Below are 72,089 nucleotides of genomic sequence, written 5' to 3'. Positions count from 1 at the left end.
CTAATATTTTGTGATTGCTACTGTGAATTCTATGCAGCATTACCATTTTGTGCATCTACATCATCAATCACATTTAGTGGTTTCTACCAGCTGCTCATCTCATCAAAAACAACATCTTTGCTCATTGTAAACTTACGAGCAGAAGGGTTATAACATCTATACCCTTTCTGTTGTGTAGAGAATAACCAATAAAGATGCACTTCTTAGCTTTTGGATCCAACTTGGATTTCAACTCCTCTGGCACATGAACATAGGCAATGCAACAAAAATTTTCAAATGAGAAATATCTGGTTTCCTACCAGTATACATCTCCTCTGGCGTCATGCCATGTATTGTTGCAGTGGGAGTCTTGTTCATTATGTAGATTGCTATAGCAACTGCTTCAGCCCAATAATAATTTGGCAGGACTTTTTCATTGAGCATGGCACGAGATACCTCTCCAATATGCCTGTTTTTCCTTTCTGCAAGTCCATTTTGATGTGGGGTATGATTGCATGAATATTATTGCTTTATGGCATGCTCCTACAAGAACCTTGCAAACTCATTTGAAAGGTACTCTCCCCCTCCATCTGACCTTAAACATTTTATTTGCAGTCCTGTTTCTTTTCCAACCATAGCTCTAAAAGCTTTGAAATGCCCGAATACTTCACTTTTCTTCTTCATAAAATACACCCAAACTTTTCTGTTATAGTCATCAATAAAAGTGACAAAATAATGATAGCCTCCAATAGATGCAGCTTTAGTAGTCCACACATCAGAGTGGATTAATTCCAATGGCCTCTTACTCTCTTGAACATGTCTAGGGAATGGTTTCCTTGCCTGTTTTCCAAATTGACAAGCTTCATATACCTTATGCATTTCTGCAACCTTGAGCTAGAGGACACTCTAGGTCCACTAATATTTTGTGATTGCTACTGTGAATTCTGTGCAGCATTACCATTTTGTGCATCTACATCAATCATCACATTTACTGGTTTATACCAGCTGCTCACATCAAAAACAACATCTCTGCTCATTGTAAACTTACAAGTAGAAGGGTTATAGCATCTATACCCTTTCTGCTGTAGAGAATAACCAATAAAGATGCACTTCTCAGCTTTTGGATCTGACTTGGAGCTCAACTCATCTGACACATGGACATAGGCAATGCAACCAAAAATTTTCAAATGAGAAATGTCTGGTTTCCTACTAGTATACATCTCCTTTGGGGTCATGCCATGTATTGCTGCAGTGGGAGTCCTGTTCATTATATAAACTGCTGTAGCAACTACTTCAGCCCAATAATAATCTGGTAGATCTTTTTCATTTAGCATGGCCCGAGATACCTCTCCAATATGCCTGTTTTTCCTTTCTGCAATTCCATTTTGTTGTGGGGTATGACTGCATGAATATTGCTGCTTTATACCATGCTCCTGCAAGAACCTTGCAAACTCATTTGAGAGGTACTCTCCCCCTCCCTTAGGCATTTTATTTGCAGGCCTGTTTCTTTTTTAACCATAGCTTTAAAAGCTTTGAAGTGCCCAAACACTTCACTTTTCTTTTTCATAAGATACACCCAAAGTTTTCTGCTGAAGTCATCAATAAATGTGACAAAATAGTGACAGCCTCCAATAGATGCAGCTTTAGTAGTCCACACATCAAAGTGGATTAATTCCACTGGCTTTTTACTCTCTTGATCATGCCTAGGAAAAGCTTTCCTTGCTTGTTTCCCAAATTGACAGGCTTCACAAACCTTGTGCATTTCTGCAACCTTGAATTTAGGCAATCCTGCAACAATATTTTGGGATTGCATTGATTTAAGTCGTTGTATATTAACATGACCAATGCGTTTGTGCCAGATATCAATATCTGCAACGACACCGGTCCCATGTGCAAACATTGCTGCACTCAATTCAGGCATGTCCGCATCTAACGTAAACATCCTGCCCTTCAAGGGTAAGTAGTCTCCAGAGGAGGTTTCCCAATTTTGTTTTCGAGGACGTAAACCATTCTTAAGGGGAACAGAATGTTACATCAGCCACCATAATCCCGGAGTCGACTAGTGCGATTATGGTGAGGCAGGAAACCAAGAGGGCTTGACACTGCAAGGGTGGATGTAATTAAGTGTGGCTAGGAACAAGTGGGACCTAGCATTAGAGATGGATGCCAAGAAGAGGTAAAGACTAAGGTCCCCTAGAAGGACACTTGGCATCTAGAAGTCCACATGGCATGCAGTGGGCTAGGAGGGAGGATTCTAGAGGGGGATCCAAAGAGAATCCGTGGCTGGGTGGACTAGTAGAGAAGAAGCCCTCGAGGTTTAGGGACTCGTATTAGTGGAGTCACCAAATGCTTTGATGTTGCAGTTGGACCGGTTTTATCAAGGATAGGGTGAGATGGTCTCTGTCTTGGCAATCCGATATGAAACTTTATGGACAAAGTATGAAAGGGTAGCTTTGCGAGCTGTGGCATCTACATCATCGACCCCTCAAAGTCTCGTAGGGATGGAGCACTTAAAGATGAGCAAATTTGTTATGGCTTTCGAGCCTCGTCTTCACTCAAAAGTAATGAGTAAAGATCCAACAACATACGCGGAGGCACTTCGCATTACAACCAAGAAAGAAGCTTCTCTAAAAATCGAATCCTCTTTTGTGTCTTCAACAGCTTCAACTTCTAAGGTGGAGGTAATGGCCACTCCTCAAGTACCAAAGTCCTCTGAGTTAGATCATAATATCTCCCAATTGATTGCAGAGTTTGCTGATTTGAAATTGCATTTGACAACCTAGAGCAAAGAGTGAGGATAGACCTTGAGATAAGAGTGAGGTCACTTGCTAGTGAATGTAATGAAAAAGGTCACTATCGCCTTGAGTGTCCTAGATTGAGAAAGAAAAAAGAAAAATAAGTATCCTTGTTAGAAGCTTCTTCAGGGGATGAGAAAGAGAGGTAATGATGGCTAAACAGGGGCGTGGTAAAGAAAAGAAGAAGAAGAAAGCAAGGAAGAAGTAGATGAGGAACATCAGGAAGAGAAACCCGTATTAAGAAAAAGAGGGCATCTAGAAGGAGAATTAGCTAGTCAAACTTTCCTTTAGCACAAGGCATTGGAAGCTATGACTTATTGTCCAACCTTAAAGAAAAGGAAGCTCATATCACCTTTGGTCAATTACTTGCTTTGTCTCCAAAACTACGGAAAGAATGGGGAAAGCTAGCAAGCACAAGAGTGTCAAAGAAGAAAAAGAAGAAAAGCTCCATTCCTATTGTTCAAAAGGTAGATATAGATGTTAATGATGATGTACCTGTGGTTGATGTGATCATTGATGGTTAAGTGATTTCTAATGTTTACATTGATGGAGGTGCATCGATTAATGTCATGAGTGAGAAGACCATGATAGATGCTGATTTAAAATACTCTAGTACTACCTCTCCTTATCACATCAAATTGGCTAACAACACTAGGGTAAAGACCTTGGGAGTTGTGAATAATATAGAAGTGAATGTATGTGGAATTTCTGTGCCGACTACTTTTCAGGTGATCCCTACCAAGCCAGATGCATGTGCCTATCCATTGATTTTGGGAAGGCCTTGGCTACACAAGGTGAAGGCTATTCAAAAGTGGGATACTAGAGAATTGATTTTGCCGGGAAATGATAAGAAGGTGTGCAACAACATCAAAAGTCGCAAAAAGGAAGTTGTTAAGGAGGAGTCTTCAACATCAGAGAGTTCGAGAGCTCTGATTTAACCGATGAAGAAGAACAGACAGGGTATAGCTACGAGGAATCCATCTTAGAGGGTGAGGTGGAAGGAGTGGCCTTTGGTCTTCGTCTTAGTGCTGATGGGGATGAGTCAAGAAGGAACAAGGTGGTGGTACAAGAAGATCCTATAGAGACACTTCATGTGGAGAATGTGGAGCACGCTAAACGACGCCAATGCAATGAAGAGCTTCTTGGTGATTCTCTATCAGGTAGTGAGAAGCTCTAGTACTTGGATATGCTAGATGATTTCCCATATCTTGTTGCAACAAGCTATTCTTAGGTTCAACCAGTCTCTCTTGTGGAGCACAAGATTGAGTTGAAGCCAGCAGTTTTGCAACACTTAAGGCGATTGGGGGTGATCCAAGCTGAGGCACTAAAGAAAGAGGTAACACAACTACTTGAGGCGGGATTCATGTTTCTTGTTGATGATTCAGAATGAATATCTCCTGTAGTTGTCACACCAAAGAAAGGAAATAAGTGGCGGGTTTGTGTGGACTTTCGTCCTTTGAATGCATACACTAAGAGGGATCATTTTCCTTTGCCATTCCAAGATAAAATACTAGACCAAGTAGTAGGGCATGAGATGTATTTTGTATGTGATGGGTATTCTAGGTACTTTCAAATTCGTATTCGAGAGGAAGATCAAAAGAAAACATCATTTGTCACGCCTTGGGGAGTTTTTGCTTAGAGAGTGATGCCTTTTGGATTGACCAATGCACCAGCTACATTTTAAAGGTTCATGAGTCAAGTGCTCGAGCCTTACTTGGGAAAGTTCATAAGGGTGTTTTTGGATGATTTGTGCATTTATTCTCAGTGTATAGATCACATGGAGAAGTTAAAGATGGCCTTAGCTAGGATTGATGAAGCAAAAGGGTGTCTAAATCCTAGCAAATGTCATTTGGCTCAAACAAAAGTAGTCTTGTTGGGGCATATTGTGTCTAAAGAAGGCTTGCAAATGGATCCTAACAAGGTTCAAGCAATCATGGCATTGCCAAGTCCTGAGAGTTCATTGGTGTTCACAGAATTCTAGGAAATAGCAAGTATTATCAATGCTTTTGTGATTATTTCACAAAGATGGTGCATCCCATGAACTTATTGACAAGAAAAGGAGTTTCTTTCCAATGGGGTGTGGAGAAACAAGTCTTTTTAGCAACTTAAGGAGGCCATGAGTAAGGGCCCAATATTGAAGCCCCCTGATTGGTCTCAAGACTTTTATGTAAATCCAAGTGTATCCTTGCATTCAATTGATGCTGTATTGCTACAAAAAGGAGAGGCAAGTAGAATGCAACCCATCTATTATGCCAGCTGACAGCTTACAGAGGTGGAAACAAGGTATGAACAAATGGAGTAGCAAGCTCTCTCTTTGGTGTTTTCAGTCAGAAAGTTTCGCTCCTATTTATTACCCGGACCATTTTTCTTTCTTACCTCTCAGTTTGTATTAGCATATCTAGTTCGCAAGCCTAATCTTGGGGGAGATTTGCAAAATGGTTATCAGAGCTTCAAGAGTTCTCTTTCTCTTTTGTCACTGAAAATACCACTAGGTCCACTATGGCAGATTTGGTCACAGGACGGGAGGATCTAAGAGAAGAAAAGAAATATAAGAAGGACGTTAATGATGAAAGGGAGACACCACCAACAGCTTTTGTCTTGTATTTTGATGGGGCTTTTAGTCCTTCATGCCAATAAGAAGCCGAGGGAACGGTCTTGATGAATTCTGAAGGTCAAGAAGTATGGGCTAGAGGACAAGAGCTTCCAAGTATCACAACTAACAATGCAGCTAAGTATAATGCTTTGATTCTTGGTTTGGAGGATTGTCTTCAAAGTCAAGTTAAAGAATTGGAAGTAAGACGATATTCTCAGCTTATTATAAAGCAAATGCAAGGGCATTACAAGACAAGAAGTCCTCATTTGAAGGAGTTTAATCAAAAGGCTAAGGCATTATGTAGTCAGTTGATTTTTGCAAGTTTGTTCATATAAACAGAAAAGAAAATCAAAGGGCAGATGAGTTAGCTACTCAAGCCATTGTAGTACAAGACCAGGGGGTGGTTTCTTTGGTAGACACTGGATGGCCAGAACTACAAGATGTTCAACAATATGTGGAAGAAGGCATGTTTCCTCAAGGGTTAACTCCACAACAGAAGCAGAGATTGGCAAGGAAGACTTGTCCCTTTACTATTATTGATGACATTCTTTATAAATTGGGAAAAGATAAGGTTCTCCGTTGGGTGGTCCATCCCATGGAGACTAGGAGAATCCTAGAATGCTTTGGTCATTTTGCTTCAGCAAGCACAGCTAGGAGAATTCTTACTGTAGGTTACTTTTGGCCACGCCTCCATAAGGATGTATATGAATGGTGTTGAAGTTGTAAAGTATGCCAAAAGTTTGGAAGGCGACAGTTGATTCCTGGGCCCTTCAAGCCTATTCCAACATATGGCAAATTATGCGCCTCAGTGGGCAGAGGCCAAGGCCACAGTCAATAGCAAGACAAGCACAGTTGCAAAATTTCTCTTTGATCAAATTTGTTCACGCTTTGGTTGTCCTTTGGAAATTCTCATTGATGGAGGAACCTCTTTTAGAAATGAACTAATTGAAGATGTGGTGCATAAGCTAAAGATAAATCATAGCATGTCCACGCCATACTATCCCCAATGTAATGGCTTGGCTGAGAAAACAAATGGATTATTGTGCAATTCAATGGGAAAGCTTGTAGACACCAAGAAAAGGCATTGGGATAGGCATTTGGTAGAAGTTTTATGGGCTTACCCTCTTCTAAGCAAAATGTATGAGTGGAGTCTTGAGGGAGCATCCTGCTTAGGCGAAATTAGCATGGGTGGAGGGCAGTTTTTATGATAGTTTGACCCCCTGTTAGTTTTTTGCTCAGAAATTTCCGCTCGATAGTCAATTTTGATAAAACTTATATCAGCACGAAGCTCTCTTCAAGGCGCATGTCTCTATCAATTAGACCTTAAATCAGATAGTACAACAAAAAGTTATGGCTGTGTATCTGATAGTCTATTTTCATGATAGTTTTTACGCCTGTCTAGTAAACTGCCCATAACTTTCTGGCCACTTCTTTGTTTCTTACGAAAAGTATATCAGTGTGAAGCCCATTTCAAGACATATCTCTATATGTGTTTGAATCTTTGATATCATGTCTCTACTAAAAGTTATAGGCCTCTGTGTCTAATGACAGTTTGCAGAGTGTTTTGAGGTAATTGTAAAGGTATCTATGAAGGAGGTGCAATGTTTCCTCAGAACCTACCCATTTGACCCAATCAGTCCCTTCAAACTCCTTGATATATATCAGTTCATGTCATGTTGAGCCACAAGATCTTCTTTCAATAATGTATCGCTCTTCTCTTTGGTGCAGACCGGCTTGCTGAGATCATGGCCTCTGCTGATCCTTTCCTTCTCCCTATACTTGAGTACAACATCACTTGGGATGTTACCATCTTCATTCTCATCTAAGGAAAGTATGTTGTAGTATCTTGGCATAAAAGATTCTGTTTAATGTCCCTTCCCCAGTGATAAATATCTTTGTCACTCAGTTCAAAAGTAGTAGGAAGTGAAGAGGTGCGTGAAGTTTATTACCCCCAACTTCATGTCATAGTAGGTGATGGAGCTAATGACAAGGATTGGAGATATTACAAGGGTACCAATTGAGGTATCACAAGGTCCATGTTATACAACCAAAGGTCAATGCTTGTATCACATTGATCTTACATGACATTGGCAATATTTTTGTTAGAGGAAATAATTCATTTTTTGTTAAATGAAGCCCAAAGACGCTATTGAAATCATCCTTATTTTTGTACATGGGATAATTTTTGTATAGAGAAGGGATAATTTTGGCTCTTTATGCTGTTAATTGACAGATCTCAAACACTCTAGATGAGGAAGCATGAGCCACTTATCGGGGGGGAGAGATTGTATCCAATTGCTCTCATTGTCTTTCTTGTTTCTTTGGTTTTTCTCAATTCTTTAAGTGGTTCTTTTATATGTATGGGATAATTCCTACCTTTTGAATACATTGCCAAAAAACCTCATGACAAAAATCTGATCAAATAATCAAACTGCTCCATGAGTGCCTATTTTGAGACTCTTGATAGCTCCTCACAAGCCTCGAGATTCTTATTTAAGCACATTATAACATAAGATTTTTGGACAGCACAAAAAATATTCCACTCAAGTAGGCAAACATTGTTCAAGATCTTTCGTTAGTCTACTTCTAGAGGATATTTGTGAATCATGCTCTATGGGAAAGGAGCATCATTAGTCTTTTCTCACATCATGATCTAGGAGTCTGATATACTCCAAAGTTCAATCGTTGAACAAACCCTTCAAAAAGACTTAAATCTATTTTCTTAAATATATGCTATCAATGCATTTAAAGAGTTTTAAGATTTGGCTGAAATAAAAATGAAAGACATAAAAGCCGGTTGATGTGATAATGGAGGTCAATGTATATTTAGATGAGGAAACTATAGGACACAACGTATGTTGTCAAGAGGTTTGGAAAGAAAGTCGACAAATCACAAAAATTCCCTAGTGTTTGAAGTAGGCACCCTATGCATGGAATGCAACAATTCATGTTAGGTTTTCAACTATTGAATTAAGATTTGCCAAAAGATTACTAATGATATCATTCTTATAGTTCTTTTTGTTGATGACTTGATCATCATACGTTCCAATAAACATCTTGTTTTAAAAGCCAAAGGTCAGCACACTTTGGAGTTCTACGTGATGGATATGGGATAACTCCTTGATTTTCTTGGGATAGAAATATGGTGTGTTGGAAAACCACCTATTACTACCACATGGTAGCCTAGGGAGCATCGAGAGTACGGGGTGTCCCACATCCCCTCCTTCTAGCCACGCAACCTTCCCACTACCCCAAAAGAGCCAGCTAGGATAGTGAGAAGGGTCTCAAGCCCTCTATATATCCAAGGAATCTTCAATGTAACTATTGCATATGGTGTTTCTCCCCAATGTCCACGTGTCACTTGCACACCAAGGGGCCTCAATACCCTTCCAATATATCCACATGTTACCAAGGGGCCACCACAAGGGGGGTTAGGACCACACACCAAGCCCCATATTTTCAACACCCCCCCATGGCCTAACACCATGATAGAGAGAACTAGATGGCCAAATATTGCCAGCCACCCACACAGGGCCACATCAACCTTCAATTCTGACTACCCTCACATGGCACAGTTAGACAAATAGATGACAAGTACCCACACAGGGCACAGTTGACCAATCAAATGCCGCCCAGTTCACGAACAGTAGTTGACGCAGGTCATCAACTCCCGTGGGCGATGACAGCCACATCATCTTCAAGATTGGCTCACACCTTTCAAGATTGTGGGTGCATGCCATGGTTCACCACCATCAAATCCTACTAGTTGTTGATGTGCGTGGCTCGACACATCCCACAAATACGCACAGTCATATGGTTAGAGCCTATCTCACCATAGTCGCACAATCACATAGTTAGTGTCAACCACTGCCAAGAGCCGCATAGACTCCACGTGCTCATACCACTGTCCATAGGGCCATCCCCTACTTTGATACCATGCTAGAAAACCACCTGTTGTTACCATATGGTAGCCTAGGGAGTGCCGAGCATGAGGGTCCCACATCCCCCCTCTTAGCCACATAGCTTCCCCACTACCCCAAAAGAGTCAGTTAAGATAGTGTCAAGCCCTCTATATATCCAAAAGAGTCAGCTAAGATAGTGAGGAGGGTCTCAAGCCCTCTATATATCCAAGGAATCTTTAATGTAACTATTGAATATGTGATTTCTCCCCAATGTCCACATGTCACCTATGCACCATGGGGCCTCAATACCCCTCCAATATATCCACATATTATCAAGGTGCCACCACGAGGAAGACCTACTTCAAAGGGGTTTCGAAACTACCTTGATGGCTTGCTTCAATGAGGTTTCTTTGGAGAAACCCTTTCATGAAGATAGGTTGAGAGAGGGTTTTCAATGTCATCCCCCATTAAGTAAAAGTTATAAGAAGGATCATATGGAAATTTTCATAGAGAAGTCTACTCTACATGTGGGTTTCTTCAAAAGCCATCCCATTATGTTCCTCACTATTCCCAAAGATTCATGTAAAGATTTTTGTGTAAATTTGGCATTGCCATATGTTTGCAAGTGAAACTATGTTTTCTTTTTATCAATTTTTGCCATATTTTTACATAGTTAGAAGCTTTTTTTTTCCCTTTGCTCGAACGGTCGGAAGATTTTGCTCAAAAATTGATCATCCCTACAATATGCTGACCGGTTGTGGACAAAAAGACAAGTTCTACTTGCGGAGGACACTATGCAAACTAGTACTAGTAATCATTGCCTCTCAATGGGAGGAGGGCCCATCTAGCAACTAGTGGTGGCAAACCAAAGGCATAAATATATAGTCTGGGTCCAAGTCAACGCAAGTTCTCTTTGTGATTTTTTAGCACCGCCTTGAAAGCTCTCTATCGAGAGTTTTGCAAAAACAAGGTGAATGATATTTCATCATTCATAAGGCCTACCCAAAATAAAAAAAGCGAAAAAGAATACACTAGAGATGATGTATGGAGATAAAGGAGAGAGAGAGAAGGGGGGGGGGGGAGAGTCGTTAAAAAGGTGGAGGGTTTCAAGGGAAAGAAATAGAAAGTGGGGAGTTGACCAATCATAAAATTTAGGACTTTCACTAAAGAAAATTTTGAATTTTAGCTTCTTAGAGAAGAACCTCCACTTAGACATACCCAAGGGGCAAGCCAAAAAAGGCCTCCCCATGTCTTGATTAACTACTTTCTATTTTAGTTTTGCTCTCTCTCTCTCTCTCTCTCTCTCTCTCTCTCTCTCTCTCTCTCTCTCTCTCTCTCTCTCCAATCAACTCATGAGTATCCTCCTCCTCATAAAAGCTAAAAACTTTTGAAATAGTGAAGAGTGTTAGATATCAATGCTCCACTCTCATGTAACTACGCGGGAACCAGCTAACTCTACTTGTAAGCCCCCCATATGAGGAGAAGGCATTTGAGTAGCTCGATTATCTGGTAGGTCCTGGTTTGGACACCAGATGGGGGCCATGTGTGGCTTGATGGCTAGACGGAGTTGGCACACTACCAACTAGGCTACATGCAAGTGCGGGAAGGCATCCCATGGCTGACCGCACTAAGGATGGATAGAGCATTTCTCGGGGCAGCCCACTCTCAGGTTGCGGGACCCGTTTGGAGTCCCAGATGATCCTGGATGGATGTGGGCCGAACTGACAGCGTAGGTTAGTTGCTCTATTTTATGCCACCGTTCTATCATGTGGTCGGTGGCCTATTTCGGGACCGACCCCCAGTCGACCGTTTTGGGCGAACTGGGTCGGTCACCCAATTGGGTCCAACCGACTATGACTAGTGTGGCTATATAAGAGCGAGCCCGTGAAGCACTGGCTATAGCAACCCTGATTCCTTAGCATCCAGCCTCCATCCTCTACTGTTTCTAGCTTGTCATCAAAGCTTCTTTCACAAGAGCGCACGGTTGGGAGGCAGCGCCATCTATTGTATCAGTTCTACAATAATCAAATTTTTTATTCTCCATACTATCTATTTTCTCTCTTGCGTACGAGATCCTGTTATCTGTTGAGCACAGACGTATTATTTTCTTACAAAGAGAGTGCTGTCGAGCACATCATCTCCTCTCTCTTTTTGTTTGGCCTACCTCCGTGTAGGCCTTAGTGAAAGCTTCTTCTTGGAGATGGGCAAAATTCAGCTTTTTCTTTATTTTTTTCCATCAATTTTGTATTGGTCCACGTGTGAAGTAGTGTAAATGCAAGCCCTTAACTACAGTCGGACTTTGCAAAATTAGTGATTGATTAATTGTGCATGGCTGGTCCATTGGGATTACGTGTTTCCTGATAAGATTCCTCATGGCATTGTTCTGACGAGCAAATGGGGTGGAGCAATGCGTTCGGTGCTACGGATTACAGATTTCTACCTTGTTTTGCCTTTGTTTTACCAAAGTGTTTGTCTATAAATCTGTGTCACCTTCTTGGATGAGGTCATCTTTGTTTTCCATTCAAGTTGTTGTAAATTTGTTGATGGTTGAGCATGAGGTTGTGCAAGAGTCTACTTGTGTTGGCGATGGAGTGGGCAAAGCCAATTCTGCACGTCCAAGTCCCTGGTTTCCATGGATATGGAAAACAGTATGTGTCACATGGGTTTGTTCAATTCTGTTATCTGTGCGAACTTATTTCATCCATTCACTTTTCTATTCTAATTTCATTTCACATGCAAAGATGCAACATTCTGTTCAGAGTTCAAACTATAGGAAACATATGATTCTATTCTAATTGCCTTTCACATGCAGAGGTGCAACGTTCTGTTTAGAATTTGAATTGTAGGAAATAGATGAGAACGATTGGTTGTTTTTACCGTGGCTTCTCACAAGTTTAAGGTGCACGCAGAGTGGTGAAACGTGTAGCTGGGAAAATTTTCTTCTCAAGATTGAGGAAGATGCGATGTCAGTGATGAGAGGTACTTCTGTAAGCTTTGTATTTCACGACACTGCTTGTTTGGTTCACCAACATAGGGTTTGCATGTCGTGCACAATCTTACAATTGAATGTTTGGTTCACTAAGGGGCTTAGCACATGGGAAGAAATAGGATGGGAATGGGAAAAGGTGGTCCCAACTTTGCTCACTAGTTGTTGTAACTTGCTAAAAGATTGTAAGAGTTAGCAATACTACTATTATTGCTAGTGTACAATGACATAAAATCATACATAATTATTGCATGAGCTAGTCACATTAAATAATCAAACCTGCCAACTTTTGCAAAATATGAGCACAATATTGATGTCATTTAAGTGCAGTTGCAATTAGAATTTCATATAGTTTGAGATTTGTTTTTACCATAGTGCGCAATCAACAAAACACTCCAGCTAGCAAGGTGGCATCTTCCAAAAAAAGTAGAAAATAATTATCTTGAATAGCCTTTGGATGGAAATGAGGCAATCTGCATCAGATGTCCTGAGACCCCAGCAGATCACAAGGCTCTGGCCCTCATAACCATGAGATTTATAGGAGGAGCAAACAGCTTGCCATTGCTTAGAATCAGCCAAATCACAGACACCATCACCCATCGGTTTTCCTTTGAAGGAAAGCTCCTCATGAAGTATAGAACTTACAAAGACAAGAAGGCAACCTATGCCACTCAATTGTGGGCTGATTTCACTGATTGCCACAACTATGAGGCTATGACTCTAGTTGTCCCTCATGTTTTCGTCCAATAGTATAAGGATTTGCTCGTCCTTGACTCTTTCTATAGAATTGAGGGAGTTGTGCCCCGCAAAAAGGAACTGGTTAAGGGTGATAGTTGTTACTTATCTTTGCACACCGATGCAACAACCCTGGTGGTGAAAGGAGAATAGTTTGAGAGCACCCTAACCTTTGTGTCAGAACATTGCATAACAGATGTTGCTCCTCTTGCGTCTTGGACAATATGCATGAAACAAGGCACAATATCAATTGTAGTGGCGACTATCAGCATGGTCATAATAAAAGTTGATAGTGAGGGCGCAGTAGTGGATGAAATTGTGGTAGTTGATGGTCCACATGATGAAGATCGCACAATTGTGAGCTGGTATTCCTATCGTTTTTTAGTCTTTGCGGTGCATGATTTCACATGACACTAAGTTTGTGCTTGCTGCAGCTCTCCTTCATATCGGAGCGCAAGAGCATCCTCACACAACTTGTGCAAGAATGTAATGAGGAGGGTTTTATGACTTCAGTATCCTTTAGAGATTCCCAATGGCTAGACGAAGAAGGAGCTCCAAGAAGTTTTCATGGCATAAGTTTCAAGACTTGGATACGGTCAAAGAGTAAGTTGCTTTGCCTCGTGCATGCTATAAAGCTGCCTTGAGGTTGCTAATATCCTGTTTCCTTTTTTTTGGTCTCGTAGGTCACGAGGGTATTGCATTTCACAAATCTCAATGCACAGCTAGTGGAGTACAAGTGTGGCACTTGCGGTGGAGCACGTGCTAGCCGTGATCCGATTGATCCTTATTGTTACACTTGCGAGAGCACGTAGTGCATTGCAAATATTTCACTGCTGAAGGGTTGCATATGTCTTCGTGACAACCCTGATGTGGCAGTTACCATTTGTGATGCTCATGTCAACACACTACTTGGCACCACTACTCCTTTCATGCAGTTGTATGCTGAGAGTGTTAATAATGTTTGCTCCATGCTTCAAGGCATAAAGCCAAGTGACAGCTTCACAATCAATAGCTCGGGCCACTTGGTGGCCTTTGGGCCGAACATATAAAAGCTCTTTGAGCAAGATCTAACCCATCCATCCTTTGCTTTTCTTGTACATGCTCATTTTAGTGCCATCGTGGTTTCTAAGTCCGCTTTCTTTCATGTCATAAGCACAATCACACCATGACCGTACACGTGGGCTTGCAAAACTATGATAGTGATAAGTACAATTCCTTCAAAATGGCCCACCCAGACAACTACAACTTGCTTTTGTGCCTACTTGCCCTTTGCCCATCACGCACTTATGAACAACTCGACAAGACCTATGTGACTCACTTGCCCAACAACCTTGCATTGTGCCACCATGGAGAGAGTTGTTAGCACATGCTCCCAATGTCCAAGGTGCTGCTCCAAACCTTGAGTGCATCAAGTCTATATGAAAACCACTGCCAACTCATAGTCATTGCTCCATGACTACCTCTCACACTTCACTATCCCCTTGCAATGTTCTTTTCAAGTCCTTCGACAAGACAACTCCGGTGTGCACGCTGTGTTGATTGTGCCCAACGATAATGTACCAAGATACACCTTGCTTGTGGATGAGACAGTTTGCTCTCCAAAGATAGCTCTGCTACATCTTCAACATCTTAAAGGTCCGTACTCTATTTGGGGTCGAGAGGATCGGGGGCATTTGCTATCCTTAGTCCAATCTATGCCAAACACGACCTCAAAAAAGATCACGAGCGACGAGACACCTAGAAATGCATCCCTTGTCCCAAGCAATTATAAAGCATACATACAAAAGACAAGAGAAAATACAGTCCCAACCTTGTGACCAATGAGAACATCCACACCATGAACACCCCAACAGTAGCGCACATGCAAGCTCAACAAAATAGAACTTGAGATAACACTCCAAATCCTGATGTTCATCAAGCCGAAAACAAGGCCATTACAAGGTACTTACGAAGCATCCAAAACACACCTTTGCATCCTTGTACATCCTACAGAATGCTCAAATACAAGAGCAAGATGCGGTGCAACAGCATTGCAACTACATAATTTATGATAGAACACAAAATTGTGGCGATAGTTCGTAATGCGACATTTCTTGTTTGCAAGCTCTGCCACTTGCACATTCGAAGAGGCCGAGTGCCAAAGTTCACATGCACTAACATGTTCTTAAATCCACAAACAAAATACACACATTCTGAACCCCTTGGAGTTGCGCTTGGTTGCAATTAGAATCCCCTTTGCCTAAATTTGCGAGCTCTCGTACGAAGGGCAGTATGGCTTCCATGGTGTAATTGTTAATGTGTTTGTCGACATCGACAGGGCTCAAAGCGTTTGCCAAGATTCTTGAGTGATAGCGCAAGAGTGATGGTTGCTTTGAAGCGTAAGCTAGAATACACACACAACTACATGAGCGGTCTTGTGCGACCAACGCTCACTCTCCATGCCTTGGATGAGCTCCTACAAACACCTTTGTATAGAGAGAACAATGTCACCCTGAACCACTTGTGGGCTGACCACATCGCAACAACATTGCACAAAAGACAATAGGAAACAATCGAATCAAGAATGCCAAGAAGACGCAGATGATGATGTTATGATTGACAATCTCGTGCATGGCATTTACACGACACAACAAGTTGTTGACTTTGAGGACAAGATTGTGTGAACATTGCACCATCGCAAGGATTCTCACCTCTGAGTATTTTCAAAGACACATGGTTCTAAGAGCTTGCTTTTCCAAGCCTTTTTTAGGGGCATCCCATGTCATACAATTAACCAGAATGCACTTCGTACCAAGACGTCGCCCACTGGAAGTTATGCAACAAGGACAGATGCTTTCCAATGTCAGTAGAAATTTGAGAGAAATTTTGTTCTTCAAAACAATGAAGGTTTTGGTTATGCACGTTCTTTCATTGTCTTGGGTCCACATGCGTAAAGGGAAGATGGACAGTCAAAGGATACAAGCAAAGGACAATGCACAGAACACGAACATTGAGCCGCTCTTGCAATCTAGCATTGGCTTCCACGACTTTGCGTGCTTACGGAATTTTGCTAATTATAAGCACAAACTCAAGAAAAATCTTTTTGCAATGCTAAGACAATCGGGAGCCCAAACTTTCTTTCTCACTTTTCTTGCTACAGAGAAGAACTGGTAGCCCTTGGTGGATTGCCTCCGCAAGATTAGACTAGATGCAGTGGTAAGCACAACATCTAAAACAAAAATGCTACGTGAACTTGTGCGATCTAATCCAGTACTATGTCCACAAATTTCAAGCCATGAAACGACTACTAAAACAACACGAGATAGCTACGAAAAGTACTTGACTTTTTTTTTGTGGTAGAATTTTAGAACAGAGATAGCCAACATGACCATGGCCTTTTGTGGATTCAAAATGCACCCGTCTATGCCGCGTGCTTAGACAGCAAGTTAGAGGCATTCATTGACAAATACATTTGCACAGACATTGCAGCCCTGGATGTAGATAACAAAGAAATCCAAAGACAGACACAGAAAGACATGCAAGAGAAAGGGAGACTTCTGCCATTTTCACTTTCCATGGCCACCAATGAGAGCAACAAGAATTTTAATGCTGCTAGATGAGAACACGTCTTTCTGCACGTAGAAAAAAAACTACAAAAGAATAATGTAATTCTTACATTATGAGTGCGATGAAAAACTTACCTTTGATGACTTTCTAGTTGCTCTCTCACTTGTTGAAGAAGACTACATTTCAGCGCTGCAATCCAGGATTGTGCAACCTACACTCTTTTTGCGCCGCCACCCAAAGGACATATACACTAACAACTTCAACAGTGTCATTTCTAAGTTGTGGGGTACCAATACAGATATACAATACATGATGAACCCACACAGAGCAGCTTCATACCACATCTCGTACATGACAAAGGTCAACCACGTCACATCCAATGCCGTTAAAGAAGCCCTGCAACAATCCCTTCATGTAGGAGCTCCAACAAGTGAGCGTTTTCCAAAATTGGTAATGCAATCTTGAACACACAGCACATTAGCTCGCAGCAAGCCGTATACTTGACATTGTCATTGCCACTCACAAGCACATCAAGGGAATTTTGCTACATAAACACTAGCCCTCCTGAAGAACACACATTGTTGCTTAGATGGCATTCCCGACTCCAAAAGATGGACCTTGAAAGCATAGACATTTTCTTCCCCGACGTAATTGCGAAGTATAACGCCAGACTAGCACGTTTGCATGAGCTATGCCTTGTGGAGTACACCAACATGTGCATTGTAACCGCCCACGGCACAAAGAAAAGAAAACGCCCAAAGATGATTCGCTTCAACAACTACAACAAAACCAAAGATGCTGAAAACCGCTATAGAGAATATGCTTGCTTTACCTATTGTTCGCTGGGGAAGAGCCTGCCACACATGATACAATTACGATGTGGCATGATTTGTACCTCCAAGTACAGCACATCATTGACAACAACAAGAACAAGTTCACCAAGAATGAGCTACCTCCTGAGCAACACAACAGTGGAGGAGCAACGTTCTCGTCTATGAGCACACAAGATATCCCCATGCACAAGGCCTCACGAGGGAATCCCTTGCATTCAACCCCTCCGTCATACAAACACACGGGCTTATTTACACACTACTATCTCAACGTACATGACCCTACAAACCTGTACATATCAAAACCTCTCCTGCACTCGCACGTCAAAATCGACCGCACAATCCTCGAAGAGCTGGAAATGCTTCGCCAAACATGAGAGTGGAAAACAAAACAAATTGACTTCAGCTTGGATGCCAACACTATGTCTTTGCAATCATTGAACACAAGGTCCTTCCTAGTGCACAAGATCGACATCTTGTCCTCCAACAACATCCTGGCATCAACTATTCTTTGCTTGCAAGAAGTGCGTACCATGCAACCAGAGCGTGCTTCCATTCCAACGTACTCCCACGTCCTTGGCACTCGGGGCCTTGGGGTTGCCACATTCTACAAAGAAAACCTCCTCCTCTTGACCAAAGACTTCACCTACAACGAAGAAGTGGAATGCTTGCTAACTATTTTTAGAAACCCGCAACAACAAAACATCGTCGTTATCAACATCTACAAATCTCCAAAGTCAAACACCGATACCATCGTTGCCACACTCGAGCGAGCTCTGCACCACGTGGACCAGCACCGGCACACTTACATTGTCGACGACTTCAACATCTGCTTCTAAAAACCTAATGCAAAAGCACAACATGGAACAACTATTCACACAATCCATTGAGATTGAACGCAACTCATACGACATTGCCATCCCCAACACTAGAAAGGAGCCATCCACGACAACGTTGCCAACCCACCTGGATCGCATTCATATTCTTCATTTACTCTCTCTCAAACTGTTTCCCACGCTACACATCTCACGCAGGCCTCATGAATGACTTATGAGCATTCATCTTGTTTTCATTCTCACACACAGTTTGCTCTTATAACATTCAAACTTTCCAGTGGTTCTACATACGGGCTTCTGTTGCAAAGTAATCATCCATTCATCTTCACGACCATCTGCGTTTAGCAAACCTAAGGCAGCGCTTGCGAGTACTACTTGGCAGTCTCCTCCAAAACTCAAATTTGGTGCACCGACTCTCTTAAAAAGATAAGGTGGAACAGACAGGAAAACCTCACTTCTAAGGTTGTAGGAGGATTGCACACATGCTGTGATGGTTTGCCTTCAACCATAGAGGGTATACTGTTGTTATAGATTTGTCTTTTGAATCAGTTCGTCGTTTCATATTCACGTATATGTGTGCTATTTTAGATGCATGGCGGAAACTCAAGAAAAGACATCGATTCCAGCAGCCGATTCAACACAAGCTTCAAAAAGTAAGAATAACGATCCACAAACACTGCCCCATGTTTCATCATCTTGCCTTTGTAAAAGCTGTTCTTAATCTCAAGAATTTTCGTAGGTTTTGGCTTTGCACCTTTGCGACATTTCAATGTTTTGGAAAGTACGTGATGTTTTTATATTTTGGAGTGCCTTCTGTTCTTCTTTAGTAATGTCTACAAAACACACGTCAAAAAACATTGGTAACATGCGTGCATCCGTACGTACGATTATATATATTTACAAATGACAAGGTCTGATGCATGATGTGTTTATGTGTGCCCTTATTGTTTTTAGAATTATAATTGATATTTGAGTTTATAAGGCAGAACATAGGTAGACGCCAACATATAGCAAGCTGAACATGTCAACAATGACATTAGTCACATGATGTTACAGCAAGTTATATACTCGATACTTTCACACGATCAACTCAGTCACATAGGCCATATTTGGCTCATACCTAACTAGCGCTCGATGGAAATGGAGCAAAGCACATACTCTCTTATGCCAGTGCAGAACTTGTCATTTAGTGAAATGGCAGATTTCAGCGAGATCATGGCATCCAGTCCGTGGATCTCTCTCATCAACAAGAGTCTAATCACTCACAAACAGGGTGATCATGCAGCTTATTAGTTCTTTGATGTTTTATCATGAAATGCTTTCATGATAGAGTCTACATGAATGGGTGACTACATTCCATGAAGATCCGGCGACAATCTCTTGAGCCACACACGCTCAACTGTTGTTATGAAGGCTACCCTATAATCAGCCTCACATGAGGAGGGGACCACAGTGGGTTGCTTCTTAGTCAACCGAGATTTGCATGACCTGCTAAGAAAGAAACAGTTTCCACTTGTGGAATGCCTACTCTCGTAGTCACCAGCCCAATCCAAAACACTGGTTGCAAAATCACCCTTCCCTAGCATAGAACAATCCAAGATGTTAGGTGTCCTGCAAAGCATCTGAAAATGCTCTTAACGTCGTACCAGTGCGTGCTCTTAGGGCTGTGCATATATCTGCTCACGTGTAACACTCAGAACTGAATGTGAGGATGTGTGCTGCATAGGTGAATGAGGCAGCCAACAGCCTGGCTGTATAGAGTAACATTGAAAGATTCACTGCTATCACATGGACAGCTTAAGCCTATATTCAACCGGAGTTGAAATTGGCTTACTATTCTACATATTGAACCCATGTAGCAACCCTCGTAATAATGCCCTCTTTTGAGTCCATAAACTGAATTCAAGTAATAATGCAACAGTCCTGCATTTGACTTTTGAAATGAGGCTTCAAGATCAGTCTTGTATTCTGCAATTTTGTCCTCTTTGGTCCTATCCAGGCATCACAAATCCAATGGACTGACTCACATAGACTTCGTCCTGCAATTCTCCATTAAGGAAAGCAGTCTTAGTGTGCAACTGAAATGAGCGGCCAATCCTTGTCTTGCCAGTGAGAGGAGCTGTAAGCTTACTCTCCTGGAGCGTTTGAATCAGCCACCTTGGGACTGATCTGGCTTCCTGAGTTGTTATTCTCTCTTCCCTAATTATTTGGTCAGCATCATCCCGAGTATTTGGCTGATCATTGACCTGATCCGAGGCATCCACATGCCTCTGTTCATGCTGCGTTTGTTGATTTCCCAACGGCTGTTCTGAATTGTTGTCCACTTTTAGTGGCAGCAACCTATCAAACACATCATATGAACCTTTTTACAGCTGTTTTTCAAACTTACTCATGGACTGATTTGAGTTTTCAGCAAACACCACCTCTCTACTGACAAAATTGTGTGTGTCAAAGGATTGTAGAGGCGGTAATCTTTACTCTCATTGCTATAGCCAACAAAAATGCACTTGACAATTTGCCTCTCATCTATTGAGGCACATGTGCATAGGCTAAGCATTGGAACACCCTAAAGGAGTCGGCTTTGTGATTTTGTCATACCATGCCTCAAAAGGCTTGATGACCTTTAAAGCTTTTGTGGGGCATCTGTTTAGAACATGTACAACACACTTGTTGGCTCCATTCAAAACTTATGTGGCAACGCCTTTGCTTTGAGCATGCATGTGGCTATCTCCATTAGGGATTTATTCTTTCTCTTAGCCACACCTTTGCAAAGAGGTGTATGGCATTGTACGCTGATGCTTAATGCCTTTCTCATCCAAGTATTGCCTTAAAAGCATTAGACATATATTGCCCCCCTCATTGTACACTGATGCTTAATGCCTTCTTCATCCAAGTATGCCTCAACAGCATCAGACATATATTCCCCCCTTCAATCCATATGGAGGGTTTGCACTTTGCAACGTGTTTTATTTTCAATCCTTGCAACAAAATGCTGAAAACAAATAAATACCTCAAGGGTACACCCAAGCAAATTTGGAGTCATCATCAATGAATTCCCTAGTCCTTATGGAATCACACACATCACTATGAATGAGTTGCATTTTTAGTCATCGCTGACTGATCCATCCCTACGAAAGCATTTCGATGTATTTTGCCCAGAGTAGATCCTTCACAAACATGTTCGGCAAAGTGACTCTAGCAAAGGCATATATATTCAGTATGTCTCTGCAATAGCTGTAAACTTGCATAGTTTATAGGCCCCCCAGCTATGCCTCTTTGATAGTAAGAGTAGAGATACTTGCCAAAAAAGCATCATGCTTGTAGCTGTGAAATCTGTCCAGCTGGTATAACCCCTGGTGCAAATTTGCAATAGTGAGCATCTGATAATTCTTTTCACATTTACTGATTATGCACTTGTGATCCTCAAAGGTGATAGCAAAACCTCTTTTCCCAAAAGAAAGAAAGAGGTGTTTTATTGACAGTTACGAAAGGCCAAAAAAGCCTATGAGACCGAGAGACTGAAGTCAAAGTGAAAGTACACCTCCAATGGGAGATTTTGGAGGTGTCGATGAAACCCCCGAAAACAAAAGATACCTGTTTGTAAGACTAGAATAGATCCAATTGTACTCCACCTGATGTGTCACAAGGTGTACAGAGCCTCTTGGTGATCCGTATTGCATGAGAAAGATAGTTTGTAGGTACTTGGGTGTTTGGATGAAGCCATCCTCACTCCGAAGAAGGAAATGCTCTAAATAGAAGGCCATTTTAGTCACAAATGGCTGCAAGAGGAAATAGGGAAGATTCTTCTTAATCCCAGGACATAGAGTACGTTTGGAAGACACAAATCAGTTCCATCAATTGATGACAAAAATTTCTTTCCAACTCTGTTCTGGAATATGGCACCTTGCTCAGTGGACCAGGCTGAAAATCTGCAGATAGTTCTCTCTGGGAGCTAGCGTTTGACATTAACTGACATTTACATTTTTTAATTTCTCAACTGCTGGCTGAGCTGAATCAGTTCTGGATGGATAGAGACCATGATCCACTGCTCATGAACCAGCTGTCATATTTTTATGTGTCGGCTCTCTTTGCAACATATCTCCCGACTAATTCCTGTAATGTAAGTGAGTTGGGGTCACCCGTCATAGACAGCTTGAGTGACGTGTGAAATGACTAGTATGACTTTGGCGAGGAGCTCAAAGTGGTAGAAATGTACTGATTGTCTGGAATCACTTCATCAATATTGAGCAATTGCTCACAAAGATCCTAGATCTTTATGAAGTGTTCTGACATCAAATCCCCTTCATGCATCTTGATTCTGTCACGATCTGTGGCGTATTTCTTTCTCTATACTTTAGACTTATGGATGGTTTGATGAATGGACACTTGTGGAAGGGTATGCCCTTTTGACGGGACACTTCCTATAAGGCACAACCCTTCACAAGAGACACATTCTATTGAAGAGATACTACCATTGTAATGTACCCTCTCATTAAGGGTTACACCCTTCACAAGGGGTACACACCTCTTCATGCACATACACTTTGGAGTACACACTTTTCATGTGTGACTCTTCACTCTCTATATAAGAGAGGCCCAATTGTATGGATGACACACTACAGGCACTCAAGCAATACAAATATTCCTTGTTCTCTGCTATTTCAGTCTCCTTTCTGTTCCTTAGCACATTTCTAATATAGTAAATCTAGGATTTCTTACAGTGGTATCAGAGCAAATTTCGCTCTTGCCTGTAGGAAATGCCCCCCACCTTCTAGTGCCTATCTGATACACAGCTACTTCTGCTAGAAGGATATCCACGCACTTTGATGCATAGAAGAGATGGAGAGAATGAGCGTAAAAATTTTTAGCGCCAACCCCACCTAAGTCATTAGTGGCCTCTCCATTTTCCTCACATCACGAGCTGATGTGAATGGATACGACAAAAATTGTGTCTTTTGATGTGCTTGGGTTGTCCCAAAATCAAGGGACCACCTTTTTCACCATCGGACACACCTTTTGATGAAGAGTTTTTGACTCCTCACCCAAGGGACACACCCCATCGTGAAAAAGACATCTTTTTGTGTGGGGACACTCCTCTTTAAAACAAGGTTCCACCCCTTCATGAAAAGGTACACCTATTCCAAGGGTCACCCCCCTTAGAATAGGCACACCTTTTGGCGCCAAGCACCACCCTAATAAAGGGTACCTAGAGGCCCTAAAAAGAGCAACCAGCCCTACACCCAAGGCCTAACCCTAGACTACCCTAGGGACAAGGCAACCCACGTTTTTATTTTTGGCAACCACCTAACCTAGGCAGCCAAAAACAAATGAGGATTCCCGATTGACGCACTCCATATGGAAATTCATCACGCAGGTTCGCCTCTCTTCCATGCCATATGCCGCTCTCCATCAACCGATTTGCTGCCCTGGTTTTCAGCCAGTCTTTCCTGGCCCAGATCATCAGCCCTTGCTGCCCGCAAATCAGCCCTGGAAGCGAGCAAAGCACTTCCCTCAAGCAGCGCCAGATGCAAGCAGCCTCTGCTAGCGAATCAAATCAGCCTGGTCCCTGCTGCTCATAGCCTGTGAACAGCGGCTCTTTGCTGCCCTCAAATTCCGTCTAGCCAGGCCCAGGCCTGTTTCAAGTACCCCACAGGTTTCAACGCAGGCCACCTTAGCCAGGCCACAGATTTCAAGTGCGCCAAATTTCACGGAAGCTGCAAAACGCCTCTACCAACGCCCTATCTGCCTCGAAAGTCTTGCCAGGCACCTATTTCTTGTTCACACATCGACGTGGACTTGCAAAGACAACAAAATGGACCTCCGGATAGAGATTTTTCAGGCCCTTCTACGCAACTAATTGGTAGATCTAATCTACGCCAGGTGGATTCTTTCCATTCTTTTTTCTAAGGATTCTCTTTCACATCGATATTTGCTGCTCATTATCAAATTACAGCAAATGAAAGCCCTCTCCTTAAATCATGGAAACCCCTGGTAATGCCTCAGCCCCTTCAAGGACACCTCAGGCATCACCTATAACTCAATATCGTGTTCAGATTGCACAACCAGCCCACTTCGGAGCTTTTGCATCGTGGGTCTTTTGTGTCACTTGCCCTTCTAGTGACTTGGACCACATCCTATATCTTTTGTGTGAGGCACCTCAATTACACTACTTCCTCAGCATAGTCTAGGTTGTGGTTCACAAGACACGTAGATACCCAGAACCCGATATTCCACATGAGTTTGCTGTCCATCTTTGGAGAGAATTTTACCCCTCAGCTTCAGCATCTCCAAGGTACTCTCCACCTCCTTCAGCTCCCAGATATTCTCCGGAACAGGTTTTACCTTCTCCAGACAGTATTTACACTTTGAAGGCACTCCTCCTCCTGGATATCCTCCTCTCCCGATAGCAGCTCCTTATCCTTTCTCAGATCCGTGGACTCTGCAACCTACACCTATCCTCTCACGAGCAGTAGCACCCATTTCGGCATCACTAGTGTCACCTCAAACAGGACCTCCTTTGCCGGATTGCCACGGGTGGTTCCATCTTGCCTCGCGTGGCCCCTCCAACATGAGCAATCTCAGGGAGCAGCCCGGATCTTCTTCCAGGAATGGTACAAACTAGAGCGCAGTCTTGTGCTCTTCTCACAGGGACCTCAGATATGTCGCACCGCCGCGTGCAGCCTCTCTGGAGATAAGCGACCCTAATCCAAAAAAGACCCTCGAAGTAAACATACAAGGCGAAGCATTACTTCAACTTCAAATTTCTCAGCTTCAGGACAGCATTTCCGACTTGGTCCAGAAAGTCCAACAACTCTAGGATTCTCGCAGTACCACACATACAGAGGATGACGTGACACCATTGGATGACTATGTGGACCCGATCCCACCAGAGGTAGAAAACACTGAACTTTGTGCCCTCTACCGCTTACTTCAAGCTTCCAAAACTAAAAGACTTGACATTAAACTTTCGGAAGCCTATAGTGGTCAACGAAATTGCCGAACAGTTGGCCAATGGCTCGCAAAATTGCACATGTACTTTGATATTGTCGACCTCACTGAAGGCAAGAAGATTGCCTTGGTAGCCTCCCTCCTCAAAGATACAGCTTTCCTATGGTGGCAACGACGCTTAAAGGACGATAAAAGTGTGTTAACTTGGGAATGTTTTTAACACGTGCTCCGTAAGCAGTTCATACCTGCCAATGCGGACTTCCAAGCACACTCAAAACTTCGGCAGTTGGAGCAAATAGGCTCCCTGTCTTCCTACATCTCTCGGTTCACCACATTGGTATTGGAGATCGATGGTTTAACTGATGATGATTGCCTTCATTGTAACCGGCCTTAGATCACTAAGGGTAGTGTATCTGTCTCTACTAACTCACAAAGATGAAAATACAGCCAACTTAAAGGATTGCCTTTGTTCACAAACCAAACTCAAAGCATAGAACTTCACTGCACAGCATCATGTAAACATCTAAGACAAGGGAGGCTAGAATGCCCCTCCTCAGAAACATAGAGAGTGACACCTGTTGGCCCCAACACTTGGCGCCCCTTGCGGTATTTATTTAGACTGGTTAGCTCAAAGATACAAAGGGACTCCCTTCAAGAGCTCACCCACAGGTGCAACCCAGTACAACGCCAACCCGTGGCTGTGCCAGTGACCAACTCCTAGTGCTATTACCTTGGTTCCTTTCAGCAGACATGCATAATCACAAGTAGACCAAAGTGATAGCATGCCAAGCAATGCATTGCCCATTTCCAAGCCATTACCGAGCCCAAGGCCAACCACTGCACCCCCAGGAAGAGAGTATCACAACCAGTGCCCCAATCCTCTCCCGGGCCAACGGCAGCATCCAACCTAGCAGGAACTTAGTAGGAATGGCTGTAGCAAAGAGTATGGAAGGAAGATGAGTATTCAGCCAACAGAGAGAGTCTGTTTCAGCCCGAAACAGCTCCAGAAGTAGGATGAGAAGTGGACAGCAAACTCTGGTACGAGAGAGCTGCCTAGGAGTGTCTTCCAGCACTAGAAAAGATCAGAGAGAAGTGCATCCAGCAAGCTGTAGCAGATCAGCCAAGAATGTGTCCACCAGAACAGAGTTTACAGCCCACAAACAGCTCCGTTTTCAGTGCGCCTTGCACCAGGCAGGAGCAGGAAGAGAGGCGCCCATGAATATGGCTTCAGATGCAAAAAAGAACTTTTGTCGTGAAGAAAGTCGAAAACAGCCTCAAAAGTGGCCCAGAATGAAGGCGTCCAAGTCTCGGAAGTGTGCCAGCAACAGAGAGCACCAAGGGGAGGAGAACTGTCACGAAGAAAGCACAAAATTCTTCTTCAGCAAGCAAAGGGAGGGCTGCAGAAATCCGCCATGAATGAATGAAGCTACCCCTGGTAGGGGTGAAGTCTCAAATCAGCAAGGAAAGCCAAGGAAGGGCTCCAGGGCCTTCCAGGGACTTCCAGAGGTGACACAAGGCAAGCAGATAGGCCACCAGCAGACGCCTAAGCAAAATGAGGCGTGGGATTTTTAATGCCCCTAGGGGGTTAAATGGCACACCATGACCCTAGTGCAAAGGAACCAATCTCTAGGGGGTCAGTTTTTAAAGGATGACCCGACTGAACCAAACCAATGACCTTAGAAAATGAAACCACTCTAATTGCACCAGGAGTTGCACTTATTGCACATAAAATCATAGGTACCTTTTGGGCATTAACTAAGGCCCTAGCTTGGTACCCTAGGCCAAATTCAGTGACAGTTAGTTTAGATACTTCACCATCACCACCACATCCCCGTGACATACCCCCGTCTTAAAACAGCAAACTATCTTGTTTGCTGTCCCAAAATTACAGCAAATAGAAAAGGGTGTCACATTAGACATAAAACAGCCCATAATCAATAGTACAACATCACATGAAGTACCAAAAATACAATGTACATACAATAGGATTGCAGATCCATCCGTATGGCAGTGTATCAACCAACTGGAGTGTCATGATCACTCATCATAGAAGTCTCATGGCAGAAACACTGTCAGCATCAGTGCCTCGGGTGAAACCGCAATGTCACCAAGCGACCTCTAGATATCCTGTGAGCCTGTTTGCATTGTGGGTGCAGAAGTGCTACCGCCCCCATGAGCATCCGGTAATGCTCCAGACATATGCTCTGCTGAACTGGCATGAGAGACTACCGCAGTAGGCTCGAGACCAAATGCCTCAAGGTAGAGCTGTAAAATTTGAGGTGAATCCACCAATTCACTCTCTTCCATCCAGATCGCATCGTTCGCAGGATAGTTCTTGCACTTCACACGATAGCGTCTGGCCACTCTACCATTAATTTTCTGTTCCTTATGTGCCACAATTTGCTCAAGAATCAAGACCTCATCTTGCTCATCAACTTCAGGTTGCTCTTCAATTGGCATATCCTGTGGCACTTCTCCATGAAAAGGCTTCAGCAAGCTAACATGGAAAGCATTGTGGATGATCCATTGCTCAGGTAGCTTCAGCCTGTAAGCTACCTCATCGATCTTCTCAAGGACTTGAAAGAGGTCGTAGTACCTCATATTCAGCTTAGTGTACAGCTTTACCTTCCCTTTCTTGTTCCTGAGGCGTGCTTTAAGAAAACGCTTTATCTTGGCTGCGTTGGAGGGCATACTTAACCTTTTCATAGGCTGCCCGCAAATCCTCCACATACTCATCTGCCACAAAAAATTTCTCCTTTGTATGCAAGATAGGAGGAACCTTCCTTGCTCCTTCCACTATTTCAAACGGTGCCTTACCTGTGGAAGAGTGCACTGTATTGTTGCATGCATACTCAATCAATGGCAAGTACTGTTCCCATTTTGTTTTGTGTTCAGACACATAGCATCGGAGCAAATCCAAAGCTGTAGAATTTGCCTCTTCTGATTGACCATCAGACTGTGGATGATAAGAAGATGAAAACAGCAGTGAGGTTCCCATGTCTTCAAACAAACCTCTCCAGAACATGCTGGTCATCCGTGAATCTCTATCGCTCACGATAGATTCAGGCATCCCATGATACTTGAAAGCAGATTTTAAGAACTCCTTTGCCATCTGCTCTAAAGTAATCTTCTTTCTTACTGGAATGAAATGAGCCATCTTGCTGAATCTGCAAATTATGGTCCAAATGCCATCATGACCAGAAGGAGTGCGAGGGAGATAAAAAACAAAGTCCATGGCTATACTCTGCCATGGTCTATCTGGTATAGGCAAAGGCTGAAGTAAACCGGGCTGTTTCTGCTTGTCATACTTCACCTTTTGACTAGTGATGCATGTCCTGACATAAGCCTCAACATCCTTCCGTAGTGAAGGCCAATAAAAGTAGTGCTCTACTGCTTTGATTGTAGCCTCAATACCCCTATGTCCTGCATATGGTGGGGCATGACTTTCAGTGAGCACCTTATGCCTCAATGGCTGCGTTACACACACCACTTTCCATGCATCATCATAAATCCCTCCTTAAGTGTGTGATGATCATGCCTATTGCCCTCCATAAGCTGATCATAAATACGTGCGAAAGCATCATCTGTAGCATATTGCTCCTTCAGGGCATCTAGCTCATTGTGATAAGCAATGGTAACGGCAGATACCTGTGGTTTCTTGGATATAGCTTCCGTACGTGGCCTTCTTGAAAGTGCATCAGCCACTATATTTTTCTTTCCAGCCACATGTACAATCTGAAAATGAAAAATGGAAAGGAAGTTTGCCCATCTCATGTGCTTTTCTGATAACTTTCTATGAGTGAGAAAGTATTGCAGCGATTGATGATTAGTTTGCACATAAAAATCAGCACCTAAAAGATAGTGCTTCCACACAGTAAGAGCATGATTTACAGCTACCAACTCTTGCTCATATACATTCATGTTGTGTTCAGCATCTCGGAGCAGCCTGCTCTCATATGCAACCACTCTACCTTCCTGCATGAGTACTCCTCCAACACTATCGCCGCTTGCATCGCATTGAAGAACAAAAGGCTTTCGCAAGTCTGGCAAAATGATGACAGGATCTGAGCATAGCTTTTCTTTCAGCTCATTAAATGCTGCAATGTCTTTCTTCCCCCAACGGAAAGGCACTGCCTTCTTTTGCAAAGCATGTAAGGGTGAAGCTATCTCAGCAAAATAGCGAATGAAGCGCCTATAGTATGAACACAAGCCAAGAAAACTACGAACTTCATGTAGGTTCTTTAATGGAGGCCAATTCTTGATTGCCTCTATCTTGGCAGGGTCCATCCTCACTCCATCTCGTGAGATGATGTGTCCCAAGGAATGTATCTCTGGCATGAAGAACTCACTCTTCTTGGTGTTGACCAGTAAACTATGTTTCTTGAGTTCTGCAAATACAACTGCCAAGTGTTGCCTATGCTCCTGTTCATCTTTCGAGTGCACAATAATGTCATCAAAGAATGTACCCACAAACTTCCTGTGCTCTCTCAAAATGCGATCCATCATATGATTGAAGGTAGCAGGAGCATTGGTCAAACCAAATGGCATAACAAGAAATTCATAAAGCCCAAAAGTGGTCTTGAAGGCAGTGTTATGTACATCTTCGGGCGTGATTCGCATCTGATGGTCACCACTCTTCAAGTCAATGTGACTGAAGATGGCTGATCCCTCTAATCGATCCAAGATATCATCAATGCGTGGAATAGGAAATCGATTCTTGATAGAGATCTTATTCAAAGTCCTGTAGTCAATACACATGCTCCAAGATCCATCCTTCTTCTGCACAAGTAGGACAGGAGAACAATATGGAGAAGAGCTTGGTTGAATCAGCCCCTTCTGTAACAATTCATTCACTTGACACATGATCTCCTCCTACTGTGCTGCACTCACCCTATATGGTGGTCGGTTATGTAACAGACACTATCTCTTCTTCAAAATCTCTATTTCTAGATTGACTCAGCTCACGGGCGATGGCATTCAGTTGTTCCACCCAGCCACACTCTCGTGGATCACAGATCTTCAGATTCCATTCGTTCCTTTTTTCTTTTCATGCTTATCCACGAGACCCTCATTTCCCTAGATAGTTCTCCTTGCCAAATGTCATCATTTTAGCCTCTCCACTTGGTGCACCTTTTTACCCCTCTCTTGGGGCACATTAAAAACCACTTGTCCCTTGGCATTATTGCACATTTAGGTGCACCTAGGCCTTAGCACTCAGAACTACCTAGTCAATGCCATTTCACCCTCACCTAGGACCTTGGCAGTTACTTCTCTTGACCATTTCAATTACGCACATTAACTATTACAAAAGTTGGTCATCTAAGAGAAAATGCCCACACCAATCTTTCCGAGGTCATGCTATCTCGGCTAGAGCATAACATTCCTTCCCTCTTCAAGCATCAGCGTCCTCGATGATGAAATCTGGGAACACTCTCCGTAACTGGTATACGGATTCCCAGGTAGCTTCCGATAGAGGCTGACCATGCCATGCGACCAACACCGTGGGTATCTTCCGATTTCGTATTTGCATTGTTCCTCGGTCCAGGATTCTTGTTGGTTTTCGCCTTGCAATATCCTCTATCTCCTGAAACAAAACCACACCTTCGATTAGTGAGTCACCTGTATGTAAAAATTTCTTTAAGCGCGAAACATGAAAAACCAGGTGCACCTTACACTCCTGTGGCAATTCTAATTTATAGGCTACACTGCCTATTCTCTTTAGAATTAACCACGGCCCACAGTATCGAGGTGATAACTTAGCACACTCTCCTGAAGTCAATGACTTCGAGTGCGAAGGAACTCTGAGAAAAACTTTTTCTCCTTCCTCAAATACTCTTATAGACCGATTTTCATCCGCATACACCTTGGCTCTATCCATAGCCTGGCGGATATTAGCTCTCGCAAGTGCTAGCATCTCCCGCATCTGAACTACAAAGTTCACGGCACTAGGCACTTTCTGAGGTACTCCAACTATAGTCGGATTGGCTGGTCTATAACCATAGTTCAGTTCAAACGGACTGAACCCGGTAGAGGAATGTTTCCTATCATTGTAGGCAAACTCCAACAATGGCAACCACTTGTCCCATGTATGTTGCCTCAATGACACATATGCTCTCAGCATATCCTCTAAAGTCTGGTTGACTCTCTCCGTCTGACCATCCGTCTCAGGATGATCCCCACTACTCATTCCTAACTCAGTCCTTAGTGTCTCAAATACCGCTGTCCAAAAATGACCGGTAAATCTGACATCTCTGTCTGACACTATGGATCTAGGCAATCCATGCAGACGAAATATATGTCTAATGAACAAATCCGCCACTTGCGGGGCACTAACAGACTCTCTAGTCGGAATGAAGTGAGCCATCTTGGTTAGACGATCAACCACCACAAGGACAGAATCATACCCTCCTTGTGTCGTAGGCAGTCCTACAATAAAGTCCATGGAAATGCTCTCCCACTTACTTAGTGGTACTTCCAAGGGCTGTAAAAGTCCGGGTGGCTTCACCCGCTCGGCCTTGCTTACCTGACACGAGAAACATCGTGTCACATATTCATGAATATGCTTTTTCATCTTTGGCCAAAAGAAATCTCGCTTCACGAGATCATATGTCTTCTCGACACCTGGATGTCCCGCACACGGGCTATCATGGCACTGTCGAATGACTCTCTGCCTGAGATCATTCTGACCAGGTACTACAACCTTGCCATTTCTAACTAGCATACCATCCCTTATGGTATATCTTGCATAAGTTTGGCCTTTTCTGGATGCCAGGTCATCCTTTTCATTTTCCCCGGGTTTTAACACATGAGCTTTAGGCCATAAGCTCTGGACAAACTCGTCCACCTTTTGAGTTTCTCTTATCTCGGTCATTAGAGCATTCTCTAATACCGTGAAACTGAGGTTGTGCATAATGCGAGACAACGCATCAGCAACCTTATTGTCTTTTCCTCTTCGGTACCGAATCGTTAGATTAAACTCCTGCATGAGCTCTGCCCACCTAGCTTGGCGGCCCCTCAAGTCAGGTTGTTTACAAAAATGTTTCAGAGTATCATGATCTACATCCACATAAAACTCTGAACCATACAAATAATGCCTCCATGTTTTCAAAGCATGGATAACAGCATACAACTCCAATTCATGAGTTGGCCAATTCCTTTGAGAGGGAGAAAGCTTCTTGCTTTCAAAGGCTACTGGCCTTCCCTCTTGAAGGAGAACTGCTCCTACCGCAATGCCACTTGCATCGGTTTCTAGGAACAACGGTTTCTGGGGATCAACTATTTTTAACACCGGTCCTGTGACCACAGCTTGTTTTATGGTGTTAAAACTTTCTTGTTGATTCTGTCCCCAAATAAAAAGTACTTTATCTGAGGTCAGATCAGTCAATGGCGATAATATTCTGGAATATCCTTTGATATGCCTTCTATAAAACTGGACAAATCCCAAGAATGATCGCAACGCGGTCAGACTACGCGGTCAGACTCTGAGGGATTGGCCAAGTTAGTATCGCAGCCACTTTCTTTGGATCCATTTCTACCCCCTGTGGAGTAATTATGAACCCTAAATATTCAAGCCTAACCATACACAGTATAGTTTTCTTCTTATTCACATAAATTCACATAAAGACTGGCTTTCCTCAAAGTACTGAACACTATTCTTAAGTGTTCACGATGCTCAGTAACACTTTTACTGAATATCAGGATATCGTCAATAAAATGTACTACGAACTTTTCGATATACGGACGTAGTAAATCGTTCATAAGCATGACGAAGGTCGCTGGAGCATTGGTAAGTCCAAAGGGCATTACCAAAAACTCATAATGACCAAACCTGCTTCTGAAAGCGGTTTTATGCACATCCTCGGCTCTAATCCGGATTTGATGGTAGCCGCACTTAAGATCTATCTTGCTGAAAATCACGGCTCCATGTAATGCATCAAGCAAATCATCAATCCGAGCCATCGGATACCTGTGCTTAACAATGATATTATTCAATGCTCTGTAATCTATACAGAGGCGAAACGTATCATCCTTTTTCTTCTTTAATATCACTGGCGAAGCAAAAGGTGAGAAACTTGGTTGAATCTGCCCCAACTTGAGGTATTCTTCCAGTTGTCTACGCACCTCCGCTTCTTCAGCAAAACTCATTCTATAGGGAGGTCTATTCACAGGTTCTGCCCCCGGGATCAGTTCAATCTTATGTTGAACTTTCCGTTCTGGAGGTAACCCATAAGGTAGTTCATCCCTATAACATTCAGAGAACTCCTCTGTTATAAGATTAGCCAGCTTGGCCATCTCACCACTTTGCGTAACATCAGTGCTAGCCGAAGAATCATCCACCGGCTCTACCGATGCTGTGTAAAGGAATAAAAACTCTACTTGAGCCTTTCTGATTTCCATCACGGAAACCAACGGTCCCTGAGGTATATCTTTCTCACCTCGCAAGACATAAAGCACATCATTCATCTTGAATTGATATACGTGCTTTTTCCAATCAATGGCTGGATTCTTCTTAGAATGCCATGCCATACCCAGGGCTATATCTGCATGAGCAAGCTTGGTCATTTCAAAATCAAGCTTCTCAGCATAGTCCTGAATCCGAAGCTCCAAGTGGGTAACCCTTTGGTCCCATACTTCAGTCGAACTTCCATCTGCCATCCTGGCTGCATACGCATAGTCAGATGGACTTGTCTTTAATTTCAGCCTCTTCACGAGCTTGGAGTTAATCACATTGTGAGTTGACGCTGAGTCAAACAACACAATGACATCATGACTGGCCACTTGCCCTTTCATTTTAATTAACTCCGTATCATTAAAGGCCATATAGCCCGTTGCTGCGGGCTTAGATAGGATGTTATCAGGTGCACTCGTCACTAACTTAGCAACAGATACACATAACAAACAAGGTACTAACCTCTTAGAAGGTCCCGCCAGTTGCATCTACATATGTTCTGCGTTGGGACTCTCGTGCATTTCCACGTCGCATTCAGATATTATCATATTAGCCGTGCGGCGGTCTTTATTCAGTGGACAATCCTTCCACTGATGTCGCTGAAGGCAGCCGAAGCACAATCCTTCTTTTCTAGCTTTTTCTTTTTGTTCAGGGGTCAACAAGGACTTTGACCAAGCTCGGGCTGCCATTGGAGTTATTTTCCTTTTCACCCCAACGGTGGTACTTGTTTTTACTGGTCCCTCAACTGGCTTCACCTGCTTGGTTTGGCCACTTGGTTGCGAGACACTTGTCTTTGAAATCCATTTCCTCTGAACTCCCCCTTTTTTCGGGTACTCATACTGAGTCCCTGCCTGCACAAATCCACCAGATCTGCCTCTGGCATCCTCATAGTTCAGGGCTACTGCAATAGATTCATCTAATGTAGTCACATATTTAGCCCGAACTTCCATTTTGATCTTGTCGTTCAGTCCATAGATATAATCTTTTAACTGAACCGACATAGGGAGAGGGTCTGTTATTTTCATGACACATTCCCTGAATTTGTCAGTGTACTCTGCCACTGACAGACTCCTCTGACGAAGATTTCTATAAGCATCCCAAGCTCGAGATTCTTCATCAGGTGGGAGAAAGTGTTTCTTGAATTCAGCTTTAAACCCTTCCCAGGTGGTTGGAGTAACTTGATCCTTCTGTTGCTTTATCCACCATCTGTCCGCTGCCTCAATAAACAGGTGTGTGGCCTCGCGGATTTTCTTTAGATCGGATCTAATTTCACAAATGGCGAAGGCTTCTTCCCACTTGTGTAACCAAACCTCGATCACATCAGAGCTGCGCTCGGTCATCCGACCAGCGTACTTCTCCGTACTTCTCCGGTCTATAATTAGCGATATTAGGTACTTTGACCCTTGCGCGCTCTAATGAATGGATACTGGGCTCTGGCTTTGCTGGAGCTTTGCCCTTATCAATTCTAGACGGTCTAGCCGACAAGGCTTGTACCATCTCCCTAATCTCATTCTGACTAGCATTCACTTGAAGCTGCTGGTTCATAATCTGCTATAAAGCATCCTCTAATATCGAAATCCTACCGATCAAAGTAGGTGCTGCATGATGTGACATTCGTTGTGTAGACTGCACTCTAGACTCACTAGGATTTACCCTAGAATTCTGCCCTTCTGCCTCCATAGTTTCACAATGGAAGATGTGTTTTTTTTTTTTTTTTTTCAGTCTTTTCTAGAACCCAAATAAAAAATACATATACCCTTCTTTTCTATTCTGCTGCGTCCTAAGCTCTTAGTTATAAAACACTCTGAACGTCCCTTTTTTTTTTGCGGTGCAGAAATAACAGGATCATATGAAAAAAATACTGTATGGAAAGAAGGGCTCCTTGATTTCTCCTCGAAATCTCGATTGGTCATAGTAACGCTTTGCTAGTCTTTGTTCCCATGAAGATTCCGAATCGTCTTCTTCAGAACGAATGAACCTGTATGTTTCTCGAAGAGTGTCCTGGTCTGTCTTCAATGGCTGCCTTTGGTCTCCTGCTACTTTGCTGTAGGAGCGTGATCCTACGCCTATGCAAACGAATGTCCACGTAACCTCTACGCTCCACCTGCTACCAGCCGCTGCTTTACGTGACGCCAAAGTCCAGCCACCAATTCAGAAGCCCCGTCTGGTCTTCTTTCCCGTCGACCGTCGAACCACCACGCTACCCCAAGCCGAATTGAAAAAAACGTCGTCAATCGTTGACGACCTCCATCGAAGTAATCCAGCGCCCACGGACCTTCGTAAGCCAATTGCGCGTCAGCGCGTTACGGGACCCCAACTAGCCTTCTCCGTTGACAGTCCAAAACGCCACCGATCAGGCGTCGCCAGCAGCTCCGTCACCGTAGAACACCAAACGAAAATTGGCCGTCCACCTTCCCTTCACGTACAGCCTCCGTCTTGTCCCTTACTCTCTCAACAAGGCTTTGATACCAACTGTAACAGACACTATCTCTTCTTCGAAATCTCTATTTCTAGATTGACTCAGCTCACGGGCGATGGCATTTAGTTGTTCCACCTAGCCACACTCTTGTGGATCACAGATCTTCAGATTCCATTCGTTCCTTTTTTCTTTTCATGCTTATCCACGAGACCCTCATTTCCCTAGATAGTTCTCCTTGCCAAATGTCATCATTTTAGCCTCTCCACTTGGTGCACCTTTTTACCCCTCTCTTGGGGCACATTAAAAACCACTTGCCCCTTGGCATTATTGCACATTTAGGTGCACCTAGGCCTTAGCACTCAGAACTACCTAGTCAATGCCATTTCACCCTCACCTAGGACCTTGGCAGTTACTTCTCTTGACCATTTCAATTACGCACATTAACTATTACAAAAGTTGGTCATCTAAGAGAAAATACCCACCGATCTTTCCGAGGTCATGCTATCTCGGCTAGAGCATAACAGGTTAGGTGGAGAATTTCCAGGAATGATATCAATGGTATGATCTTCTGGCCTCTCAAGAGGTAACTCCTCTGGAGTTCATTTGAAAAACAATCTTGAAACTGAAATAAAAACTCAGTTTGCTGTTTTTCCAGCTTGGAAAAATCAGAGTTATCCTCATCAGGGTCTTTTTCTTTGACAAAAATCAAATACGCAGAAAGATGCTTTTTCATTATAGAGGAAATCACCGAAGCGGATACAATTGGGACTGATTCTCCCTTCGAATTTACATCAATGACTTGGGTTTTACCCCTATAAGTCAAGGTAAGCTTCTTGTCATGTGTATCTATGATAGCATGCACACGGTATATCCAAGGCATCCCCAGCAAAACATTACACTAAGGTAAAGGCATCACATAGAAATCCTCATAGTCCACATATCCCTGAATGTGGATCCGTAGCTTCCCTATGATAGGTGTGACAGGGGTACTAAGCTCCGGATTAGCCATGTTGGCCTCACAAAGAGGACCAATCTCCTTTGGTCGAAGACCCAACTGAGCTGCAAGTTTAGGGGTAATGAAATTTGCTTTGGCTTCTGAATCAAAGAAGTACGGACAATGTTGATCCCGTAGCTTGCCCCATGCTCTGCACATCTCTATCTTCTTCTCATCATGCTCACCCCCAATAATGTCAGGTATATGGCCAGCACTTGGCTTGGGCTTCTTGCCTTTGGGGTCCTCTCTATTGCCTTGATTAGTGTCAGCCCGAGTTGCTGCAGGTTCTTTCCTCTTCTTGTTAGGACAATCTGCTGCCCTATGACCCGTCTCTTTGCGGAGGAAACACCTCCCTTCAGTAAACAACTTGTTCCTCTCCTCAGGAGTGAGAGAAGAGGGCTGCTGTTTTCTCCTTTGTCCAGCCACAAACTTTGATTTAAGAGGGACTTTTCCAGCTTGTTGTGGTTTCTTTGGCTCCTCCTTAAAGTTGCTCTTGAAACGTGAGACTCTGCTCTGCGTGAGTAAGCTGTGTTGGCATTCTCTATCAACTGTGACATGCTGGAAATATGTGTCTTGGTGCAATAGTCCCTCAACTCTTTGGGAAGACCACAGCAATACTTTTCAGCTTGCTCTGAAATAGGGATTGTTCTGTAAGAGCTCACAGGTAGAAGCTCATCCCAAAACTTCTTGTTGTAATCCTCAAGATTCCTGCATTCCCTAGCATTCCATTGAGTTATGACATCCACTTCAAAAGTAGTGGTGAGCCATGCGGCTGAGAATGCCTTTTTGAATTCAACTGATGTAGCAGGTGTTTGGCCCTGAAGGAGAAGGTTAGACCACCACTGCATGGCATTTCCCTTAAGGAATGTGGCTGCCTTCCTGATTTTCGAAGACTCTCTGAAGTATGATTTTTGAAGACTCTCTGAAGTACCCTCCAGCAAAAGCCAAATCAAATTGCTGCAAGAAGGTAAGAGCCTTCATTTTATGTGCATGACCATTGAAGGTCTCAAACTTCACTGCTCCCCCCCCTTCCTTGTAATCCTTCATCTTGAGCCTGGGCTCCAGCTGATCATAGCCAGGGGGCTGCAAATAAAGGGGCAGTTGTCCTTAGGGTCCTTCAGGAGCTTGAAGAATACCCCCCACAGCTGGGTTTGCAGGCACAGGTGGTACTGGCTGAGTGTGTTACATCATAGGGCTGCCTTCCTGCAATCCAGGCTGTATCCCCACATTAGCATACAAAGAATTTGGGGCTGGCTGTGAGGTCATGGCTTGAAAAATGGATCCTCCTCCAAAGTGTGTAGGCTGAACCACATACTGTGGTTGGGCTTGCTGCCCTTGCTGCACATTCTGAGCATTGCTACCATGCTCATTCCCATTTGGTCCTTGCCTCAGTGGCACTGCAAGTGGCTGTACCACTGGTGTAGGTGGCTCTGATAGTGGCTGTACCACTGGTGTCGGTGGCTCTGGTAGTGGCTGTCCCACATGCATCTGTGGACCCTGAATGGGTTGTGCCTCTGCCCTTGGCATCAAAGCTGGATTATGCACAATCTTAGCAAAGCTCTGAGTGAGCTGAGTCAAAACTTGCAACACAGAAGCCATCTGTGTTTGCCATACCTGCCAGTTTACAGCCCTTCTGTCGCGAAGAAAGTCGAAAACAGCTTCAAAAGTGGCCCGAAATGAAGGCGTCCAGGTCCTGGAAGCATGCCAGCAATAGAGAGCACCAAGGGGAGGAGAAGTGTTGTGAAGAAAGCATGAAATTCTACTTCAGCAAGCAAAGGGAGAGCTGGAGAAATCCGCCATGAATGAATGAATATGCCCCTGGTAGGGGTGAAGTCTCAAATCAGCAAGGAAAGCCAAGGAAGGGCTCCAGGGCCTTCCAGGGACTTCTGGAGGTGAAAGGCAAGCAGATAGGCCACCAGTAGACACCTAAGAAAAATGAGGCGTGGGATTTTTAATGCCCCTAGGGGGTTAGATGGCACACCATGAACCTAATTTAAAGGAACCAATGACCCTATTTTGAAGGATCTCTAGGGGGTCAGTTTTTAAAGGATGACCCCACTGAACCAAACCAATGACCTTAGAAAATGAAACCACTCTAATACCACCAGGAGTTGCACTTGTTGCACATAAAATCATAGGTACCTTTTGGGCATTAACGGCCCCTAGCCTAGTACCCTAGGCCAAATTCAGTGACAGTTAGTTTAGACACTTCACCATCACCACCACATCCCCGTGACATTCATGCTTTCATCTCAGGCCTAAATCCCTCGTTACGCATTGATGTCCTCAACCTCAAACATCACCACCATAGCTGGCGCTATTGCTTACGCAGAGCGCATTACAGATTTTTAAACACAGGGAAGCAGAGTTCTAATGGAACACAAAACTCTACTATGGCCAAGGGTGCTCGCCCTCAAGATAACCCCAAGTTCAGAAAAAACTTGGGTAATCAACGTCAGTGAGATTCCAACAAGTCTCAGAAATCGTATGTTGGATCCCAACAGAAGCACTCCTCCAAGGATCGCGCCTCTTCCTCTTCACAAAGTCATGACCGTCATCACCAACATAAAGGTGCGGCCTCTGACAAGAAGAACAATTCCAGCACAAAAGGACTTTGTACCATCTGCACGGGTGACCATAGATGGTTCAATTGTCCAAAGTGACCAAAGCAAAACTCCAATATGGAACCTAGCACTTCCCAAGTAGAAGATGCTACCCCAGCACTAGACAAGAAAGGAAAAGCTGTTCGAATGGCAAATACCATCCACATGAGCCTTGCCAGCAACCTCGAACCTTCCCTGACCACTAAAGTACTTTGCGTCCAAGGATTGACTTGAACAGCTTCTTATGCAACACGAGGATCAAAAACCTGTCCTTTCGCATCCAACATTATACGGACAAGTTGAACTTCGACATCATGCCTCTTTCTTGGTACGATGTCATACTCGGATAACAATGGCTCTACCACTATGATCCATCAATCAGTTTTCACAGCCATACTATCCAGTTTGTCCACCAGGGAAAACTTATTGAGCTAACTGGTTCTAGGGTGTCACGGGGGCGTGAAATTCTAAGTACTTTAATGTATTACAAGACCGTGACAACTTTGGTTTTAAAAGTCCAAGCGTGGGCTTAATAATGTGTAATTAAACACGGCATGGTGCCTAGCACATAAGCATAATTAATCCCTAGGCCTAAAGGCATTCCAAGGAATTAAAAGAGTGGTTGTTGGGAAATGATGATGTGGCATTTTTAATGGGCCCCCTAGAGGGCCATGTACCTTCAGTGGCCCCCCTAGAGTTCCAGGTGGCTCTAGTGCCTTCTACATACTCCTTTGCCATTCCTAGACCTTCTTGAGCCTTCTAAACTTCACATGTGTGGTTTTCTCTCTCATCTTCTCCCTTTGTTGAGATTTTGGACTGGTTTTTCAGCCTCTTTCAGTTGAATTCTGTTTTTCTTCATAACTCCTCACCTGTTTGGATTCCTTGACTTCCATTTGGCCCGATGGTTTCCCCTTTGCCTCCCCTTCACAGTGATATGCTTTTCCCTCCGTGCGTTTGGTAGAACGGGCAGAGTTGAGCACTTCTTTTGCTGGTTGAATTTGCAAAAGTGGCTTTTTCTGGACCTTTTTGCTTCTACAACCTCTTGGGCCTCTCCTTTTGCAAAGCTACAGCTTTCTATTGAATTTCGAGTGGTCCCACGCGCTGGTTGACTGGTTTTTCTCAGTTTTGGAGGACTTTCCAGCGATGAAACTTCTCCAAAACCTTCTCAATGCATTCCTCTGTGAAGCACGCTTCTTTTGAGCCCAAGAACTCCCACTTCTTCGCGACAGAAGTGCTTTTTTTCACATTTTTCAGTGGAATTCTTGTTTGTCGGCTCTTGTAAATACTCTTTCTTCATGCCTTTGCACTCCTCTTTGGCTGAGAATGCAATTGGGCATTGGCTACTATGTCCTCTTAGCGATTGAGGACTTGGTTCGAGTTTTCAGGGCTTGGTGAGTTGTGATTTTGCTGCTGCAATTTCTTTTTGCCATAAGCTATTGGTTGTCCTCGTGTGCCGCCTCTTTCTAGGTTCATAGGTGCCCAGGCAGTGCTACATGAGTCATTCTTTGGTTGGGTACTTTGCTGAATTTATTTTGGAGCTTTGAAAAACTTTGTTAATGCCATTTGGAAACCACTCAAAGAGAGTGCAGCTGGGGTGCAGTGTGATTGCATCTGGACAGCCAATGGAATTGCACTTGGAAAAGAGAATGCCTTTGGATTGAGCCCATGGGTTAAGTGCACTTATGTGATGGTGTTCTATGCTTGAAAGCCTTGCGAAGGCTTAGTGAATTGGGGTTGCGTGCTCAGTTGCAGGGAAGGTCTCCCAGATGCAACTTGTAATCATTTCACTGTGAAATATAAAGAAATACCGAAAGGGGCACCATGGTGTTTGGGGCCAATCAGGTGCACTTGTCTATGTTTGTTGAGCAGGGGCATTCTAGTCTCCATTCCTTTTTCAGTGGTTTTGTTTGTGAACAAATGGGTAAATGCCAAATGGTGATCATGCAATGGTTAATGGTTGTGATATATGCTTTGTGAGCTATAAATAAGTGCTGAAGTGATTAAAGGTTTAGTTTCACTGCCCTTTGAGTGATTAGAGGCCGGTTTCATTGGTTCCATTGTCGGGATACGACACACTCTTCCTCAAGAGGTGGGCCTCGGTAGTTTGGTGGAAGGATATCTTTGCTGCACTTTTTGACAGCTGAATATTACAACCATAAACATGGTGAGTACCCATGAGCAAGAGAGCTCCACAACTCCTTAAAGGAGAAGGCAGGAAAGCCTTAATGATCCAGCTAGTGTACAACTGCAGGGAGCACAACAAATGCCTTTTGAGCAGGCCACACATGAAGCTACAACTGAGCTCAACGGTGATACTAGTTCTAGCAGTGAGTCAGATGATGCTACTATGTTGAATGCACAGCTTGCAAGTGCAGTGACTGCTTTGACTCAGCTGACTCAAAATTTGGCTCAGATTGTGCAAACGAATGCCAAGAAGAAGAAGAAATCAAGAAAGCACAAGCATGGAAAGAGTGAGTACACACATGCATCAGCTTCTCATGGCGGACCACACCCTCATGCATTAGTTTTCCATGAGGAACGGCCATAAAAAATGACTCAGAAAGTGACTTCCAAGAGAGAGGAATCCCTCAAAAGAGCACTTGAGAAAGAGGTACAAAAAGTATAGCTAGTGCAACAGCATGAGCAGCCAGCACAAGGCCTTGGTTTGTTGGGTACTTCTACTCCTCAAAATAATAATGTGCAGTCCATAAATGTGGCTCAGCCACCTTAGCCATATTTGAGGCAGCAACCTGAATATTTTGGTATAGATTCTATCTTTGATGCTATGTTGATTTCACCGCCAATTGGGCATAGAAAGCAAGCCATGTATGACAATGTGGGAATGCAGCCAGGCATGCAAGCCACATCATATGCTCCCATGCCTAATGTTCAGCCAAGCATGGCTCTCCCTAGTGAAGGGAATGCTGCAAAAATACAGCCATCTTTGGGACAGCCAATATCAAATGTATATAAAGAATTTAAGGATGGTGGTTCTTATATCAAGTTTGAGACATATAATGGAGTACAGAACAGGTACAAAGCCCTCACATTCCTTCAACAGTTTGATGCTGCATTTCTTGGGGGTTTGTTTGCAGAAGCATCCAAGATGAGGAAGGTCGCCACATTTTTGAAAGGCAATGCACTTAAGTGGTACACCAACCTTATGCTTCATGGAGATGCACCTGCTACTTGGCTGGAATTTAAGCAAGTGTTCTCTTCTACTTGGCTTACTCCAACTTTTGAAGTTGAAGTACTTTCACACTGGCATGACTTGTCATACAAACTTTGCAAGAATCTTGATGATTACACATAGAGGTTTTGGGATGTTTTGCTGCCATTGAGCTCTTACAGGCATGTTTCTTTGAAATAAAGAAAGAAAGAAAGAAAGTTTATTAAAGTCTTCGGAAGACCGATGGGTCTAAGAGACTGTGAAAATCCTGATACAATGAGCTGTGGTAGTGGAGCTACTAAACGAGCGTCCATACCAATGCAAAATGCAAATTGCCAAAAATGCAGAATGGCAGTATTAAGTCCTAAGTACAACATAGTCATGTCGGTAGTCGACTATATATCAATCTCAGCATCATCATCAATATCATCATCATCCCCAGCAACAGCAAGATATCAGGATGGATGAGGCAGTGGAGGCATGAAGTCGGCAATAGAGTGCTGTCGGCCACTCAGAGGTGCGCTCCTGGCACGTCTCTTGGTCGTAGCTCTACGTCTAACCAGGGCTACTGTGACCCCCGTCGGTCGGGCTCCCACTCTAAACAAGGAGGGGATGTCTCCAAGTGTGATCTGTGTGTCGACCCTCTATCTGAGCTGTTGGGTCATGGGCTCCGGGTCACGGTCATGTCGAGGCCTCGTCTCGTTGGGGTCCATATGATCTAGCTGAAAGAACTCCGTGATAGAGCTTTGAGAGGGATCAACCGAGGAAGAAGTCTGCTCCTGTCTCCGTGCTCAGAGTATCCTCTCGCGGTTTTTAAGTGCCTCATGAATGAAACCTGCCAAATACCGCTGGTCTGGGTAGGAGAGGAAATGGGCTAAAATCCCGTAACTATCTCTGAAGAGGCAGTCGAAACGTCCTCGGATCTCATAGTACTCAGGACACCTGAAGATGAAATGCTCCTCTGTCTCAACCTCCTGTATGTCACATAGTGTGCATATGCACCGCTCCCTGGGTAGTTGCTTTGCTTTGCCCCTCTCGATGTGAAGTCTGTGTGAAGAGACCCGGAACTGCCCAAGAGAGACCCTCATCGAGTGGGGTAGGTGAATCTGTGTGTATCCTGGTGGGTCAATGAAACCCTCCGCTGTGATATGTAAGAAGTGATCTCTGTAGAAGCTAAGCTTCACTGGGAGTTCACTCGGTTCCAACCAAGTCCGAAAAGTGTGTAGCTGTAGTAGATCCTCACGGATAACCTGGTTGACCTCGTGTGATAAGAGGGGAGAGAACGGAGCATCCATGCTATACTGGAAGGGAGGTAGTCTATCCATGTGGAGCCCCAGTCGCTCAAACCATCTCTCTGTACGTGCATACTAGCACCTCTGATCTCCTCCTGCTGCAAGTACCATAGAAGAGGATAAAGCTATCCATGGTAGCCTGCTACGCCCCGAGGTATAATCCCCATATTCCCTAACTCGATACAGATATGTGATGCCTGAAATGCAGCATCTAGCTGTAAAGGGGGTGACCCAAACTCAGCCTAAATGATCTGGTGAGGAACGGATGACTTACCACGAATCATCCGTGATAGCATGAGAATCTGTAGCCGCTCCACACGGGCCGCTCTGTATCCAACAAGTCTGGCCCCCAACAAGGACTGCCGTACATCCCCACTGGGCGAGCCAAGGAGTCAAAAAGCAACCCCTTGGTGCGTGGATCCTGAAAGTGTGAGCGGAAGCACTGCCTCTCTAGCTTGGCCAATGAGGCATATCCTCTACTCAAGCATGCCTACATCACGGGTCTCATAGTGAAGCTCGGTCCGGAGAAGATAACCCCCAGATAAGTGTATGATGAAACTATCTCAACAGATGACCCCGCAAATGTGAACTGCTCCTGACGCATGATGGCTCGAGATGTATTGAAGATCATGACCTTGGTTTTACCTAGGTTGACCTTCAAATCATGAGACTCACAAAAGGATTGTAGTGCGTCTAGGTGTCTCTGAAGCCCCTCTGCTGAGGAAGACAAGAGAGCCACGTCATCTGCATAGAGCAAAATCTGGATCAGCGTGCCCGCAAGAGTGCAACCTGCACCCCCGTGTGTCTGCATCACTGTCTCAAGCTCGTCAATGTAGAGGCCAAACAAGGTAGGCGACAAAGGACACCCTTGTTTGACCCTGATGGTACTCATGATCTCGTCTGTCCACCCGGATCACCCGAACTCTGTCAGAAACTCTCGTAAAGTCCAAATGATCTCCTGGTCATAACCCAAATCCTGTAGGCGCCGTATGAGGCGGGCTCTAAGGACCGTGTCAAATGCCTTGCGAAAATCCACAAAGCAACAATAAACCCTCTGCTTCCGTGATCTCGCCCCCTCAATGATACATCTGAGCGTCAGTGGTCCATGGTTCCATGATCACGCCGAAATCCGGCCTGTCTTGCTGCTCTGAGTCCTCGACACTCTGCAAGTCTGCTAACCTCGGAGTCAAGTATTGATGCATAAATCTTGGACATGACATGTCCAATCATAATGGTCCTGTAGTTCTCCGGGCTCATGGGATCCCTTGCCTTGTGGATGGGTGAGATAGTGTTAATGGTCCAAGTGTGTGGAAATCCCAAACAAACCACTTCATTAAAAAGCTTTGCTAAGATCGGGGCTAGGAGGTTAATCCCATATGCAATGAACTCAGTGCATAGTCCCTCATGATCCTTCGCTCGGCCATTATGAAGTTTCATTACAGCATCCTTTACCCCTCCTCTAGTGAAGAGGGTGCAGGATGTGGGACGAGGCATGTGTGAAAGGCTAGGGACTGGCTGATTTGGGATGTCACAAAGTGTGCGTGCATAATCAAACCAAATCTGGATGTCAGTGAGTGGCGGAGGGGACCGTCCTTCTAGAAGTCTCCGCCAGAAGTCCTTAGAGTTGTTACTAAACAAAATGTTCAGTAGCTCCTCCTCGTTTCGACGAAGGAAGTCTAGTTCTTCCTTCGTACCAGTCTACGGTATTCACGTAGCGTATGTGGTGCGCTTGGAAGACTGTTTTTGGTTTCGAATTTGAGTTGACGGCGTAAGGCCTTACTCTCATCATCGTACCAACTATTACAGGGTACGGTTCCAAGGGGGTGGTGGGCGGGTGGAGCGGGTGGTGTGGGGAAAGGCGTGAATGGCAGCCTAGTGAGCTACATGATTATTGCATCAAAACCAAGGTGGGTTCTATGACTCAATTAATTGAGAATGCAAGGATAGCATATGCATGGATGCAGGAGAAGAATTTGGGCTTTATGGATAGCAAGAAAGAAGACAACAAACGGGCTGCCAAACACCAGGATAAGGACATCAAATCTTAAAATAAAAATTATGGCAAACGACCGTTTCAAAAGGGAGGAAAAGCCCAATTCAAAGCTGGTCAAAGGCGTGGACAGCCTAATAAACAGCATCGTACCAAGTTATCTAATGAAGAGAAAAAGTCACTCATGGAGCAAAACAAATGTTTTATATGCAAAGGAGAGGGACACCGCTCTTATGATTGCCCATCTAAGAAAAGAGACAGGTCAGATGATGATAAGAATGGTGATAAACAGGCTGATCAGGAGGGCAAAGGGCCTAAACCTTCTGCAGGACTTCTTCCAGATGTGATTGGGAGTTTGCCACATGCAAATGATGAAGAGGAAACGAAAAAGACTGAGATGTGTAGAGCATGGGGAAAAATCAGAAATCAGAATTGTTTGTTTTTCTTTGATTCTGGGGCAAAGGCGAATTTCATAACTCCTGATATGGCAGGAAGACTTGGTATCAAGCTGTTGAGAGGTATGGTGCCATGAGCACATGTAGAGCAAAGGTATGAGCAAAGGATAAGCTGCCACATGGCATGGAGGAGATATCCCACATGTGAGCAAGCAAATGGATGTAAGTACCCTCACCTATAAAAGGGAGGTTCATTTGAAGGAATATCAATCAAGCACTTTGCACTATCTCAAGATTCTCTTTATGAGTCCAAGTTAATCTATCTTGGAACCTAATTGACTTGAGATACATGTCATGAGCACTCTCTTCATTATGCTTGCACTTAGGTTGCATCCTCCGTAGATTAGTGTTGTATTAGGATGTTGTCTTAGAGACTAGGAGAGTAGGATCCTCACTTTGTCATGGTATCAGAGCTTAGGTCTAGTTCTCCTAGATTAGTTTTTAGATTGAGGTTGAGTGTTCTCTTTTAGTGTTCATTCTTTCATTCTCCCGTTGAAAGAATTCCGTCCATGAGAGTTGAAGATTTCCGTTCTATTCTTTTGTAAGAGTTCATTGTGAGCTTGAGTGTTTCTTGCCAAGAGAGAGAGATCCTTGACCTTGCTTGAGAGAAAGACTTGTTAGTATTATTCATTCAGATTTTTTGAGAAAGAAAGCATTGAGCTTCTCCCTTCATCAAACGAAGCCAACCTCTCTGTTAGCCTACAATAGCAACGGCCCTGCAAGCTCCAAAGGGAGACAACGACCTCCAAGACGAGCTAGCGCTCCAACAACAACAAGCGACACAACGCAGTCTCCTGCAGCAGATTATTCATATCATAACGCGGTCTCCTGCAGTGACACAACGCGGTCTCCTGCAGCAGATTATTCAACAGAGGCTATCCGCCTTCACAAAGCAACGCCAACACCTTCTTCAACGAATAGGCAGCTCAAGGAACAACAACGAGCTGCAGCCATCGCCAACAACCAGCCGTCTGAGTTGCGAGCTTCTCTCGGCTGCGTCGAGCTCCAAAGCCATCATCGACGAAGGCTCTTGCACAGCTTCAGTGCCATCCAAACGAGCAAAACGACCCCTGAGCTCCTCTCTATAACGAGCGCGCGCTATGCCCAAGATCTCTGTCGCACGCCGTCGTCGTCCCTGCAGCTTGTAAGTTTTTTCAAGCTAAGGATCACCACATTTTGCCACGTGGCAAGATAAGGTGGTAATGTTAACTGTGGTTAAGTTAACTGTTCAGGTCAGTTAAACCTTGGTACAGTCTAAGTAACTGTGGTTAACTAAACTGGGGTAATTGGTCACTAAACTGCCACCTAAGCACACAGCCCCTGCTAAGCACAGTTTGTAAGCAGCATGTGAATCTATGTGCCACATCATCAAAGGCCCCTCTTCTTCACAAAAGCTTCAACAAGCCATAACTTCCAATCCAGGAAGAATTTGGACACACTCCAAAAAGGAAAAGTGATCCTCTTTTCAAGCTCTACGCACCTGTCAACTCAGATTTTTTGTATGCAATTAGACACTGCCAGATTTGAAAGCATCATCAAACTGGTAAGACCTTTGCAATGGCAATCCGCACTCCAACTGTTGAGAAGTTCACCGGGGATGGATTTCACACATGGTCTACACAAATGAGATATCTTCTGATGCACCAAAAGCTTTGGAAGATTGTAAAAGAAGATATACCCACTGCACAAAATGATGCTTGGAAGGAAAAAGATGAAGCAGCACTATCACTCATTGGATTGCACTTGGGTCCAAACATAATTCATCATATAGACTCTAAGGATCATGCCAAAGATGCATGGGATGAGTTGAACACAGTGTTTGGTGCAAAAGCCAAAAACCAAGAAATCCATCTTAAAATTGAATTCTATGGTATGCACATGGGCTTCAATGAATCCATGGCACAATTTGTCAACAAAATCAAAAGCATTATGACTCAACTAGAGGGCATAAATGCAAAAGTAGGAGAGAAAGATGCACTTGCAATTCTCCTTAAAAGCATGCCTGCAGAGTATAGTGCATTGACAACCACTTTGAAGAATTTGCCAGATCCAAAGTTTGAAGAATGTGTATCCTCTCTTCTCGAAAAAGAAAGAGAGTTAAAGGCATCGACATCGACATCAACATCAACATACAACAGCTATAATGAAGAACAAGCACTATTCAGTAAAACATCAGTGAAATGCTACCATTGCGGAAGGATGGGTCACTATCAAAGTGACTGCAGATTGAAGAACAAACCAAAGTGTCACCATTGCAAGAAGCTCGGACACAAGGAAGAAGATTGCAGATTGAAGAATCAACAAGTCAACTACGCGGAGTCATCATCAAGCCATGAGCCAAAAGGTGACATCAATGGAATGTATTGAAAAGCAAAAACCTTGCCAACCTTGCCTATGTTTTGTAATCAAACCTGACCACCTGAGAGTAGCTATGAAAGCACCCAGGGGAGGTATTGACATGTAGAAGCCACACTTTACCACCTTAAGTAGCAATGCATGCACTAAGGGGAGGTGATGGATTTGTAACTCACATCTGACCACCTTGCAGTAGCCAAAGGATCATGGCACCAAGGGGAGGTGTTGAGAGGTATGGTGCCATGAGCACATGTAGAGCAAAGGTATGAGCAAAGGATAAGCTGCCACATGGCATGGAGGAGATATCCCACATGTGAGCAAGCAAATGGATGTAAGTACCCTCACCTATAAAAGGGAGGTTCATTTGAAGGAATATCAATCAAGCACTTTGCACTATCTCAAGATTCTCTTTATGAGTCCAAGTTAATCTATCTTGGAACCTAATTGACTTGAGATACATGTCATGAGCACTCTCTTCATTATGCTTGCACTTAGGTTGCATCCTCCGTAGATTAGTGTTGTATTAGGATGTTGTCTTAGAGACTAGGAGAGTAGGATCCTCACTTTGTCACAAGCCTGAGGAAATGGGGCCATCTAGCATGTGTAATATGGCCAACTCTGAACTCAACACACCTGTCACTCCTATCATTGGTAAGTTGAGGATGCATATCCAGGGTTATCAGGATGCAAAGGACTTCTACATTATGCCTTTGCCAGAGTGTGATGCATTGTTTGGGATGCCTTGGATGTACAGGGTGGGGGCTGACGTACAGATGAGAAACAAGAAGATTTCTTTAACTCATAGAGGCAAAAATCATGTACTTAATGTAAAGTTGAAAGGGGAGTCCGTCCCTATAGTTTCAGCTTCTTGTATTTCCAATGTAATAAATCCTCATATTTCAGCGTACTTGATTTTTGTCAAAGAGGACAGCCAACTAGTTCAGGAAGGCTCTACTCTTTCTGCTTTAGATAGAGAAAGGGTTGCTTTATTTCAGATTTTCAGGATTGTTACTCAGATGCACTTTCTCAAGAGTTACCTCCCAAGAGGCCCGAGGATCATCAAATTGATATAATTCCAGGAACAGGAAGAGATAATGTCACAAGTGAAGGAACTCTGGAAAAGGAATTAATACAGCCAAGTAATTCTCCTTACTGTTTCCTTGTGTTGCGTGTGCAAAAGAAGGATGGCAGTTGGAGAATGTGTATTGATTATAGGGCTTTGAATAAAGTCACAATTAAGAACCGTTTTCCAATTCCACGCATTGATGATATATTGGATCGGTTGGAAGGTTCCTCAATGTTCAGTCGTATTGACCTTAAAAGTGGATACCATCAGATAAGGATACAGTCTGAAGATGTCTATAAGATTGCCTTCCGTACTTCATTTGGCTTATATGAGTTCCTTGTGATGCCTTTTGGTTTGACTAATGCACCTGCCACTTTCAATAGAATGGACAGAATTTTTAGAGCACACAAAAAGTTTGTGGGCACTTTTTTCGGTGACATCATTGTGTTCTCTAAAAATGAGCAAGAGCACAGGAAACACCTCACTATTGTATTTCAAGAGTTAAAAAGACACAAGCTGTTAATAAACACCAAGAAAAGTGAGTTCTTTATGCATGAGATTCATTTTCTCGGTCATATAGTGTCAAAGGATGGAGTCAAGATGGATCCTGCAAAAGTTGAGGCCATAAGGAGTTGGCCAATTTCGAAAAATCTGCATGAAGTTAGAAGCTTCCTTGGGTTGTGTTCATACTATCGGAGGTTCATAAAGTACTTTGCAGAGATTGCTTCTCCCTTGCATGCTTTACAAAAGAAAGCTGTACCGTTTCAGTGGGGACCAAAGGAAAATGCAGCTTTTGAAGAGCTGAAGCAAAAGTTGTGTTCTGAACCCGTTATTATCTTGCCAAATCTTGCAAAACCCTTTGCTGTAACTTGTGATGCATGTGGGAACAGCATAGGAGGCATTTTGATGCAGGATGGAAGAGTGGTTGCATATGAGAGTAGAGTTCTCAAAGATGCTGAATTGTACTTGCAGACATTGAGAAGGAAATGTTAGCAGTGATACATGCTTTGACCACATGGAAACATTACCTTCTTGGAGCTGATTTTTATGTGCAGATAGATCATTAGTCACTTAGATATTTTCTCACGCAGAGAAAATTATCTAAAAAGCACATGAGATGGGCTAACTTCCTCTCAATGTTTCATTTTCAAATTGTACATGTGCCAGGTAACAAAAATGTCGTGGCTGATGCACTTTCCAGGAAACCACATAGCCTGAAGCAATCTCCAAGAAACCCAGTGTTTCAGCAGTGAGCATTGCTTACAACAATGTGTTAGATGTGATGAAAGATCGAAATGTTAATGATGCTGATTTTCCAACTATTTATGATCAGCTTTCTGATGGTCAAAGGCATGATCACTATTATATGTTGAAAGAGGGTTTCATTTTGATGCATGGACGACTCTGTGTCACTGATCAGATGGACAGAGAGTCATAATGGAAATTCATGCTTCTCCATATGCAGGACATAGGGGAATTACAGCAACAATTACAGCAGTGGAGCAATACTTTTATTGGCCATCTTTGAGAAAAGATGTGGAAGAATATGTGAGAACATGCATGGTTTGTCAGACAGTAAAGTTTGATAGGCAGAAGGCACCTGGGTTGTTACACCCTTTGCCAATTCCGGATAGACCATGGCAAAGCATAGCTATGGATTTTGTGTTTGATCTTCCACGTACTCCTACTGGACATGATGGATTGTGGACAATAATTTTCAGGTTTAGCAAACAAGTCCACTTTGTGCCAGTAAGAAAGAAAATTACAGCAGATCAAATGGCCAAATTGTTTCTACAGCATGTCTTCAAGTATCATGGGATGCTTGAATCCATAATCAGTGATAGAGATCCGAGGATGACCAGCCTCTTTTGGAGAGGGCTGTTTGAAAATATGGGCACTATGCTGAAATTTTCGTCATCTTTTCACCCTCAGTCTGATGGATAATCGGAGCAGGAAAACTCTACCATCTTGGATATGTTTAAATGCTATGTCTCAGACCACAAAAGCAAATGGGAGCATTATTTGCCTTTGCTGGAATATGCTTACAATAATACGGTGCACACATCCACAGGTAAAGCACCTTTTGAAATAGTGGAACGTGCCAGGAAGATACCTCCCATTTTGCATACAAAAGAGAAAATCTTTGAAGCTGATCGTTTTGTGGAAAGCCTTGAAGAGGCTTACAAGAAGATCAAATATGCCTTGCAAAGAAGTCAGGACAAGCAGAAAAGAGCAGCAGATAAGCACCGCAAGGGATTGGTATTCACAGAAGGTGATTGGGTTTTGCTGCGTTTTCAGAAGGCAAGGCTGAAAAATAAGAAAGGCAAGGAAAGGTTGTACACAAAGCTGAACATGCATTACTATGGTTCTTTCCAGGTTTCCGAAAAGATAAACGAGGTAGCTTATAGGTTGAAGCTGCCTCCGCGTTGGAAGATACATGTGAGCTTGTTAAAGCAATACTGTAGCGGTTAAAGCTGCCCTGTACTCAGCCTCACAGCTAGATGTGGCAACTGTTGGTTGCTTCTTGCTGAGCCAAGAGATACATGAATTACCAAGCAAAAAACAATTGCTAGTATGTGACACTCTGGTGTCGGAACATCTTGCCCAGTCACTATCCGTGTAAGCATGCATGGTAAGTGAACCCTAATCACCATAGAAGAGGGCTAAATCCTGAGTGCCTCTGCGATATCTAAAGACTCTTCACTGCCTGCCAATGCTGTGAACTGGGCATGTGCATGAATCTACTGAGTTGAGATACTGCATACTGTAAGTTAGGTCTAGTGTGACATAAATAAATAAGGCATCCAACAGCCTGTTGATAAAGAGTGATATCACATGGTGGGCTCCCATCATGAGTTGAGAATTTGAAGCCAGGGTCCACTAGAGTAGAGATTGGCTTGCAATCCTCAAATTGAAAACGATCAAGGAGCTGCCCAATATACTTGGACTGAGACATCATAATATTGTGTAAGCATGCATGACCCTGATCACCATAGAAGAGGGCTAAATCCTGAGTGCCTTTGAGATATCTGAAGACTCTCTTCACTGCCTGCCAATGCTGTGAACTGGGCATGTGCATGAATCTGTTGAGCTGAGATACTGCATACTGTAAGTCAGGTTTGGTGTGACATAAATAAATAAGGCATCCAACAGCCTGCTGATAAAGAGTGATATCACATGGTGGGCTCCCATCATGAGCTGAGAATTTGAAGCCAGGGTCCACTGGAGTAGAGATTGGCTTGCAATCCTCAAACTGAAAACGATCAAGGAGCTGTCTAATATACTTGGACTGGAGTAGAGATTGGCTTGCAATCCTCAAACTGAAAACGATCAAGGAGCTGTCCAATATACTTGGACTGAGACATCATGATACCCCCCTCAACATGAGCAAACTGAATGCCCAAATCATAATGGAGCTGTCCCATGTCTGACATGTCAAAAATCTGCTGCAAATCAGCCTTGAAAGCTGCAATTTGCTGACTATCTGGGCCCGTGATGAGCATATCATCCACATATAAAATCAGCACTAAAAAATCAGATCCACTCCCACGGACATAAAGAGTGGGTTCTGTGGGACTATTCTGAAAACCAAGGGATAGTATGTGTGCATGAATTTTGGCATACCATGCCCTGGGTGTCTGCTTCAAACCATAAAGGGCTTTTCTAAGCCGGCATACCTTATTTTCAGAATTAATAACCTCAAAGCCAGGAGGTTGTGTGACATATACTTCTTCCTGCAGATCCCCATGAAGAAAAGGAGTCTTGATGTCAAGTTGGTACACTTGCCAATGATGATGGGCTGCAATGGCAATGACACATCTAATGGTAGTAATCCTGGATGTGGGGGCAAATGTCTCCTCAAAGTCAATGCCTTGTTGTTGGGCATACCCTTTTGCAACAAGACGGGCTTTGTATCGATCTATGTTGCCATCAGATTTCCTTTTTAATTTGTAGACCCACCGGGTACCACTGGCATGCTTGCTAGGAGGGAGATCTACTAATTCCCATGTGTCATTTTTGGCAATGGATTGTAACTCAGCTCTCATTGCATCCATCCACTCTTTGCTGTCAAAAGCATCTTTATGGCACAAAGGCTCTTCATTGCAAGCTGTAGCAAGGAGTGCAAACTCAAGAAAGTGACCATGCATTTGTCTATTCCCTGATCTTGTCCGGGCAGCAAAAGGTTGATCTTGTTTGCTGTCCCTCAATGTATCAAGAAGCCATCTGGGAACTTGTCTTTGCTGTCTATTGACAGCTCTTTCTTCAATCACTGCATCATGAATAGTGGGATCATTTTGTGCTGGAAGAGAAACCTGCAAATCAGCATGGGGTAGTGGCTGATTATTGCTTGGTGGAGGGCCTGCAGGAGGCTCATGTTGCTGGTCAAAGTCTTCCTCTGATGAAGGCAGAGGTAACCAAGAGTCAAAGGCATCAAACATGTCAACATTTGGCTTCTTTGCAGTCCACAAGAGGAGAAGCTGAATGTTCAGCAAAGATTACACCTCTACTGACAATAATCTTTCCAGTATTTGGTTGGTATAACCGATATTCTCTGCTCTCTTGGTTGTAACCAATAAATATGCATTTGATTGCCTTGTCATCAAGCTTATGTCTCAGCTGAGATGATACATGAACATATGCAAGAGACCCAAAAACTCTCATGTGTGAAAGTGAAGGCTTCCTGCCTTTCCATGCTTCATAAGGTGTAACAATCTTCAATGCCCGTGTAGGTGATCTATTTAGCACATAGTTGGCACACATCACTGCATCAAGCCAAAATTTATTGGGCAAAGACTTGGCCTTAAGCATGCATCTGGCCATCTCTGTTCTGGACTTGTTTTTCCTTTCAGAAACAGGATTCTGTTGAGGAGTGTAAGGAGTAGTGCATGAGTGAATAATGCCCCGTGAAGACAGAAATGTATCAAACTCCTTTGACATATACTCTCCCCTCCTATCTGTGTTGAGGGTGACAAGCTTGCATCCTGATTCATTCTCAACCATATTCAGCCACCTCTGAAAGCATGAGAAAACTTCAAATTTGGCTTTTAAAGGATATATCCAGCAATATCTTGTGAAATCATGAGAGTCATGAAATATTTGTACCCCCCAATGGCATTTGTCCTCATTGGGCCACAGACATCATTGTGCACTAGCTGCAATTTCCTTTGTGAGAGTTTTGGACAATTCGTTTGAAAAGGAAACCGATGCATCTTACCCAAAAGATAACCCTCACACACATGTTTGGAAACTGTGTGAGTTTGAGGTACATCATTTGCCATCTGCTGTGAATGTAGCTTTGCAAGAGCTCTATAATTAAGATGACCCATTCTCTCATGCTAAAGATGAGTTTCAGCAAGCTATGAATCTGAAATAGCAAATGCTTCAATAGAAAGTGCAGCTGAGTGATGATCAAGGTGATAAAGCCCCTTTTGCAAAGTGCCAGTGAGAACTATGGCATTGTCATCACGAAGATCATAAACTAGGCATCTGTAGCCATCAAAAATCACTCTGAAACCTGAAGTAGCAATTGCTGAAATTGAGATCAGGTTGACTTCAATTCCAAGCACAAAGAGAACATTTGTCAAAGTGACAAGATGACTTGAAATAGATGTGAGCTGCACATCTCCAATTCCTTTTACAGCATATGAAGCATTATTAGCACATGTGACAGTCCCCCCTCGAGGTGCATCACAGCTAAAGAGTGAAACAACTGTACGCAAGATGTGACATGCTTGGAAGCACCACTATCAAAGTACAAGGACTGAGCATCATTAGCAGTAAAAAATGCATCAGCTTTGGAGGGATCAAATGAGCAATGGACAGCCCATGCCCAATCATCTTGAAGAGCATTTTCATGTGAAGCATCTGCTGGCTCATGGGATTCAATATAGCATGTGAGGCATTAACTGTCAATCCTGCTTTCTTTTTCTCCAAAGCAATGCGCTTCCTGCATTCTGAAATGTCATGTCCAGGCTTGCGACAATAGTTGCATCTTTTCTTCTTTGACTTATCTGCTGTATTTTTAGATGCATGGGAGGAATTGCAGCTGCTATGCGCAGATTTTGGCTTGCCCATAGGCTTGGAAGCCTGCAAAAGCAAAGTAACTAGTTGATCAAAAGAATAGTGGTTTGGATTACCCATGGCCACTAATCGAAGGGTTGTAGCAAACCCTTGATATGTATCTGGCAGTCCATTTAGTGTGGTTGATAAGCTGTGAATTTGGCACCACCTCATCAATGTTGGCAAGTTGTTCCATGAGGTCCTTGACCTTTGTCAGGTATGCATCCATAGAGTCACCTTCATTCATACTGACTTCCTGTAATTGCCTTCTCAAATATGCAACACGAGCTTCATTGCGAATCTGATAGAGAGAAGCCAATTTATCCCAAGCATCCTTTGCTGTCATGCACGACCGGATGTGTGGAATAATGATTCTCTTGCATGATAAAGCAATACATGAATGTGCATTTGCATCTCTTGCATCCCATCTTGACTGTTCCTGAGTTGGAAGAGCAGCAACAGGAGTGCTAGAGGAAGAGGCATCAGGAGTACCCCCTGCAGTCTACTCTAAGGAACGTTCATGATGTACGCTCTTTTCTCGGTTTGGCAAATTTCTATCATACAAAGGTCTGCTATGCGAATCTGACTCAATGTCCTGCAAGAAAGGCTCAATGTCTGAAAATCTGACTCAATGTCCTGCAAATGTGACTCAATGTATAGCCTCAAGGCTTGAAGCTGCAAAAGTATGAGTTATTGTCCCAAACACTAGTTGAAACTGAGCTCCCAACACAGAAACCCCAAATTTTGTTGACTTGAGTGATGGCGTGGCACAATGTGATAGTCCTGAACCAAATCCTGGAGCAAATACAACGTATGGCGCAGGTACTGAACAGACGTACAGAATAGTACGGAATCCAATGTACGGCTGTACGGATGTAGGATGCACAGTTGTACGAAAACATAGTACGGGACAGCTATGCTGACTGTACGGAGTGCAGGTACAGAGAGTAGTATGGAGCCGTGTACGGTGATGTACGGAACATGTACATTGTACGGAAGCTGTACGGATAGTTGCTGTGTACAGTTGGATGGAGTGGATCCAATGTACGGTGCATAGCGTAGGTATGATGTACGGAATAGTACAGACGATATACGTGCAATTATGATGTGCTGAACTCAGGTACGGAAGTACTGAAGCAGTTACGATACCTTCTATACGGCTGTACAGAAGGTGTATGGCACAGTACTTCTGCGGTACGGACGTCTGGTGTACGGAATCACAGGTACGAAGAAGAGGGTATGGCTGTAGCAGGTACTAGTTGTTCCGTACGGTGAGGGTCCTGATTGCAGGCTTGTTTGTATGTGGGTCCGTACAGTCGTACGGACTGTACGGGTGGAGGAGAAGGTAGGCTGAAGGGAGCTGGTGCGAGTCTAGGAGCATGAAGCAAGTATTAACATGGCTCTTATACCACTGTAGGATCGACGAATAGAAAGAGAGAGAGAGCAAGGTACAAAGAGTCGATAGAGTCTGCCGTCACGTCAACTAGGATAATGAAAATAGAGAGTACAAGGTACTTGTACCTAGACCTAGGACTAAGTGTCCTAGTTGTCACATAGGACTAAGTGTCCTATGTGGCCACTGGCCTAAAAGGCACTAACACTACAAGTGCCTATATTTATGCCTACAAGGCACATACCATGGCCTATAGGGCATCACTAGAACCACCAGGAGATGGTCTACAGGTGATTCTACCACCATTGGTGAGGACCAAATTGCTAACCGGCATCAACACCCACGATGATCATAACGACACTGGTATTGGTACATAAAGAGAAATCTCTGGGAGAGGGTGCGGACAGGTAGCATTGTGACACCATTCGGAGAGAGCTGGTGGAGAAATCAAGCCTAAGAGAGGATCGGTGATATGTGAGGCTGTTGTGGTGGCGGCATAAAACTGTGATGGAGCGCTGATGGCTGTCAGTACGTGTGGCTCGTTGTGGTCTCTTAGTAATGGCCCTGTGACGAACCAGTGCGACTGTCACGCCAATCGGCTGAGCCTCTGGTCCAGTGGGCATGGAGGGAAGGTCCCCTAGTCGGATCTGTGTCTCGACCTGCAGACGAGTCCGACGTGTCTCTCACTCTGGTCCACGTACTCGCCCTCTCCTTGAACCTTGTCATTCATTGCTGTCTAGCTGAAAAAACTCAGTAATCATGCTCTGAGTGGAGTCTGGATGTACATCCTAGTCTTGTCTGTGTGATCTAAACAAATGCTCGTTGTATTGCACGATCTCATGGATGAAAGCCACTAGGCACCTCTGATTTGGGTAGGAGAAAAGGTCGGATGGGGGTCAGAAAGCATCCTGAAGAGGCATTGACAATGGCCTCTACTCTCATAGTACAGTGGGCATCTAAAAGCGAAATGCTCCTCCGACACAATCTCTTTGATGATTGTGAGCCTCTTCGGGAATGCCCTTGGCTCGTCCATTGTCAATACGAAGTCGATGTGACAAGACGCGGAACTGCCCGATAGCTATCCTCAAGGAATGGGGGAGGTGGATCCTTGTGTACCATGGTAAATCAATGAAACACTCTGCTGAAATCCGCAGGCAATGTTCTCTATAAAAATCGAGCTTCATCAGGGAGCTCGCGGCGTGCCAACTAGGTTTTGAATGTGTGTAACTGTAAAAGATCTTGTCGGATGATCTAGTTCAACTTGTGCTGTGTGAGTGGGATGGAGGGGGCCTCAACGCTATACTGGAAGGGAGGTAACCTATCTATGTGGAGCCCCAGGTTCTCAAACCATCTACATGTACGTGCATACCAACAATTCTGGTCACCCTTTGCAGCCAGTGCCATGGATGAGGATAGAGCCAACCATGGCAGCCTGCGCCGCCCTGTGGTGCAAGAGCCATACTCTCTGATGCGGTAGAGATACATGATAACCTGAAGCGCTGCATCAAGCTGTAGTGGGGATGCTCCGAAGTCAGCTAGGACTATTTGATGTGGGACTGGAGAGAGAGAGAGAGAGAGAGAGAAGAAGAAGAAGAAGAAGACGAAGAATATATTATCGTCCTCTGAAGACAAAAAATCGGCCTATGGGACGTGAAACAATACAAAACCTTACATACATAACGACTCCTCCCTCAAAGGGGAGGGTAATAAGAGAAACTACCTTTATGTCTAGGTGAGTTTCTGTGCTTGAAAAGCTTAGATACAAATGTTCCTAAAGCTGAGGGTGACGCCTTATGTAGCAAATCAGCCAGTCTGTTATGTCCCTCAAGAAGAGAGCTGAACTTTTTCCTTATAAGTGCATAGTAAGGGCATATCATTACCATGTGTTCTTCTGTTTGTGGCATACCCTGGTCACATAATTGGCATATTCTGCTCTCTCTTGGCATGTCTTTCCATCCTCCTATTTCAATTTGCAGCTGGTGTGATCGGGTGCGAAGTGAAGCCAAAGCCCTCCGCTTATGCATTGCCATAGGTGTGCAAATGTACTTCTGCGTGGCTGACTCCTCTGCCGTATAAGTGGGCCAATATTGGGGGTTGATAAATGTGCAGTAGTACTCGAACTTATCTCTATTTTTAGCTGTTTGCCATTTCCTGTGTAGTGCATTCAGCAGGTCAGGATGAAAAGCATCTTCATCTACCTCCTCTGGTGAGTAGTTCAAGTACTCCTCTACCTCCCACTTCTTGAACCAATCTCTCAGATCTAGTGCCCATCCAGATGCCAAAATCTTGCTCTTGTTTGTCTTTTGGGGCTTTTGACTTTCTCCCCATGCCCTCTTTGGCAGCCTTTCAGCATCCATGCCTTTGACCTTTGTAATGTATCTGAGTATCTTCTTTAAAGCATGTAACTCTATGGGCAAGCATCCTGTCTCTAGAAGTAGCAGAGAGTAGGGTGTAGTAGCCTTGATGCCAAGGTGTCTCCTAATAAAAGATTTTTGCATTTTTTCCAAATCATTCCATTTCGAGGATGATATACTCCCACCCCACCACACCTCTACTCCATAGAGCAGTGTCTGTATCACATATGCCCCAAAAATCATGTTTCGTACATGCCATCTTCTTGTATTGCTATTACTGTAGTCATTTTCAAATTGGTAATACTTTCCCCATCCTGCATTAAGTCTCCGTTGCACACAGCTGCTCCATTTATTATTTGCTGGAATTTCAAGGCCTAGGTATTTGAATGAGTGCACTGTATCAACTGGTTGACCCATGTATGAGATTGAGGGGGGGTTGCTTGGCTGTATAGTTTTGACTGTCATGTTTTGGTAACATTAACAGCCAGCCCACTTTCCGAACAGAAAATGCCGAGTATATCCATCATTTGTTGCATCTTGCTCTCACTATCAGTGAAAACAACCACATCATTTGCATAAAGAAGCAACCAAATCCCAAAACCTGCTAGGTTAAGACTAGACAATTCTCTTTTACATGCTTCTTTGTGCACCAATTCCTCAAGTCTATCAATGCACAAACCAAACAAGGTGGGTGAGAGCGGGCATCCTTTGTTGACCCCCATATTACTGTAGAATTCTTGTGTTATCCCATCCTTACATTTCAGCTGGCATTTTACTTTCTCATAAAGTCTAAAGACAGCGAACCTTATCTTCTCGGGCACTTCTATGCATTGCATTCTCTCCCATAGCACGTCTCTGGGCACTGTATCAAATGCCTTTTTTAAAGTCAATAAAACAACAAAAGAGTGGCTTCCCCTTGAGGCGGCTTTCCTCCATCAAAACTCGGAGGGTGACTAGGTGATCCACCGTAGAGTGTTTGGGCCTGAAACCCGCTTGTCCCACTGCCCTCTTCTTTTCCTTTTCTGCCCAAATACTCAACTTTGCCTCTACTATTGTACTATATAGCTTGGCTAGAGTGGAACATACCATAATGGTTCTATAGTTTGATAATTGATCGCGGTCACTCCCCTTGTAAATTGGTTTGATCCAGTTCTCTTGCCATTCTATCAGGAAGCCATATACCAATGCTTGGTTTAATGCCATTAGTATGTGCCTTTGCGTGTGCTTGTTGGTCCACTTAATAAGTTCTGCCGTGAGATGTAGAGTGTCTGCCGCCTTCCCGTTTGCCATTTTCTTTAGGCCATCTTGTACATCCTCCAATGAGAAAAAGCCTTGAGTGTTGCCAAAGAGAGACATGCTCACCATGGGCCGAGCCTTAGGATGGGTGTAGAGCTGTTGAGCATACTCAAACATCTCTTTTTCTGTAAAATCTCCCATGATGTCATTTCGCTTTTGTTTAACTCCTATCTATGCTCTTCTAGGTTGCTTGACAAAGTCAATTGCATATGTCCATTCCTTTTTCTCAATATACAAACGCCTCTTTTTGCGTATGAGAGCATGTAACTGTTTCTCAGCTGCTCTTCTCTCATCTCCCATTGGAATCCCCTTCAGTGCATTCCTAGCTGCCTTGCACTCAGCATCAAACCAGTCATTACAAGGTAGCCCTTTCTTACGCTCTTCTGTTCTTTTTGTACCCCAAAACTGACTTGGCTGTGGTGAGAATAGCATTCTTCAGTTCTGCCCACCCAAAATTCTGTTTTCCCAGCAGGCATGCCTCTAAACTTTCAGCATACTCCATCTTTTTTGCCTCATTTATTCTATATCCACACTCAGCTGCTGTATGCTGCTCAAAAATTGTTGTGGCCAACATTATTAAGCTCTACATAGAGTGGTTTGTGATCTGAGTCAGGAGACTTCGGGCCAAGTAAGAAATTGTGGACAAGATTACAAGCTTCCACATGAATCAATGCATTGTCAATTACACTAGCCCCCCCGTTGGCAGGGAAACAAGTAGGGGAATTGGATTTTGGGAAAAGGGCTGTCCCATTTACCACCAACATGTGCATCCCATTCATCAAGTGCTTCAATGCTGTGCCATGTGTGTTCACCACTTTATCCTCCGAGCATCTACACCAACCGGGGTCAATGTCTATCTCCTGGTCCTTTATATATTCTTGCTGTGTGGGATATTGAAATTGTGAGTCTCCTATGCGTGCATTTAAGTCACCAATAAGCATAACATTTCCTTGTTTGCTGAACATGGCAATATCTAAGCATAGGTCTCCAAATGGTTGGGATGGATCAACCTCATGTCTCTGGTAGAAGGGGGATTCTCTATGAGGGATGTAGCATCCTGCAATATACAATGGCGGATGGCTTGCTTTTACCATGATCCATATGAAGCGTTTGTGGATGTCATCTTTGACTGATCATGTCATGTAAATGGTCTTTGTATATGCATGCTACCCCTCCTTGCCCTCGTATACCTACTTGCTTTTGCCAGATGGAGTGCACCAAATAACCATCGATTTTAGGAATCCTGCGTATATCCCTTTCCCAAGTCTCTACAAGAAAAATAATGTCTGCATCATGTAGCACTTCGTTCAATCCAGCCCCTTTATACCAAGGAAAGCCTCTACAATTCCAAAACATGATCTGCAGCTTCTTCTGGTGGGTCTCATAGGCCTCGTGTTGCTATAAAGCTTGTTCAGCTCCTGCTCTTTTTTTTTGACTGGAGTCTCATACATACGTCTCCTTTCTTCTTGCTGCTTGGGGGTGCGGTCTTCTGTCACGTAGAGAGGTGTTCCCTTTAGATAAATCCTGCTGCTGTCCAAGATGATTTCCCTCTTGCGTGTGTCAAGCATTGTGCAAACAATTGCCCGATGGCTTGGATTTTCATCCCTCTTTCTTCCTACTCGGTGTGCCCCAAAGACCACAACCTCTTGCATGGCAAAATGCTCAGCAAAAAAGTCCCCAACATCCTTTGCAAGTGAGAGGGGTGTTTCCTTTTCTTTTTCAGGTATGCCCCGTATGACGATATTCTGTGCTCTTTTTTCTCTCTCTTTGTACTCATTGGCATCCATCCCTTCTGATTTTTTCCCCTTGTCTAAATGTGCATCTGTCTGTATGTCCCCATTTATCACCTTACTTGCCCATGTCCCTAAGGTGCCTATTTCTTGCTTGCATTCTAATTGAGCTGCTGTGCCATATTTGCACTCATATTTTCCAAGGTCTGTTCTAGCTCAGCAACTTTCTCCTCTTGGATGACAGTCTTTTGCTCCAAACTGTCTATGGAGCTTTCATACATGGCTACCCTTTGCTCCAAATCTGCATTCTTGTATTCTAGATGTTGGCATTTGAGTGAGAGCTGATGTATCTCTTGTTGTTGACGATCCATTGTACTCTGTAAAGCTGTTAAAAATGCCCAGATTCCAGCTTCATGAGAGAAGGTGTTTGTTGCATCACCTTGGGCTGACATGAGTGGGGCTGTTAGAATGTTCCCTTGTGCAGGAATGAATGGGGCTGCCTGTCCATCTAAAATAATGGTGGGTGGCTGAGACATTTCTGTCACTTGCAAAGCACTTGTTCTAGTTGGTGTTAGAGAGAGAGAGTTTTTTATACTTGTACTACCTCCAGAGCTCTTTGCCATGGGAGTGGAGTGTGCTGCTAAGCCACTTCTGTTGATTCTTTTGTTGAGGCTAGTGGAAGCCATGAATAATCCTATGGCGCATCAAGAAACTGACGATTGGCGACACGCGCGATAAAAAACAGGTGTAACAGGTATAGAAGTACCAGGGGCGATTAGATGGCGCAAGAGGATCCTGACGGTCAACCGCGTCACTGAAATGCCAACATCTAGAATACAAGAATGCAGAGAGAGAGAGAGAGAGAGAGAGAGAGATATTGGTTCTAAATTGCCCAATCTATGGGACCTGGGTTGTTACATCATGATTTATTTGACTTTAAATTCTGTAGTTATCACAGCATGAGTCTCTGAGATTACAGGATTTTAACTGGATTTTCAACCTTTTTCCAGCATGTTTCTTCAAGAAGGCAACGAGAAATATGAATTTACGAAAGCGCCCTGCTGAAGAAGAGGAGGATTGTACTGACACAGGTTCAGCTGTCCTACAAAATGTTAAAGGTCAACAAAAAATGGATTGTCATCTTGAGTTTTCATCTCAAGCTTCAAGGGTATCGAAGAAGCTGACAACTGGGAGAGAGAGCAATAAAGATGATGAAGTGAAGACATTCTTTTATGAATCCACCAGAGAGATTCAGACTGAAACAGATAGCCGGGCTACTGCAACGTTAGAGACGGAAACAGAGTTTGATAAAGATGCACGTGCTATTAGAGAAAGGGTATTGAAACAAGCAGACAAAGCTCTGAGGAGGAAAGGACCGGTAGATGATGAACAGTTATACAAGGGAATTCATGGATACACAGATCATAAGGCAGGATTTAGGCGAGAGCACACCATTGCTGGGGAGAAAGCTGGGGGTGCTCATGGTCCTCTGCGATCTTCTGCACACATTAGATGGTCTGTGAGGTTTGATTATCAGCCAGACGTTTGTAAAGACTACAAAGAGACTGGATATTGCGGGTATGGAGATGCTTGTAAGTTTATGCATGATCGAGGAGATTACAAACCAGGGTGGCAGATGGAGAGAGAGTGGGAAGAAGCAGAAAAGAAGCGAAAAGAAAGAATCACTCAAGGTCTGCTGGATGAGGAGGATGGACAGGACAACCATGAAGATGATGAGGATTTGCCATTTGCATGCTTTATATGCCACGCATCATTTAAGGATCCAGTGGTGACAAACTGCAAGCACCATTTCTGTGAGCAGTGCGCCTTAAAGGTGAAGCTTCGTGCCTAATTTTCAAATGTGCAGAGTTCAAATTGTTTGAAATAGGTTGCTTTGTTTTCTTTAAATTTATTTGATGTAGTTGAGGCAAGAGTGCATTGATGAAGCATGAAACTGATGTATTCATTTCTCCTGCAGCATCATGCAAAGAGCAAGCATTGCTTTGTTTGCAATAAGCCTACAAATGGTGTTTTCAATACAGCATTTGATATCTTGAAGAAGACCTCAGCAGAAAGACCGGGCCCAATCAGAAAGCCAGCTGGCTCATCCAGGCGTCAAGTGTGAATAAAGTTACATATGATAGATTGGTCAGGAATGTCTACAAATTGTGATGTCATGTATTAGCCGCTTCCTTGGAAAATTTTATATTTCTTGGTCTGGATCGGATTTCTGTTACGGTGCTCTGGTGTTACTGATTCTTTCTGCCTGCAGCTAGCAGAGTACCAGAATTCCAGTGCAGTAATTCCTATTGATTACAATTGGCAATACAGGTTATTTTCATCCCAGAGAAAAGAAGTTGAGAAAAGAAGTTTCTATTAAAGCTTGAAACCAACCATAGTAATCGGCAATCCATGTGGCACTGATTGTGGAAGAAAACAAAGAAACACTGACTATCAAGTAGAGCATGTTTTCAGAGAACTGGGAGTACAGCTTTAGGCAGAGTGCTTTGAGATGAGACTGTAGCTGATGTGTGGTCAATTGAAGGATGTGGGAGGCACACTAGTCAGCCACCAAGATCTTTAAATGGATGGAGTTTAAGTATGTTTAAGTAGGCAGAACGAAATGTGGGAAGATGGTGCAGGGTGGACGAGAGAAAAGACATCCAAGGTGTAATGAGGGGGGAGTCGCATCCAAGGTGTAATGAGGGGGGAACTCGTCAACTTAGCAGTCTGCTGTAAGCATGTGCAGGAATATGAAATCTATAATTCCTGTGGGAAGTTGGGACTGCAATTCCAATTGCAATGTAAACTGACATGTTGGAATTACACTCAACCAGTGTGTCATCATTCACATGTGCGGAATGTTAGCTTTGTATGCAATTGTCATGCCAACCTGTCTTGTTAACACTTAGCCACATTGATTTTGTAAACTACCATGTCAATAATGGGAAATGCTACCACCTAATAATATCTGCCATGCCATTGCTAAGAATGTTTTATACATCCTCGATTGTCATGTCTCGCTAAATCACTTGTGGGGCACATCATTCGTGTTAGCAAGGCGATGTTATTGTGTCACATGTTCCCGAATGCCATGACATAACGAAATGCCACATCATCACCATTATCTCCGAACGTGGTATCCATTGCCACATATTAAGTCATCAATAATACTAATTCCTTTTTTGAATAAATATTCCCTTGTCTTCTCAACCCATGCACTTTAAATCATAAGCAAGATTTAGGCTCTAAAGAAGACAAACCAAATGGGATTCCCTTCTATACTGGAGCATTAATCATGAATGTTGTTTTGGACCGACTTTTATTTGTTTCTTAGATGGTCGACCTAAATCCACGTAGCCAAGACTTTTCTTCTCTCATCACCATATCCTCTATGTATCTTGTGTTCCTCATACTGTTGCTTGATTATCATAGCTTATTGCTTGAGTTGTGATTCTCACTCCACGAGAACCCCAAGATGCATTTTATGTTGGGTGGTCATAGGCCTTTCTTCTTAAAACGCATACACCTACAACACCTCAAGCATGTTTGAGAGGGATTAAGGGGGCCTCCGAAGGGGGTGATTTAGGTCTCCTCTTCATTGCATTGTGTATATTATCATAAGGAGAAATTCATTAGCAAAATGATTGAGAAATCTTGTTGATAATCTCCATGGAGTTATCCTTCTTGACCTATGCTCCTTGATGTACCTTGTGGGGTATTGACATAAATAAGGATTAGAAAAGGAATCCAAAGGATACCCTTCACTAACCTAGCGGTGGGAAAGAATTGTCTTGTTTGTGGAGACCAAAAATTGGGAACTTTAAATAAGGAATGCACTTATTTACTAATGATCTTATGAGAGAGCTTTCCATAATTACTAATGATCTTATGAGAAAGTTTTCCATAATATCGTATATGCTTCCCTCTTTAGCTAACTTGAGGTCATCCAAGACATCGTAGAGAGAGTATCTCCCTTTGAGATATCCACTTTGGGACTTCCTAATAATCTTATGGAGCACAACATTAAATTTCTTTAGCTACCATGAGGGCATCTCGAGACATAGTAGAGAGTATCTCCCTTTGAGATATCCATTTTGGGACTTCCTAATAATCTTATTGAGCACAATATATCTTAATAGTTCTTTAGCAACTTTCTTTTAAGATATATTAGGCACGGTATTGAATCTTCATCTTCAGTTAGATTGGTGTCACCCTTTTTTGGGACTAGGGCATTAGGTCCCACACAAACAACTAGAGGGGCTACACTCCAACTATATACTCCTTTCTCCGTGTTGCCCAAGTATTTTCCAAGAATGTCCCAAAGATGTCCCATCTAGGCCCAGAGCCTTATCATTATGATTTTTCTTCACTCTCATAAATCTACTCAACATTGAGGGGATGTGCAAAATAATGTTCTCGACCTTAATAATCACGTATGGAATGGTCCCCCATCACATATCCAAGCTTTCATATGTTCATCTAACTTTTTTGGCCTAGAGTCTCGTTCTTATTATGAGAAAGCTCTGAGAGGCCTTTTCTCTAGAGACGATCTTGGCTCGCAAAGGAGGGTCTCAACCAAAATCAAGTGGGAGCAAGATGAGGGTCTTAATCTTAAACTTTCTCTCTCTCTTTTGTGATTCATTAAGAGGGTCGCTACTTGGTGTACCTTTCAAGTAAAGTTATGCGTCTTTCACTTTTCACTTTTCCCTTATTTTATATTTCATCTATTTTCGTAATCATACACGATAATGTACCAAGCACATGAAGGGACCTTTCAAACAAAAACCAATTGGGTGCATTTGGACAACCGATCGACCTTATAGCTTGAAAAGAAGTTGAAAGAACACATCATGAATTTATCCAAAAGAAAAAGAAAAAGAAAGAACATATCATGAATTTATCAAGACCCTAATGTGGCTTTTAATAAGCTCATGACCCTCCATTTCTCTTTATAAAAATTTGAGCCATAATGTCCATCGAGTGTCTAAATGCACCATGACGCATTGTTTTTGTTTTAGGTCTCCATATGCCAAGACTACTATAGTGCGACTAGCACCACTATAGTATTGAAAGAGGAAATGACGATGCCCTTTTTATGGGTTTGTAAAGACTTTGATACTTCTATAAGAAAAGTCAACGACATTCTTTTTTACACATGCAACTTATGTTAGTTGGAAGCTTACGTAGAAAATTACTTCTTACGGGTATTGATTTCAAGTCAAAATCACATTGCACTATACTTTACAGTTGTTGCTTATCTATATGAAATTTGATACTTGTAGAGAAAAATAAAGTTAAGATTTCCTTTCACACATGAAATCCATGCTATTGGAGCTTATGGGGAAATCGTTTCATGATAAGGAAATTGCATAAGACCAATGATAAGTACAAGATGCAACTACTATTGTTCCAAAATTTGGTGTATGCACCTAGAATTCACAAATTCAAGCATTATTGGCTTTGATGTCCTCAAAGAGCTCTCAAGTTTTCTTGAAGAGGTAAATATTGACTTGCAAAAAGAATCATGGAAAGGATCCCCCATTACGTTGGAATTAATTAGAAGAAAATAGATCAAATCCAACATGTTTTGATTAATTAGACCAAATCCAAGACTTTTAGATATATTATATCAAACCCACTATGTTGAAATTAATTAGGCCAAATCTTAGATGTTTAGATTTCCCAAGATATTTTTGGTCCTTGTGCCAAACTAATGCTAGAGGTTTTCTTGATAAAGGATGCCCTTTTACGAAAGTAGTGTTAGAGGCCTTTTTGGATCCATAAAAACTCTAAACACATTGTACTAAACTAGGCATCTAATGGATTTTAAAGATAAATCATTTATTAGGTGCGTTTTGAACCAAGTGGACTTTTATGGCTCTATAACATTTTGAGGAGTAATGATGACATTATCATTTTTTCAAAAACTTAAGTTTTGGGTATTCTCTTAATCAAAGCATTGTGCTATTATCAAGCAAGGGAGAAATGAGCTTTTGGAAAATGTTTCTTCTAAAATTCACATTGTAATGGAAAACTCTACCACATTTTCTAATCTACCATCAATAGTTTCCTCCAAACATGAAGTGATAGGCGATGAACTTAAGTGCCTTATCTAATTCTTGAAAATGAAGAACATCAATCCAAGCATCATGGATCAGGTTGTGCCTTCTATTTCAAAACTCTAGCTTGTACGTCTTTCACCTTCTGTGTTGTCCTCACATTCGTGGGATAGCACTGTCACCTATTGGAGAAGCTAGAAGCATGCGTTGGAATAAGATACTAGGATTAGATGTGAGAGACTATTGAACTATTCCTTTCATGTTGACATCACTTGATTAACTATCTATTTTTCATATTTACAGTGACCCATGTAGTCAAGGCACAACTCACACAAGGACAGAGTGCTTTGGCTTGACTAGAGTGACCGTGCTTCCAGGCACACTTCCAGGATCCACCGACAAAGGGCTAGCTTTTTGATACACTAGTGCGACCTACGACCATGTATGTAGTGCCCTTCTTGGAATGTGATCTCCCGAAGGCAGGGTGGAGGAAATTTGAGCGGCTACAAGTGATCATGGGGTCTAGGATGCTTCGATGTAAGCCCTCAATCCCACATGAGATAGTACAGGCAGAGTTTGCCATCTCTCTCTCTCTCTCTCTCTCTCTCTCTCTCTCTCTCTCTCTCTCTCTCTCTCTCTCTCTCTCTCTCTCTCTCTCTCTCTCTCTCTCTCTCTCTCTCAATCTCTCTCTCTCTCTCTCTCTCCCTCCCTCCCTCCCTCTCTCTCTCTCTCTCTCTCTCTTTTCAAATTTAAAAACTCAAACTTCAATAAGAAACTAATTGAAATAGAACTCAAAAACTCAAATAAGAAACTAATTGAAAAGGAATGCGAGTAGACAGTGACTTTCATCCACAGAGTTTGGGACTTACCGCACTGGAGACTTCTGAGGCTAGCCCTGGAGCCTCCCTAGAGTCGTCCAAATGACTAGCAGACGACGGGGCAGACACGTGGTATGCACATATATCCACTTGGCTTGCTAGGCATGGTATCCAGATCGACATACTTCCTCCCTTTTAATATAGCATGAAAGGGAGGAAGTCTGATTCATGAGATGAGACCAACCTTATCATACGGTTAGATCTCCTCTAACTCCACACATCTCGAACTTGGGGATGGGACCAGGAGGTCCCCACCAAGATCCACCAATTCGATCGCGACCCCTTCTTGAGAGTATCGAAGGAGGGATTCATCATTATATCCCAATACCTTGAGGACAGCAGAAGAGTCTCACATGCATTGAGGATTTCCATTGGACAAATGCACATTTCGTCACATTTTCTCTGTATTTGCCTAGCCTATTATGAGATACGGGGACACTACCACTATCTCTACCTGAAGTGAAGTGGCTTCGGTCCACTATCACGACTGATTCATTTCCATGACCAGGTCCAGTTGGGTGTATCATGCAACAAAATTTTGCATGCTAGGAAAGCCTTAAATTTCTACATTTTAGCAAGCATTTGCTCATAAAACTAGTGCAATTTTGTCTCAATATCAATTATTAATAGAGATCTCATTAAAGATAGAAGATTTTAATCATGTAATGGCCCTTTAAATCTCAAAGAATTGGACCTAGAGATAAAGGCTACAACAGGCAAGATTATAGAGAATTTTGACACAGCACATAGGGGGAAGAAATGTAGGGGAAGATGTAGCTCTCACTCACACTACAAATTAAGATTGGTTGTCACTCACAATGGTATGATATCTTGCAAAATTGCAAGCAAACATTAAGACCCAATTGAGACAACATCAATTTACATTTGAATGCATAACAATGGAAATATGTTAGCCATTGAGCATGCTAATGGATCTGGCCCATCCAAACCCTACGGGTTTTGAGCCACAAATGGCTCCATTTTGAAGTAGTCGCCAAGATCTCCCCAATTCGCAAGGATAACACAAGAGCCTTTTGGATCCCATATATGGATAACACAAGAGCCATTTGAAGATAGAGAGAAGGTTGAGAGAATCAACATATGCCTTGGCACCATATGGGCCCAAGTAAGTGTAATAAAAGAGAGAGAGTGATACAAGAAATAGGGTTTGCCCTCCCTTCAAAAGGTGACATGTATAAAAGGCTAAGTGGTTGACTCTGGTTATCATTGTTGTATGCAACCTTTGAGAAATACAAGCTCTCTTCTTGCTCATGTGTTGATATTGAGGTTTGCTTGCTCTCCTTGTTTGCTTTTGGTGTTTGCCACAATCCTCCACCTTCTTTTCCTTCTCCATCCCTTTCCTTACCTCCCTCCCTCTCCCCTCTCACCCCCTTCTTCTCGATGGAAACCCCATTGCAATGATCTAGTAGGCACTCAAGTGACATGAGTGAAGAATTTACTATGCAATGCTCCCACAAGGAGTAGCACAGGAGTGAGGAGCTCCGTTGGCACACTTATAGCATCCCCATGACAAGTGTGTTTTTGCCAGACAACACATCTTTGGCGCCGCTGCCGGGGGGATACGAGGTATGCTTTTGCATTTGTTTAGCTTCCTCCCATAATCAACCCATTGCACATGTCCTTAGGCATTGTTAGTGGAGATTAGGAGTGGATTAGAAGCGAAAACGAGTGAAGATAGAGTGATTTTAGAGTAGAAAAGTTCACTTTTCAACTTTCTGTCCATAAAGCCATTTTCATGCATTTGAGCTTGTTTTAAATTGTTTTTTGATGTTTGTTTAATACAAGAAGGTAGCTAGAATGATTGCTAAGCTATTTGTAGCATCAAATCCAACTAAAAACACTTGAAAATGGAGAGTGGACTGGAATTTCAAAGTGATTTTGGGTGCTTGATAGTCCAACTTGTAGAAACCACTCATTTGTGTGCCAAAAGTTATTGTTTTATGATATTTTTTTTTGTGGTAGGTAGTTTAGGTCCTTAACAACCCCCGTATGCACACAAACCTGGAACAGAACTTGAAGAACCACCAGGAATCATTAGAAGAGAGTTGATGACACAGCATGCTCCTAGATAATTCCTATCCCTACAACCCATTGCCTTAGCTTGCAAAAAGAAACCTAAACTTCTTAACTGGATAAACCATGGCTAAACCTTCCCTCTCAATTCTCGTGTAATTAACCTCAGCATCATTTAATCGCCAGTTGGAAAAGTACACATGCATCCAATGGCAAAGTTTGAGGCATCTATGTGGACGTGGAATATTAGATTCCAATCTAGGCTCGCAATACTGTTGCTATAGCCAACAGAGCTAGCTTGAGGGTTTTGAAGGATCTCTGACACTCCTTGGTCCACTCA

The 72,089-nt window shown here is 43.2% G+C and overlaps 1 protein-coding gene across 3 annotated transcripts; it reads left to right on the top strand.

The window, feature by feature from the left end:
• Positions 1–18,375: 18,375 nt before the first annotated feature.
• Positions 18,376–65,324, top strand: LOC147890970 (zinc finger CCCH domain-containing protein 1-like). Of its 3 annotated transcripts, none has more exons than XM_087389654.1 (4): positions 18,376–18,633; positions 18,791–18,855; positions 63,786–64,609; positions 64,754–65,324. In XM_087389654.1, the coding sequence occupies exons 2-4, from the start codon at positions 18,795–18,797 to the stop codon at positions 64,898–64,900; spliced, it is 1,032 nt and encodes a 343-aa protein (XP_087245780.1). In that variant the 5' UTR covers positions 18,376–18,633; positions 18,791–18,794; the 3' UTR covers positions 64,901–65,324. The 3 variants fall into 3 exon arrangements, with proteins under 3 accessions (XP_087245780.1, XP_087245782.1, XP_087245781.1); XM_087389656.1 differs by having other exon boundaries at positions 18,378–18,509; XM_087389655.1 differs by having other exon boundaries at positions 18,591–18,664.
• Positions 65,325–72,089: the final 6,765 nt, after the last annotated feature.

Source organism: Dipteris shenzhenensis, chromosome 18, assembly GCF_047967505.1.
Source record: "Dipteris shenzhenensis isolate YYH24624 ecotype China chromosome 18, Dip_SZ_1.0, whole genome shotgun sequence".
Classification (NCBI taxonomy): domain Eukaryota; kingdom Viridiplantae; phylum Streptophyta; class Polypodiopsida; order Gleicheniales; family Dipteridaceae; genus Dipteris; species Dipteris shenzhenensis.
The sequence above is the reverse complement of the archived record's forward strand: the minus strand, read 5'-3'. Positions and strand labels throughout refer to the sequence as shown.

What these genes read in the sequence shown, in the direction of transcription:
- LOC147890970 (XM_087389654.1), top strand. Translation starts at nt 18,795, where the DNA reads ATGGCGGAAACTCAAGAAAAGACATCGATTCCAGCAGCCGATTCAACA. An exon ending in TTCAACACAAGCTTCAAAAA is followed by an intron (nt 18,856 to 63,785) that starts GTAAGAATAACG and finishes ACCTTTTTCCAG; the next exon opens with CATGTTTCTTCAAGAAGGCA. An exon ending in GTGAGCAGTGCGCCTTAAAG is followed by an intron (nt 64,610 to 64,753) that starts GTGAAGCTTCGT and finishes TTTCTCCTGCAG; the next exon opens with CATCATGCAAAGAGCAAGCA.